The following is a 69,349-nucleotide window of genomic DNA, read 5'->3' as shown; positions in this document are numbered from 1 at the left end:
GCTCTCCAGTACGTAACTACAGCCATATGTGACTATTCAGCACTTAAAATGTGGCTAGTGACATCATCAGAAGTTAACTGCTAAAGGCAATGACTGTTAACTCCTGCCTGACCCAACAATCAAAGGTCAGTATGATGAGATTTTTTTTCAGGGTTGGGGGAGAATAGGGGTAAATTTCATATTTATAATTTATACATCTTGTCTACTTCTAAAGTAGGCAACACAGTATTAAAACACTTATAATCTTTTGGATTATAAACCATTGAGCTTTTTTAAAAAGGATTTTTGAATCCATAGTAATTTTCAAAAAAGGGAGAGGAAGGGAAACTTTTTTTTACAAAAGAACCCCAGGGAGAAAATGTAGAAGGAATGATAGGATCGTCATTTTGTAACTATCAACGAAATCAAGGATTCAGGCAAGATCACCAACGGATGCTGAAAGCACTGAGTGAAAGGTCATCGTGGAACTGGATAGTCACACCCCTCTAAGTATCACCCACCCTTACTTATTAAATTCAAAGGGAAAGTGCTTTCTACAAGGGAGCAACCTGGCAGCCACTACGTTAAACAAGTGATCAAACTCAGCATCACCCGTGGAACGCCAGCCTGGCATGTCGCCAGCACGACATCACCTTGTACTGCTTTTGCAAAAGCACTTAACCTCAATATAATCACGAGGAAACAACTAGATGAATCCCACATTTGGGACAATCTATAAAACAAGGGACCTGGGCTAAAGAGACACACAGCTAAATGAGTGAATCCTAAACTGAAAAAAAAAAAAAATCAACTACATTACTGGACATTATCGGAACAACTGAGCAAATTTTAATATGGATTACATTTTTTTCTTCCAGTTTTATTGAGATATAATTGACATACAGCACTATGTAAGTTTAAGGTGTACAGCATAATGATCTGATTTACATGCATCATGAAGTGGTTCTCACAGTAAGTTTAGTGAACATCCATCACCTCATATAGGTATAAAATTAAAGAAATAGAAAAAATTGTTTTCCTTGTGATGAGAATTCTTATGATTTACTCTTAACAATTTTCATATATAACACACAGCAGTGTTCACTATATTCATCGTGTTGTACATCACACCCCTAGTACTTATGTATCTTATAACAGGAAGTTGGTACTTTTCGACCACCTTCATCCACTTCCCCTCCCCCGCCCCCATCCCCGGATTACATATTAGATAAGATTATTGTATCAGTGCAATAGAAGTGTGGTTCTGAGGAGACTATCCTCGGAGAAACATGCTGATGCATGTTAAGGGTAAAATGTCACGATACCTGCAATTTCAAATGGTTCCGAGTGGAGACAGAGAGACAAAACAAATGTGGCAAAATGTTAACAGTTGGTGAATCTAGGTAGGTATTCTTTTTGTTTTTGTTTTTTTTTTGCAGTACGCGGGCCTCTCACTGTTGTGGCCTCTCCTGTTGCAGAGCACAGGCTCCAGACACGCAGGCTCAGCGGCCATGGCTCACGGGCCCAGCCACTCGGCCGCATGTGGGATCTTCCCGGACCGGGGCACAGAACCCGCGTCCCCTGCATCGGCAGGCGGACTCCCAACCACTGTGCCACCAGCGAAGCCCCCTAGGTAGGTATTCTTTCACCTTTCTGTAGTTTTGAAATTTTTCAAAATAAAAAATCGGGGAGTGAGGTGTTGTAAGAGTTGACAGTTAAATACCATAAGGGCTCAGGAGCCATTCAGAAGCACAGACAAAATTGTACCAGAAGACTACAGAATCAAACAGTTACCACGATTAACAGATACACGCAGAGCTTCTGTCTTTACTCTTGGCCTTTGCTGGCTTTTAGGCAGGCTGGTTATCCAGCTCCCATACTGGCATGTAGGAACTTAGCTGGATGCTGGTTGCTTTCTGAATTGCAAACGGCAGTGAGAACTTACATTTCTTTTAAATAATTATCTCAATGCAAATATTCAAGTACTCAATTCGCTTTAAGAGGTGAGTTGCCGGACTTCCCTCGCGGCGCAGTGGTTAAGAATCCACCTGCCAGTGCAGGGGACACGGGTTCCAGCCCTGGCCCGGGAAGATCCCACATGCCGCGGAGCAGCTAAGCCTGTGCGCCACAACTACTGAGCCCGCGCCCCTAGAGCCCACATTCCACAGAAAGAGAAGCCACTGCAGTGAGAAGCCAGCACACCGCAACGAAGTGTAGGCCCTGCTCACTGCAGCTAGAGAAAGCCCTTGCAGCAACGAAGACCCAACACAGCCAAAAATAAACACATTAATTAATTAATTCTTTTAAAAAAGGTGAGTTGCCTTGCTTTTAACGTCCCTTTAAAAAAGGACTTTCCTTGATGTAACGTCTCAACATCTGTCCGTTCCATTAGCCCTTGCCTAGCTTCTGAGTGACATGCAGAAAGTGACTTTCAACAATCATGTTACAAGGAACTTGAGGGGGAAAAGGTGAAGAAACCCTCACAAGATCCTACAGTGTGTTGATGACAGAGTTTTAAATAGAACCCAGGACCCCAACAGTCCTACCACCTGCTTCAATCACAGCACTCCAACTTGTCCACAACGGGACTGATTAAGATTTGGAAAGGCCAGGATAAACAACAAGGTCCTACTGTCTAGCACAGGGAACTAGATTCAATATCCTGTGAAACCACAATGGAAAAGAATATGAAAAAGAATATATATGTACAACTGAATCACTTTGCTGTACAGTAGAAATTAACACAACGTTGTAAATCAACTCTATTTCAATAAAAATTTTTTAAAAGATTTGGAAGGGTCAGTATTGCATTCTCTTAGAATTAGCTTCTCTGTATTTATAGCAGGTAAAACAAACCAATGCAGAATTTTTTTTAAATGTTGTTTGAGGAGTAGCCCCAAGCCCTTCCTCTCAATAATGCATTTTAAAGAACACTGGCAGGAGGCAATGTATCCTCAGAAGAGAAAAGCTGTTGAGCGGCTAGCCTGTCCCACCCACCACCACCAGCGGCTGGGATTTACGGCCTGATTGGCCGCCCATTCCTCAGAAATGCTCAGCCCACTGCAGCCCTTCCTGAGTCAGGATAATGCCGATGGGCACAGTGCCTCTACCAACAGGACAAGTTTACGAGCTGTGAGGTGTGCTATGGTCCTCTTGTTAGTTTTTCTTTCTGGCAAACTCTGGACCATGGCCAGAAAAACACTCGCTTCTGGGCCTTGGGGAATCCTGGTAAAGGAACTGAGACACTTCCTGAGGGCGGATCAGGTGGAGAGCCCTATGGAAGGTACTGGAAGAATTTGGGAGGGGTCCTAATGGCAGGGAGGGAGTTGGTTAGAATGCAGCATCCTAAGTGTTCCCTACAAGATGAAGTCCTGGCTCCTTCAGGACCGGACCATCTGCCCCTCTCGCCCATCTCCCCTCGCTGCAGAACCTCTGCTGTTTCCTGTGCCCATGGACAAGCTCTTACCACCTCCAGGAGCACATTTGCAGGACTGGTGCTATGACCTTGCCACCAAAAGCAAACATTCTCCAGAGCCCAGCTCATGCGTTTCTTGAAAGCCTTCCCCAATGTACCCACACGTGCAATGTTAGGTATCACCTAAGCATTTTCTTTCTTTTTTTTTTTTTTTAACACCTTTATTGGAGTATAATTGCTTTATAATGGTGTGTTAGTTTCTGCTTTATAACGAAATGAATCAGTTATATATATATACATATGTTCCCATTATCTCATCCCTCTTGCGACTCCCTCCCTCCCACCCTCCCACCCTCCCTATTCCACGCCTCTAGGTGGTCACAATGCACCGAGCTGATCTCCCTGTGCCATGCGGCTGCTTCCCACTAGTTATCTATTTTACATTTGGTAGAGTATATATGTCCATGCCACTCTCTCACTTCATCCCAGCTTACCCTTCTCTTTCCCCGTGTCCTCAAGTCCATTCTCTACATCTGTGTCTTTATTCCTGTCCTGCCCCTAGGTTCATCAGAACCATTTTGGATTGGAAGAATCAACATTGTGAAAGTGACTATACTACCCAAAGCATTTTCAATATGTTCTTAAGTACATATCACATTTCTCTGGCCTGTTTAAAAATCAATATTTTCACTCCGTAAATATTTTTCTAAGTATGTGCCAGGCACTGAGCTGGGGAGACAGGTAGGAACTAATCAACCCCAGCTGCAAGGTGCTCACAGCCTGGTAGAAAGACAACACTCATCGTGCTTGAGAGGCACCCTAACAGAGGAGGAGAGCAGGCACCTACCCCCTCAGGACCAGGACGCCCAATCACCTTTGTAGGGAAGACCACCGGTGGAGCAGCTTTGGGAAGGAAAACCACCCGGTTTGGTTTTAGACGCGCTCAATTAAGACATGCAAGACAGGTCACGCATAGGCAGTTGCATGTGTGAGTCTAAAGTTTGGGAGCTCCGAGCTGCGGATAACTCACTTGGGAGGCACAAGCACAGAAGACAGATGCTCCTGGAACGTGGTGGGGAAGGGAAGAACTGAGCTCTGTGTCTCCCTCCATTGTTGATCTTCCTTTTCACATATTCTTTATATCTTTTTTTTTTTTTTTTTTTGGCGGTACGCGGGCCTCTCACTGTTGTGGCCTCTGCCGTTGCAGAGCACAGACTCCGGACGCACAGGCTCAGCGGCCATGGCTCACTGGCCCAGCCGCTCCGCGGCATGTGGGATCTTCCCGGACCGGGGCATGAACCCACGTCCCCTGCATTGGCAGGTGGACTCTCAACCACTGCGCCACAAGGGAAGCCCTATACCTCTTTTTTTTTAGTGGATCTGAGGTTCTTCCTAGGAAGGACAATAACAATAATAATTGCCACTGTTGACATGTGCCAGATGCTTTATCTGCAGGATGTCTAATAATCACAGTAACTCTATGATAGGTACTCCTATTCTCAGTTTACAGGTAAAAATACTCCCGTGCAGAGAGAATCAGTGCTTCACCCCAATCACACCTGCAAGGATGCAGAGTGAGAATTCCAGTCAAGATTCTCCAAAGCCCACGTCTTCCCACTGCAACATCCAATGAGCCAAGATATCCAGAGACTGGGAACAGCTCCCCGCAGCCTCTCCAGCCCCACTGAGGGCCATCTCATAACCTAGTGTGTCTCATAAGAATCTCCTAAGAAGGGACTTCCCTGGTGGCACAGTGGTTAAGAATCTGCCTGCTAATGCAGGGCACATGGGTTCGAGCCCTGGTCCAGGAAGATCCCACATGCCGTGGAGCAACTAAACCCGTGCACCACAACTACTGAGCCTACACCCTAGAGCCCGCGAGCCACAACTCCTGAGCCCGCATGCCACAACTACTGAAGCCTGTGCGCCTAGAGCCTGTGCTCCGCAACAAGAGAAGCCACCGCAATAAGAAGCCCGCACGCTGCAACGAAGAGTAGCCCCCGTTCGCCACAACTAGAGAAAGCCCGCATGCAGCAATGAAGATCCAACGCAGCCAAAAATAAATAAATTAAAAAAAAAAAAAAGAATCTCCTAAGAAGCTTGTGCAAAGCAGTGTAGTTGACTAAATAATGGTCCCCAAAGATTTCAAGTCCTAATCCTTGGAACCTGTAAATGTTACCTTATGTGGAAAATGGGTCTTTGCAGACGTGATTAAGTTAAAGAACTTGAGACAAGAAGATTATCGTGGATTACCTGAGTAGGCCACAAATGTAATCACAGTGTCTTTATAAGAGAAAGGCAGAGGGAGATTTAACACACAGAAGAGGAGAAGGCAATATAGCCACGGAGGCAGGAGGCAGAGACTGATCAGAGGAATGCAGCCATAAGGCAAGGAACGCTGGCAACCACCAGAAGCTGGAAGAGGCAGGACAAGAAACAGCTTCCCCGTAGAGCTGCCATGGAGAGGCAGCCCAGCCAACACCTTGATTTTGGTCCAGTGAAAACTGATTTCAGACTTTTGGCCTCCAGAACTGAGGGAATACATTTTTGTTTCTTTAAACCACTGCGTTTGTGGTGATTTGTTTCAGCAATTCCAGGAAACGAATCCATGCAGATTCCAAGGACACATGCCCAGGGAGTTGGATTTAGTAGGTCTGCTTTTTGACCGGCAGCCAGAGTGATTCTGATACCGACAATCTGTGGGCCACACTGCCTCAGCTGCTCAGGGCAGGGTACCTGTAGGACTTAAACCCTTAAACTAGGGACGTTTAGTCTGGGTCTATTCTGCTATGGAATCCATAGTTGAATTTCAGGCGTTCCATAAATTCCTTAAGATTATACGACAAACTGTGTGTGGGTGTGCACACAAGTTCATATTTTTCAGGGATGAGGTTTTCTTCAGATTCTCAGAGGAGTCACAGAAAAGGTGGAGAATTAACTACTAATTTAAGAAAAAGACGTTAATGTGTGTAAACCTGGTCCAACGTGGGTGAGGAAGATTGGCCAAGCAGGGTTCTTAGTTCCCCGACCAGGGATCAAACCGGGGCCACGGCAGTGAAGGCACCGAGTTCTAACCACTGGACCACCAGGGGATTCCCTGAAGCAACTTTTATTTTTTATTTTTTGGCCGCACCATGCAGCTTGTGGGATCTCAGTTCCCCGACCAGGGATCGAACCCGTGCCCCCAGCATTGGAAGCACGGGGCCTTAACCACTGGACAGCCAGGGAAGTCCCCGCAACTTTTAAATTAGGCCCACCTCCCCGGGGTCTATGCTGAGCCTGAGAGAGAAGGAAACCATAACAAAGATTGAATCAAATTAAATAGTGGTATCTTCAAGTCAAAACAAAACTGAGAGCATAAGGCAACCTTAGGGCCTGGTGAGAGAGTGACACAAAACTGTGGGCTGTGTCCTCACTTCAGTGAGATAATTAGTGGAATAGATTATCTTTGGATAGATCTGCCTTTGGGAGCAGTAAGTAGACAGCATCACTAGAGGAACCCAGGATCTAGGCAGTCACTGGTCAGCACCCACAGGAGAGCAAGGTAGAGATGACCATTTGTAAGCACAGAGAACAAACACCGGAAGAGCCCGAAAAGAACAAGAAGGCAAAAACAAAGAAGAAAAAAAAAAAGATGAAGAAGAAAAAAAAAAAAGATGAAGAAGGCAGAGGTTTCAGACTAAGAGCATTTTTTGTTTATACACTATGAGAAACTTGGGTTACATATGTTTTTAATTTAACCCTTTAATCTTGTCTTAGTTGGCATGAATTTTATATCAATTCATCTTAATCATGTTACTATTTGAATTTTGGCCCCTTTTGCTTAATAGCATATTTTAATTTTATCTTTATTTGCTTGATTGCCTGTTTAATATCTCTCTCTTTTCTACTGGACTGTAAATTCCACTGAGGTAGAAAAACATCTGTTTTTCTCAACAATGTGTCCCCCGCTCCTAGCACAATGCCTGACAGACAGTGTTTTATTTCTCCCGTGTGTGGTCATAACTTTTTTAAAATGAATGAACCAATAAAATAGTGTAGCCACTTTGGAAAACAGTCCAGTAGTTCCTCGAAACTTGAAACACAGAGTTACCATGGGACCCAGCAATTCTACTCCTAGGTATGTGACCAAGAGGACTGAGAACCTATGTCCACACAAAAACTTGTAGACAAATGTTCACAGTGCATTATTCATAACAGCCAAAAAGTGGAAACAACCCAAATGTCCATCAACTGATGAAAAGATAAATAAATCTGGTACAACCATACAATGGATTATTTTTCAGCCATAAAAAGAAGTAACATACGGATACATGCTACAACATGCATGATGCTTAAAAACTTTACGCTAAGTCAGTCACAAAAAGGTCACTATTGGATGATTCCATTTATAAGGAATGTCCAGCATAGGCAGCTCCATAGAGACAGAGGTAGATGTGTGGTTGCCTAGGGCTGGGAGTGCTTGAGAGGGGTGGAGAGTAACTGCTAGTAGGCACTAGGTTTTTTGGCAGGTAATGAAAATGTTCTAAAATTAGATAATGGTGGTGGTCGCACAACTCTGTGGATATATTAAAAACCACTGAACTGTACCCTCTAAATGGGTGAATTTTATGATATATGAATGGGATCTCAGTAAAGCTATTTTTAAAAATAAAAAAAAGAAATGATATAGTCATGTCCTTTAAGAAAAGTTATTAAAATCAACAATGAAAATTTAAAATCATAGTAATAGTTTGTTTTCAAGAACAATAGCCCTGTGTACTTGAACTGACGGCAGTGTGGCTGGATGGGAGGGGACAGATTGCAAAAATCACGGGGCTCCCTGGCTGCGGCGGGTCGCGGGGTAAGAGGACTTCGCCTCCAGAGCCCCGCTTGGGCAACGGAACAGGGACACAGGGTGCAGCTCCAGCCTCAGAAAAGAGTGAGGGAGGATGCAGAGGGGCGCGTTTGATTCCTCTTTCTTGGCCTCCCACAGCACCCTTTGTATTGTGCCATTTTAACGATCTGGACAAAGCCCCACTCATCGCGGGATCCCCAGCGCCCAAGCAAGCTCCCCAGGCACCAAGTATGTATTGTTTGACTCAGGAAATATGGTGGGTTAATGAACGGACGAGGTGCCTCACCATGCGCCGGCAGGTCACTGTATTCCGCTCTGGCGGCCGGGTTTGGGGGTGCGTGACAGCGAAGGGGTCCGCGGGAGCCGTGCTGCCGCTGTCTGGGGGGCGTGGGGCGCAGCCTTTGTGCAGAGGCTGCTCCCGGCTTCCGCCACTGGGGGGCGGCCTCCCGCCCGCCGACCCCCGACAATAGCGCGAGGGGTGGGGAGCCGCGCGTTCCCGGAAACTTTTCCCTCGAGTCTTGACCGCCGCCGCCCGCCCCCTGGAGCGCGGAGCTGGGCGCGCCTATCTCCGGCCTGCTGTCGGCGCGCTCGGCTGGGGCCGCCGCGAAGGAACAGAACCGGAGAAGGAGACGCGCGGGGAGGCAGCGCCCGGGGCGGCGGGCAGCGGGGGGAGGCTGCGCGCGGGTCCCCGGCCAGGCGGAGGCGCGGGCACCGGGCCAGGCGGAGCCGAGACAGCCATGGGGGAGGCGCCCAGCCCCGCGCCCGCGCTCTGGGACTGGGACTACCTGGACCACTGCTTCGCCCGCCACCGTGTCTGCATCTCCTTCGGCCTGTGGATCTGCGCCTTCTCCTGCTGGATCGCCGTCCACGCGCTGTAATGGGGACTGGGGCCGGGCGGCGCCAGGGCGGGGACCGGGGCGGCCGCGGGGGGAAATGGGGCGCTGCCCCCTGCCAACTCGCGCTTGGAAACCTAGAGGGAAGGGGGCAGAAAGGGAGGATGCAGGAGGCAGCACAACTGCAGGATCGAGAGGAGCATTTTGCTGTAGACTGAAATCAGATACTTCTTTCCGGATTCCACGCACAGGAGGCTGGGCTGGGACCCAGCAGGAGGAGGCTGGGTGGTGCAGTGGACGGGGCCGTGGACTGGAAGCAGCCAGTCCTGGGTTCTAGTGTCAGCCTTTCCCCGTTCACTGGCCGTGTGAGCTGGGCGAGCTATAAGATCCCTGGGGCTCGTTTTACTCACGTAAATGGGGATGATAGCACATAGGACGGCTGGGAGGATCAAATAGTAGTGGTAAAGCTCTTACTAAATGCTCATTAAACAGCATTATTATTGCTCCAACACTGCCATCAACCCTTGGCGGAGGGCAAGGGCCTTGGACAAGTCTCTCAATGTTTCTGGCCTCAATTTACTGGCCCTCTTAGCTGAGAAGAGGGGAGGCTAGTATCCGACTCTGGCCACAGACTTTGCCCTGGTCTGTCCGACACCTGGAGTGTTTTGGCCAAGTGGTCCCCATAACCTGGGTTCTAAGGGTGAAGTCTGGCTAAAGATGGTCTCCAGATCTTCTGCCACCCTGTCCCAAGCTCTGGAGGATGGTGCCACCCACGTATTCCCTGGCAGGGGAGAAGGACCACCCCTGAGGGAGGCTGACACCGGCTCACCTTTGACAGGCAATCATGTTCCCCTCAGGCATTTGACGCTGGTGGAGAGATTCTGCAGCCCCACTGCCCAGTCCCTGGAATATGAATAAGACACTTAGAACAGTTACTGAGGGCCTAGTGCTGCGTTAACTCACTGATCCCTGCCACAGCCCCATGGGGTAGGGACTGTCATTGACCCCGCTTAGATGAGAAGCCTGAGCTGCTGAGAGGTTAACTAACTTGCCTGAGTAAATAGGGAGAACCGAAATCCCAGAACCTACTAGAAAGGGGCAGGCTTGTGAGGTAAACTACCCAGATCAGAGGATGGGAACTAACAAGGCACTTTTTGTGCATTATCTCACTTGTCCCTCACCGCCACCCTCTAAAGCCAGTATTATTAGACGTCTTACCCTCCAGGAACTAAGGCTTGGAGAGGTTAAGGTGCTCCCTCGAGAATGCCCAGTGGCCAGGCTGAGAGCACAGCCTCTGCCTTTTCGCCTTGCCTCAGCTGTGTGGGGACTGGGTCAGAGTCAGCCCGGGATACCTGACCCCTAAGAGCTGGGGAAGTGGCCGGAGAGCCGCAGGGCACACGCAGAGCCGCCACACGTGAAGCAGAGGCCTGCCGTTAGCTCACCTTTCACCATAGGCCTCAGTTTTCTCCTTTCTCAAATGGGAGGGTTGAAATGAATTGTTTCTTTTTTTAAATCAATTTATTTATTTATTTGTTTGTTTTATTTTTTTGGCTGTGTTGGGTCTTGGTTGCTGCGCGCGGGCTTCCTCTGGTTGCGGTGAGCGGGGGCTACTCTTCGTTGTTGTGGTGCGCGGGCTTCTCATGGCGGTGGCTTCTCTTGTTGCAGAGCACGGACTCCAGGCGCGCAGGCCTCAGTAGTTGTGGCACACGGGCTCAGTAGCTGTGACTCGCGGGCTCTAGAGCGCTGGCTCAGTAGTTGTGGCGCACGGGCTTAGTCGCTCCGCGGCATGTGGGATCTTCCCAGACCAGGGCTCGAGCCCGTGTCCCCTGCATTGGCAGGCGGATTCCTAACCACTGCGCCACCAGGGAAGCCCTAAATGAATTATTTCTAATTTGGGTCCAACTCAGAGAGTCTCTAATGTAGGAGTCTTCACTCCTGGGCCTTGAAACAGTTTCAGGACCCAAATTAACAGTTGGTATTCCCACTGTGAGCTTTGGGCTTCGGCTGGCTGGTTGGGGAATGTTTGGGAGCCCAATGGCCTTCTGTCCTCATTCATTAGTCCCAAGGGCTGATGCTCAGAACCAGCCATATGGTCCTAATGATGTAGAGTGAGTACCACCCTGTGGTTAAATGAAGTGAAAACAGAGCTGCAATCATGCCTCAGTTTCTCCACAGAAATGGAGCAGGGAAACATCTAGAATAAAGTATTTCCAAGATCCGATCAATGATGCTGACAGAGAGACACCTGGCCCCTTCCGGTCTGTCCTGCCTTCCCGCGCTTGTTCCTGGGGGTGGAAAGCGGGCAGTAAGGGAGAGAAGCCAGCAGTGGGGCCCCTAGGGGGAGGTCAGCCCAAAGTGCCATCGCAGCTTAGAGGAGTCTCCCCCGGTGTGTGAGGAACATGCACCCAAAATGAAATCAGTTTGGATGCAGCTGGCAGAAGCCAGGCCATTTCACTGCACAGATGGATTAGAAGGATTTCATTTTAATTTCAAAGAAGCAAGTTGCCTTTTTAATCCAGGCAATTAACTCTGCTCTGCAGTTAAACTGCAATGATTGGGTTACTTTTATAACCCTCCTGTTTCCTTTCAAAACATAAAAGCTGACAGCTCATTTGTCAGCACTGAGTGGTGGGTCATGAACTTGAGGCAGCCAGATTTGTAGGAGGAATTTCTTTCATCCTTTCACGAGGTCTGCCTCCTGCCATGGGCTTGTTGGTCAGTGGCTCGGAGGCTTTCCATCCTTTCTTTAACCACCTGTAAACTAAGGTCAAAACCACCTGCTGAATATCGGGAAGAAAGTGATTCTGAGGGACCTAAAGTCACAATTGCCCTTTTCAGACACCTGCTTTGGGAACCCAAACTCGCGTCTCCGTGTTCTGCCCACACGCCTGTCTGTCCCCGCAGGCTTCTCTATCTGAGATGTGGGAAGAAATCCGGACGGGACCAGTCGGCGCTGTGTGCTGCCTGCTGCCTCCTGACCAGCCTGTGTGACACCATCGGGGCGATTCTGGCCAAACAGCTCACCATCCAGGTGTGTTGGGCCCACAGGTGACAGTGGTTTCTGTCTCGTTCCTTCCCCATGGGAGGCAGTTTCGCCTCAGGGCTTGTGCCCCTGCTGGCCTTCCTGCTCCTCCAATACCCACGTGGCTCGCTGCTCACCTCCTTTAAGTCTTTGCTCAGATTATCTCCTTCTCAATAAGGCCTCCCTGATCACCTGTTTAAAAGTGTGCCCTGCCTCTACCACAGGTGCTCCAGACAACCTTATCTTGCTCTAGTTTTCCCTAATATACCATCGACTTTACTTATTCATTATGTTTATGGCTTATTGTATGTTAACCCCTACTAGAATGTCAGCTCCATAAGGGCAAAAATTTTTATTCGCTACCATATCCCCATCACTTAAAACACCAGCTGACACATAGTAGATATCCAGTAAAAAGGGATTGTTGCTGTTATTGTTTTTAGAGCCCAGGGCCCAGCCGCAGCTCAGGCAGGGGTGTCTGAATCCTTTCCCAGGTAGTGATGTGGGCTTTGGAGCAAGGGAGAAGCAGTTTCAAGTTTTTCCAAAGTCTAGGCCCTCAAACATATCTGTGTAGAAGGGGCTTATCCCAAAACACATATCCCAAGGAGGACCTGTGGGTCCCACTTCAGCGGGCTGATCCTGGCCTTTTGCCATCCAGGTAGATGTGAAGGAGGGGAGCCTAGTGGTTGGACACAGGTTTGGAGAGTTCTAGACCCTGCTGTGAGCAGCATTCTATCAGAAACAAATCACCTTTCCTTCTGGGAGCCCATTGTCATTAGCCGATAGACTATAATGAGGCCTAGCTCAAGTCCAATAATAATAGCTGGTATTTATTAAATACTTAACTATGTACTTGACATTAAGGGCTTTTCATGTATTAACTCATTTCATCCTCAAATCGACCTATGACGTGGGTGCTCTCATTATCCCTGTTTTATACATGTGGAAACTGAGGCATAGCGAGGTTAAATAACCTTGCTAAAGTCACCCTCTAGTAAGTACAGAGTCAGGATTCAAACCCCAGAATGCATGCTCGTAAGCACTAAGTACAGTGGACCCTTGAACAACATGGGTTTGAACTGTGTGTGTCCACGTATACATGGATTTTTTTTCAATAAATACACACTACGGCACTACAGGATCCACAGTTGGTTGAATCCATGGATGCAGAACCTCGGATACAGAGGGCTGACTGTAAAGTTATACTTGGAATTTCCACTTCAGAGGAGTCGGTGCCCCAACCCCTGAGTTCTTCAAGTGTCAACTATACTGTCAGTAGCTAGTGCATGTATGGGTAGGTGCATTTTACTTTCGTCCAGTCGCTGGCCTAAGCAACTTCCCATGTATCGGCCCATACAATCTACTTAACAGTGAGGGAGGCACTGTTATTATCCCTGCTTTCTAGATGAGGAAACCGAGGCCCAGGGAAGTTCAGTGGCTGGGCCAAAGTTGCACAGCAGAGACCATGCTGTCCAGTGGAAAGTGGGGCGGGCTGAGTTCTTATCCCATCTCTCTGATGGGCGTCTGCATAATGGGATTGGTTACTTAAGCACCCCATCTCCTCGTTAGTCAAATGGAGGTGATAACCAACCTTTCCTGGGGTCGGAGGTGTCCCTGGAAGCCCTACATCAGTGGAACACACGTGGTAGAGGAGAGCCAGAATGAGGGGTGCTACAGTTGCTGAAAGGTGTTTGAACACCAAGACCCTCTTTCCTTTGCTCCCAGGTCTTCACTGGTGTCTACCTAGCAGCTGTTGACCTGGTGAGCTTCGTGTCCATTCTCTTCCCAGTCTGCAGCTCCAAAGTCAAGTCCAGTTCAGGTAAGTGTGCTGCCATCTGTTCCTGTCTTCACCCATCCACTCATTTCATCCATCAGTGTGCTGAGTGCCTCTCCCTGTCACGCCCGAGCCTGGACCCTGCCAAATACAGACGAATGGGCGAGCTCCTTGGTTTCACCCAGAGCGGGGAGTCAGGGGCCTAAAAGGTAGTTAGCCCTGCTAGTAAGGGGGTGTGGGCACACAATGGGCAACCAGAGGAGGGGAGGGGCTGCAGGTGTCAGAGAAGGATGTGACGTCGGAACTGGGACCGCAAGGAAGGGCATTCCAGGTGAAAGGGCAGCATGGGCCGAGGTCAGGGAGGGGAGGGGGCGGGGCTTTGGGGATGGACAGTGATACTCAGTGTGCAAGTCCAGGGGCTCCAAGCGAAGCACCTGGGCTGCCTCAGGCCGAGCGGGCGCTGGAAGTAACTGAGATGGGTTGAGTAGCCTTAAGTATGTGGGACTGGGACTTGCCTGAGAAGGGGCAACAGTGTGCTCGGACCCTTGTCCCAAAGGGAAATGCTTGCATCAGGGGTGATGTAAGATGCTCTCAGCTGCTCGAGGCTGCCCAGAGGAGGAATGTTCTTTTTGGAATTGTTCAGAGGCGTATCTGTCTTCTATTTCAAGGAGACTTTCAAAGACGATGCTTATCCTACTCACAGCTTTGGTGCCTTGGCACCAGCGTGCCCACTCATAATACATTCACCAAGCTTGTGCCGGTTCTGCTCTGTGCCGGGCTCCGTGCAGATTCTAGCACTGGCCGGGCACAGTGCCTGCCTTCAGCGGTCTCCAGTCTAGGACGGGCGACTCTGTGTGCATGCAGGTGCATATGAAAAAGGATCACGTTGCCCTGCCTTGAAACATAAAACACTATGAGAGGCTGAGGAAGGGGAAGAGTGCCAGTCATGGGGGGGTGGGGGGATAAGGGGAAGGGGGGAAAACCCAACCACAGGCCCTTGAAGGGGGGTGAGGGGCTGGCCTGTGGAACAGTGTGGGAGCCCATCCTGGCCTCGGGTCTGGGGTCGACACCAGTTCTTCCCACGCAGCTGTCTGTCGAGTTCCAGATCCCGGGAGCCCTGTGGGATCTTGGTGTCTGTTGCAGGTCGGGGATCCCGGGAGAGAAAGAGGAGGCGGCAGCTCAGGGCCAGCATATTTGCCCTGGTCCTGCCGCTGAGCCTGGGCCCAGGCTGGGCTCTGTGGGCCGCTGTCCCGAAGGCTTCAGGCCCCCTCCGAGGGCCGCAGCGGAGGCTGCTGGGAAGCCTGGTACAGGTGAGGTCTAGCCTGCTCATGGGGACCTGACGGGGGAGGGGGGGGGAGGCGAGGGGGAATGCGGGCCCCTCCCCTTCTCCTAGTTCCAACAAATGCCCTGGGGGTGGGCGTCAGGGTTAGGCCTTGTTGGGAAGAACCTCCTAAAAACAGAAAAGGACGGGCCTGGGGTGCATGGGCATCTCCTCAGGGTGCTGAGTGTATCACCGTTCCCGCAGGACAACACTGAAATCCTTGGCTACCTGCTGGGCGGCATCGCAGCCTTGGGCTCCTGGGCTTCCCGGATCCCCCCACTCTCCAGAATCGTGAGTCTGGGGCCGGGACTGTGGGTCACGCTGGCAGGTCTTAGGGCGTCTGGGAGCATCCTCCCAGCTCCAGGTCACCGGGGTGGACAGGTGGTGTCTCCGTTCACATGTGCGCGTGTGGGCGTGTATGTGGGTGTGTGTGCGTGTATACACGTGTGTGTGGGCAGCGAACAGCCGCCCCCAGGCCTCAGAGGGTCCTGAGGCTCACAGGGAGAGGGCACTGTGTTCTCTCCATTTCTCATAGCAAATGAAAATCAGGCTCTCCGGAAGGAGCCCCTGAGTTTGGATGGGTAAGCACCCCATTAAGGAACGAGAAGACCTGAGCTTTTAGAGAACAGGGTCATGCAGCTCCTGGGGTCTGTGTATTTGAGAGTGTCTTGTTGGCAGGTATTTTCCAGGCATCTGAGGTTAGGGAAGTCATGTGATGGCCAGTCCTTTGGGGGAACAGACGTGCCTTGAGATGCCCTGCTTGCCCTTGGGGAGCTCACAGTCTCCCCAAGGAAGACACAGAAATGGAAAGCAGGATGTTTGAATGCTCTAAGAAAGAATCAAATGTTTGGGGTTCTGGAAGAAAGAGAGAAGCCTCCTACATTATTCAAATGAGCGAGGGTGAAAACTGTTCACACTGCCAGGCACTGGGTGCTGGCGCGGCCCCAGGTTGGCAGCGAAGGCCAGGTGGGGTCTGAGGAGGCAGAGGCGAAGGGAAGGCACTCAGCGCAGAGCAGAGTGTGCGGGAAAGGCCACCGAGGCAGGAGAGCGCCAGCCAAAGAGCCACATATTATGGACGCGTGAAAATGGCGGGGCCTGACGCCAGAAATGTGACGGCCCATCATTAGTCTTGCCCAAGAGCACTGTGGTTTAACAGCAATCCCAGGAGAACAGGATTTGAGGAGGCGGGTGCTTAGTTGACCGCTCGTGGGAGCCGCAGCCTGAAACCTCCCGGGGCACAGGGCCTCATGAGCAAAGATGCTGTCTCCAGGGCAAGGGAGGGGAGCATGGGGAACAGTGTGCTCAGTTCGGCCACCGCTGGGATGGGCCTCCAGGGTGTGGTCAGGGCTGGGAAGCCGTGTCACATGAGGACCTTTGCAGGAACAGCTGCAGTGCCCTGACCACCTGTATTAGTTTCCTGCTGCTGCCATAACAAAGTATCCCAGACTCTGAACAACAGAAACATACTGTCTTTAAGTCCTGGAGGCCAGAGGTCCGATACCAAAGTGTCAGCAGGGCCACACTCTTTCTGAAGGCCCTAGAGAGGGATCCGTTCCAGGCCTTTCTCTAAGCTTCTGGTAGTTCCTTGGCTGGTGGCAGCACAGCCCCAGGATTTGTGTGGAGTTCTCCCTGTGTGTGTGTGTGTGTGTGTGTGTGTGTGTGTGTGTGTGTGTGTGGTCGCATGGCTTCCCTCCGTATGTTTCTGTGTCTGACTTTCCTCTTTTCACAAGGACACAGTCCCCTTGGATTAGAGCCCACCGTAATAACCTCAGCTTACCTTGATCATCTGCAAAAATCCTATTTCCAGATAAGGCCACATTCACTACCTCTGGCGGTTGGGACTTCAACATCTTTTTGGGGGGACACAATTCAACCCATAACACCATCCCACCTAAAATAGCCCCAGGCCAGCCCCACCGCTGTGTCCCTCCCTCTGCTTAATTTTCTTCATCGCATTTATCACAGCCTGAATGAGCTCCTTTAGTTACTTACCAGGTTGCTGCCTGGTCCCCTAGCAGAGCATCGGCAGTGTGAGAGCAGTGCCCTTGTCTGTTTCATTTCTCACTGTGTTCCAGGTGCTTGGGGTCTGCCCAGGGTAGCTTCCAGCAGACACTTCTTAATGAGTCACTGCATTTGGCCTAGAGAAAAGGAAGCTCATGGATACAGGAAACAGAGGGCTATCTTGGGGCAGAAAGAGCAGCCTTGTTCTTTGCAGTCTCGGAGAACAGGACCAAGACCAGAATCAATAACCAAGAGGTTACCGGGAGGGCCGCTTCCCGTTCGGTGAAAGGAAGAATTCCATGGGTTAGACACTTTTCCCAGTGCCTGGCATGTTGAGAACAGCTGGTGTTGTTATTCCTGCTTTAGGAGGTAGTGGGCTCCTCATCACTAGAGGCATTCAAACGTGATGGCCCCTTGGCAAGAAGATAGAGGGGAGTTGCAAGGGGACTGAGCTGGGCAATCTCGGAGGGGCTGCCAGCCCTGAGTGTCTCTGGTCCCATGAATAACCCAGAGCTAGGGTTCCCTCATTAGGGAGAAAGCCAGCAGGGTTGCAGTGCTAAGGGAAGCCAAGCCAGCCTGGACTTGGGCCCTGGATCCCCCAGAAGCCGCTTCTAATTTACCCCTGCAGGGGGCGCTGAGGAGCAGCCTGGCTGGGTGGCTTTGGTGGGAAAAGTTCCCATTTTTCCAGGAGCAAGTCCTTGAACAGGACAAAGGGTGCGAAACACGCACTGATCAGTAAAGCATTGTGCTGACAACACAGGGAATCATTGCTGCTGTTAGAGTGTCTGAGGCACAGCCCGCTTCCAGTCCCCAGCGCGGATTTGCCGGGAAGCCACCAGGCAGGTCATCCTCCCAGCCGTCTGTCCTGACCTGCTAGACAGGCCTGTGTGTGCTGGAGAAATTCATACCACATCTCGAGTCGCCAAGCCAGTTCCAGTCTTCAAGCAGTGATGCTTGAAGCACAGCTGTGTGTTCAGTGCCGCAGGCGGAGCCCTCTGGACCCTAGTACCGACCCTGAGAAGAGCTTGAGTTCTGAGTCAGTGGGCGCTGGCCGTGGGTTGGCACCGGACTGAGAGCAGAGGGCTCCCCCAGCTTGGCCTCATCCAGCTCAGGGCGTAGCCCGGCTCTGCAAGTCACCTTCCCCTCTGGCCATCAATGTCCTCTGTAAAATGGGGGTGGGTGGACTGGAGGACCCCAGAGTCTTCCCCCCACAGCAGTGCTGCTGGGCCGTGTGAGGTGGGACGGGCTGATGGGAAGGGATGACACTCCACCCACAGCCTCTGGGGCCAATGGGTCAGGGGCCACCGTCCCCAGCTGCATGCCGTCTGCTCAGTGGGTGGCAGGCCAGAAACAGGGAGGCCCGGGAACAAAACTGGAAGAGATGCAGAGGGAGATGTAACACTCCTGAGGAATCTGTTTTTTCTTTCTTCCCCTTTCCTTGGCCATGCTGTGCGGCTTGTGGGATCCTAGTTCCCCAACCAGGGATTGAACCCAGGCCCTTGGAAGTGAAGGCATGGAGACCCAACCACTGGACCGCTGGGGAATTCCCAGGAGTCTTTTTTTTTTTTTTTTTTTTTTTAATTTATTTTTGGCCGTGTTGGGTCTTCGTTGCTGCGCGCGGACTTTCTCTAGTTGCGGCGAGCAGGGGCTACTCTTCATTGCAGTGCACGGGCTTCACATTGTGGTGGCGGAGCACGGGCTCTAGGCGCGTGGGCTTCAGTAGTTGTGGCACTTGGGCTCAGTAGTTTTGGCTCGTGGGCTCTAGAGTGCAGGCTCAGTAGCTGTGGCACACGGGCCTAGTTGCTCCGTGGCATGTGGGATCTTCCCAGACCAGGGCTCGAACCTGTGTCCCCTGCACTGGCAGGCAGATTCTTATCCACTGTGCCACCAGGACAGTCCCAGGAATCTTTCTGAGGGTTAAAATTAAAATGGAGAAAATCGGCTAAAACATGCTTTTTCTCTTGAATTTTTTCCATTCCTTAACCAAGGCCTGTATGTCTCTAAGTACAGTCATCTAATGAGCAAACTAAGTTTTATATATATATATATATATATAATATAATTTATATTTATGTATTAATTTAAATACCTATGTAATTGTATATAATTGGAAACACATAATATTTGTATATATACTTAATGTGTATATAAAGTGACTTTAAACCTGTAAAGGATACTTACGTATAAATATTGCATGTTTCCTTTTTTAAAAACCAATATTTCCATTGCTCATTCTCCAGAAATATCCCCTTGGCTTCAAAATTTCCAGAATGTTATCTCTAATTTTCCTGACTTTCCCATCCCGCCTGGTTCAGAGTTGGTGGCCCCGAGACGAGAAGAGTGGGCCCTTGGTTCTCCATAATTCAGTCTCCGTCCTGCTCTCCCCACTGACATTCACGAGCCCCTGCCCAGTGCTGGGTTCCAGGGCACCGAGATGGTGAGGACCTCAGCCCTGCTCTCAGGAGCCCTCTGTCTGTTGGACAGACAGATGTGTAAGGAGCTAAGTCATGATCAGGGTGAAAGGCACTCCAATAGAGGGATATGTCAGAGGTGTGAGGGACCCTGAAGAGGGAATAACTTGCTCCCCTTAGGGTGGAGGTGTTAAGGGATGGTTTCCCAGAGTTGGGTTTAAGCCAGGTTCTGAGGGATGAATAGGAGTTCACCAGACAAAGAAAACAGCTTTCTTTTTTTTTGGCCACGCCGCGCAGCTTGCATGATCTTAGTTCGCCAACCAGGGATCGAACCCATGCCCTCTGCAGTGGAAGCGAGGAGCCCTAACCACTGGACTGCCAGGGAATTCCTGGAAGCAGCTTGAAGCCCAACAGAAGTGGCACCTCTGGGGACTGGCCATGGGCAGAGGGCTTGCCCTCCAACCTCTTACATCACCAGGGGCCTGGGTCTTAGAATCAGCTTTAAGGGAGCTGAGGGAGGTGTCAGTGTTCCTCCCAGCCCAGCCCCCTTCTCTCTCTGCCCAGTGCTGGGGTAGGACATTTCCCTCCATCTACCTGTGGACCCGGCTCCTGTCGGCCCTGGCTGGCCTCCTCTACGCCTCGGCCATCGTGGCCCATGACCGGCGGCCTGAATACCTGCTACGGGCCACACCCTGGTTCCTGACCTCCCTCGGCCGTGCAGCGCTGGACCTCGCCGTATCCACCCCAGGCCCTGGGGCTTGGCTGCTGTGTCTCACCTGCCCTCCTACCCTCTTGCTAGCAAGAATTCTTTCCCAGTAGCCAGGGTGGTGGTTTGAATCCTGGGGGAGGCAGACACAATTGCAATGTGTAGTTTTGTGCTTTGTGTCCTTTTAAAATTTTATTTATTTATTCATTTATTTGGTTGCACCGGGTCTTAGTTGTGGCAGGCTGGCTCCTTAGTTGCAGCTCGCTGGCTTCTTAGTTGTGGCATGCGTGTGGGATCTAGTTCCCTGACAAGGGATCGAACCTGGGCGCCCTGCATTGGGAGTGCAGAGTCTTACCCACTGTGCCACCAGGGAAGTCCCTCCTCCTTTTTATTTTTTTTTTAATAAGAAGAAATATCTCTTGACTGGAGCTTTGCGAAACAGCAGAGGGGAGTATGAAGCTTCCTGGCCTTGGGATCACAGAAGAGCCAGGCTCCTGTCTCGGTGCTGCTCCCCACCTGGATTGGTCCCCGTCCTCTGTGAACCTGTTTTCCTCACCTTTGCCTTGTCTTCTCACAGGCTGGGAAGGGCTTTGCAAGCTGACCTACCCTACACGAGTGATCATCTGCTTTCTGTCCTCTTCGGTGCTGGAGCCTGGGGTGGGGAAGCAGAGAGAAAAGCTGTCAGTGATCGCTGAGCCCCTTTCTGATCCCCAAGGGGGTGTTGCCTGACGCGCTGACACCCCAGTGACCTTGGTGTGAGGGCCTCAAGGGCAAGCTAAGCTCAGACAGTGGCAAGTGGAGATGCTGGGTGGGGTTGGGGGAGGGGTGGAAAACCTGTGGATTTAGCATAAATAGTTTAGAAATGGATTTTCTCACATACTATTTGAGTCTGCGAGGGCTGCCGTAACACATAACCACAAACGTCATGGCTTAAACCACAGGAATTTATTCTCTCAGCTTTGGAAGCCAGAAGTCCGAAATCCAGGTGGAGCCATACTCTCTCCAGAGGTTCTAGGGGAGAATCTTTCACTGACTCTTCCAACTTCTGGTGGCTCCTGGGGTTCCCTGGCTTCTGGCAGCAAAATTTTTTTTTTTAACATCTTTATTGGAGTCTAATTGCTTTACAATGGTGTGTTAGTTTCTGCTTTATAACAAAGTGAATCAGTTATACATATACATATGTCCCCATATCTCTTCCCTCTTGCGTCTCCTTCCCTCGCACCCTGCCTATCCCACCCCTCCAGGCGGTCACAAGGCACTGAGCTGATCTCCCTGTGCTATGCGGCTGCTTCCCACTAGCTATCTATTTTACATTTGGTAGTGTATATATGTCCATGCCACTCTCTCACTTCGTCCCAGCTTACCCTTCTTCCTCCCTGTGTCCTCAAGTCCATTCTCTACGTCTGCGTCTTTATTCCTGTCCTGCCCCTAGGTTCATCAGAACACTTTTTTTTTTAGATTCCATATATATGTGTTAGCATATGGTATTTGCTTTTCTCTTTCTGACTTACTTCACTCTGTATGACAGTCTCTAGGTCCATCCACCTCACTACAGATAACTCAATTTTGTTTCTTTTTATGGCTGAGTAATATTCCATTGTATATATGTGCCACATCTTCTTTATCCATTCATCTGTCGATGGACACTTAGGTTGCTTCCATGTCCTGGCTATTGTAAATAGAGCTGCAGTGAACACTGTGGAACATGACTCTTTTTGAATTATGGTTTTCTCAGGGTATATGCCCAGTAGTGGGATTGCTGGGTTGTATGGTAGTTCTATTTTTAGTGTTTTAATGAACCTCCATACTGTTCTCCATAGTGGCTGTATCAATTTACATTCCCACCGACAGTGCAAGAGGGTTCCCTTTTCTCCACACCCTCTTCAGCATTTATTGTTTGTAGAGTTTTTGATGATGGCCATTCTGACTGGTACGAGGTGATACCTCATTGTAGTTTTGATTTGCATTTCTCTAATAATTAGTGATGTTGAGCATCCTTTCATGTGTTTGTTGGCCATCTGTATGTCTTCTTTGGAGAAATGTCTATTTAGGGCTTCTGTCCATTTCGGGATTGGGTTGTTTGTTTTCTGATATTGAGTTGGCAGCATAATTTTAATTTCTGCCTCCATCTTCACCTGGCCTTTTTCCCTTTGTGTATCTCTGCATTACTTCTCTTCTTCCTGTGAGGTTCCTGCCACAGGACTTACCTTATCCACCCTAATCCACTACCACCTCATCTTAACTAATTATATCAGCAAAGACCCTGTTTCCAAATAAGATCACATTCTGAGGTTCCGAGTGGATATGAATTTTGGGAGGACACTATTCAACCCGCTACGTGTACTGTCCTTGTAAGCCAGGGAAAATGGTTTTCAAAATCCTTTTGTGTAACAGGTATCTACTAAGTGCTTGTTAGAGGCAGTGTCTGGCTGGGTACTGGGCCCTCAGGGGGACAGGAGCTAGAGAGTGTCGGACCTGGCTCTGTCCTCAGATGAGCTGTGTCTGTTCTGGGGCTGACCCGACCGGATGATCCCGGGGAGGTAAGGGACCAGCCCAGGATGGAGCCCTCAGGGTGCAGAGGTGAAGGCAGCACCGGTGGCTGAAGTTCTCCGCCTCCGTGGACCTTAACTTCACTTCTCAGATCATTTTCCTTTCCTGGGTGATGAAGAGCAAGCTGAGGCATGCTTTGGGATTTGCCTCTGAAGCCAGAGAGAATGCCGACACCCAAGCCCTTTTGACCGGTGCAGAGAAGGAGGAAGAAAACCAGGAGGCAAGGACCGAGGCAAGGTCTCACAGCTGGACGGGGCCCCCCGGTGTTTGTGCACAGCATGGGCAGAGGCAGCGAGCCTCACCGGGGCCGGGCCTGGGAATCCTGGGGGTCCCCACGAGCTTGGCCAGTTGGTCACTTTAAAAAACTACTGTTACGCGCAATGCTGAGTGCCCTGAATAAGTAGGATCCTCTGTTTTCCCAAGTACAAAATATTTTTTTTAAGTTTGCTATTATGCTATTTGGTAATTTACATGTATATATTTAAGTTCACATACTATATAAATTAATACGTTACTTTAGAAGTAATGTGCTTTCTGCCCTCATTTCGTAAAAACTTAAGTTCCCACTTTTGCATGCATCTGACAGCCACAGCATCGCCACCGCTAACACAGCTTTTTTTTTTAAGTTGGTATCACTAAAAAGCTGATTTTTAAAAGTGCTGCTTACAAATGACATCCACCCTTTACAATTATGTCATACCAGTAAATGTGTCTGTCTCTGTCTTTTGCTGATTTAATCAGGTGACCCCTCTAAGTAAGCAGAACTACGCTAACTGAGGCAATTTTTCTTTGTCAAAAGTCCTCGCTTGCAAACAGTTGACAAAATGCCTCATAATAATAAGAGAGCTTGTAAAGAGTTGAACATAAAGCAGCTCCCCCTTTTCTAAGATCAGTTTTTGAGGAAAAAAAGTCTCACCTACTACCTGGACTCCTCACTACCTTCATTTCTTTCAGAGTAGAAATGAGGCTCCGTGTGAGTGAACCGGGTCCCCTCCTCCGAATTTTCTAGGTTTAACAGTGTAATCTGACTGAGTTAATGAAGTAGAAGATAGTGTGGGTATGACCAAGGTAAAAGGGGAGATACAGGTGCTTAGACCAAAGATCCAAGTTCCCAAGAAGGCTCTAGTGGGAAGTTATTTTCATTCCATTCTAGAAACTGTTACAAAATTATATCCCAATGGGGAGCTAAGGTATTTAAAGAGAGCCCTGTGTGTGTTTAGTATTTTGAAGAGAGGAAGTGGAGCCTTTGTAATCTCTTCAGCAGTCTTTCCATCAGTGGTTCTCAAAGTGTGGTCCCCGGACCAGCACTGCCTGCAAACTTGTTAGAAATGCACATCTTAGGGCTCCACCCAGCTCTACCAAATCCAAAACTCGGGGTGTTTTTATAAGTCCTCTGGGTGCTTCTGGTACCCAGTAAAGTTCAAGAACCACACTGCTTTACAAAAGCATTTATTTAGCACCCACTTCAGTGATTCCCAAACTTTGCCATACTTTAGAATTATCTGGGGGGCTTTTCAACTCTGCAAGTCACATGCATACCAATTAAACCAGAATGTCTGGTGTGAGGCGGGGTGGGGGGTGAGAGCTAAACTTCAGTTGTTTGGTTTTTTAAGAAGCCCAGGTGATTCCACAGTACAGCAAAGTTCGGGACCCACCCACCAACTGTGACCTCAAAGAGACAGATAAGATACATCTTATAGGAAGCAGAAAGTGAGATGTGCCATAAAAGAACAGAAAAAAATACTGTAGGGGTTCTTTTGAAGAAACTGGGATCCTGTTTTGAGAAAAGGTCTCCTGACTTTAAGAATCCCCCTTTCTGTCTCCCCATCCCCGCTTGAAAGAATTCAGACTGGGTGCCTCTCACCACGCTTCCTTACTGCAAGCCCCTCAAGAGGATGGCAGCCGTCAGCCGCTACCTGGAGCTGACCATCGAGCCTGTGCAGGAGGTAAGTGGCTGTGGGCCACAGCCGGGTGTCCAGAGGGTGGGAGGTAGTCCTGGAAGGCTTCCTGGAGGAAGTGACACTTTAGCTGCAGGAGGGGCGGAATGAGGCAGGAAAGCCTGTAAAAAGAGGAAGGGACTCTCAGAGGCCTTGGTGGGGGGCGGGCGGTGGCGGTCAGATGAAGGGGAGCTCAGAGATAAAAGGGTGGAGGTGGGGTAAGTGTGAGATCGCAGAGGGAGTTCAGGAGGCTTCAGGACTAGAGACTCAGGGTCAGACGTGCATTTTAGAGCCGTCACTCAGGCAGTGTTGGGGGGCAGACTAGGGAGTGGAGACTAGAAGCAAGGGGGTCAGTGAGGGACAGTTGTAAGTCCAGGAAAGACATGGTGTGGCCTGAACCAAGGCTGCAGCCGACGGAGAAGCAGAGCCGCAGGGGAGTCGGCAGGTAGAGCAGTGGGGGCAGGAGGATGTGGTGGTGAAGAGGACCGCATGCTCCAGATGACTCCCAGGGTTCTGCACGGGGGGCCTTCAGGAGGAAGAGGGTTGGAGGGAAAGAGGCGACAAGAAGCCCACTCCATGTCCCACACCCCACTAAGTCGTTCCTGTCGAGGCTACAGCGACCTCCCAGTTGCTAAATCCCGGGGTCATTTCTGTCCAGTTGAGGTTCAACTCGTTTGGCCACCTGCTTCTTCTGATTTCTGGGCCCCTCCCTGTCCTGGTTTTTCTGCCACCCTCACCTCTGCGGGCTCCTCCTGGTGAGCCGACTTCAAGGTTGCAGTACCCCAGCTCCGCCTCAGGAGGGCTCCCTTCTCTGGGTACACTCTTCCAGTCCCACAGCCCTACCTGCCAGCTCTGGCTGATTTCCCCGGCCTGTGTCTCCATCCTTTTCCTCTCCTTCAGTTCCAGTCTTGAGTGCCCCACTACCTCTTCATCCTCCCTCTTCTTCGTCACCATGTGGCATCTCACACATGCCGTGTCCAATACAGAATTCTGGATTTCCATGTCCAGACCGGCTCCTCTCCCCATCTTCCTCATGTCAGTAAGCGACACCACTGTCCGTGCAGTGGGTCAAACTCAGATTCCTCTTTCCCTCACTATACGCCCATGCCCATATCACCCATCTGTGAGTCTTGCAAATACTTCTTTTAAAGTAGGTCCAACCTAGAGGTTATCATACTGAGGGAAGTAAGTGAGACAGAGAAAGACAAATATCATATCACTTATATGTGGAATCTAAAAAATATTACCCCCCCAAATTACAAATGAACTTATTTACAAAACAGAAACAGACTCACAGACGTAGAAGACAAACTTAACGGTTACCAAAGTGGAGGGGGAGGGATAAATTGGAAGTATGGGATTAACAGACGCACACAACCATATATAAAATAGGTAAACGACAAGATTTTACTGTATAGCACAGGGAACTGTATTCAATATCTTGTAATAAGCTGTAATAGAAAAGAATTGGAAAAAAAGAATCTAGGTATATTCATATAAATAGGTAGAAATGAATCACTTTTCTGTACACCTGAAACTAACACAGTATTGTAAATCAACTATACTTCAATAAAGAAAGAAAAAAACAAGTAGATCCAGGAGCCTCCTAACTGGTTTTCCTCTCACTGCTATTCTTGTCCCACCCCCTCCATTTACAACCAGTAACCAGAAGGGTCTCTTACAAATGTAAATGACATCTTGTTCGGCTTTGGTTTAAAACACTCCTCTGGCTTCCCATTTCACGCAGAATAAAATCTAATCTCCTGACACAGCCCCGCGCTTTCCCCCTCCCTCACTGCCTCCTATTCTCCCCTCTTCACTTCTCTCTGCACAGAATTTCTCTCCGTTCCTCTGCCTACATGCTCTTCCTCCTGATTTTTTGCATGGATGCTTCTTTCTTGTCTTTGCAATTTCAGTAAAAATGTCACCTCCTTCCCCCACCACTCATTCTGTGGAAAAGTTGCTTCCACCCCTCTGCTGTTTATTTTATTACCTTTTAAAATGCTCTGCAAAGCACTTATCGTGATCTTTTACTTCTGTTTGTTTTCTGTTTCCTGCTGGGATATAAACTTTGTCTCCTTCTGTCTTGTTTGCCAAAACCCTGGTGCGTCAGGTCACGGGCTCTCCGTACAGGTGTGTTTGGAACCCAGAGTGCAGTGATAGCCGCCCCGCTGGGCTGACCCTGGGACGTGCTGACGCTCAGACTTTGGGCCTGAGAGAGGAGTTTTACACTTTGCTGTTGTTCCTTGGAAAGTGGGTGTAAATAACCTGTATGTGACGTTAAGTGAAGTTCTGGGAGGTTTGGAGCACGCTTTCACGATTAAGAGTCCACTTCGGCCATTAAGCTCTTTTTCTGTCCAGAGGGTGGGTGGGTGGGTGGGTGGGTGATGGGAAGCCCTGGGGAAAGCACAGGGAGCCCTGGCAGCATCTGGCCAACGCTTTGCACTAGAAATTTTTAAATCGTGGAACTTGTGAAAAATAATAGTGCAAAAGCTGCATTCACTTGAACCCTTCCAGTACCTGAATCTTGAGTGGATGCCCGCTGGAGAGCAGACTCCTTGAGAGAAGACTGTGTTCCTCTTCCGTTCTCTTCCACTGAGGCCGGCCAGCACATTTTTGAGGAAATACTTGCATTCGGCCTCTTCCTTCTGTGTCCACCAGAGGGCAAGAGTTGCCTCCAAGACAGCTCCCAGCAGGGAGCCAGGAGCCCCGCCCTCTAGCCTGGGCAGAAGCCGCCTCCCTGGGCTCTAGGGTCATCATTCGCATGGTGGTCTGTTTACTGAGGGCTGACTACTTGCCAGGCTCTGAGTAAATAATAACAGCCAACACTTCCATGGTGCTTATTGTACTTACTGGTCACAGTGCTTGGAGTACTGGTCTAAGTGCTTTACATAGATCAACTCATTTAATCCCACAGCGAACCCTTGAGGTATTATGCTCATTTTACAGAGAAGGAAAATGGGGCCCAGAGAGGTTAAGCAACTTGCTCAAGGTCACACAGTTTGTTGGTGGTAGAACCAGGATTCAGAACTGTCTCTGCCGAGTCTGTGCCTTTGACCAAAATGCTATGCTGCTTCTTACTTGGCATGATGGCTGACACCAAGTAAACGCTTGATAAATGTTTTTTTACAATTATTAGCAACGCAGATTCTTATAACAACCTGAGGTAGATACTATTATTATTTCTATTGTCATTTATTAATAGTTAATCATTTTATTTTATTTTTTTATTTTTTTATTTTTTTTGCGGTACGCGGGCCTCTCACTGGTGTGGCCTCTCCCGTTGCGGAGCACAGGCTCTGGACGCGCAGGCTCAGCGGCCATGGCTCACGGGCCCAGCCGCTTCGCGGCATGTGGGATCTTCCCGGACCGGGGCACGAACCCGTGTCCCCTGCATCGGCAGGCGGACTCTCAACCACTGTGCCACCAGGGAAGCCCTTCTTCTTCTTTTTTTAAAAAAATATTTATTTATTAATTTATTTATTTTTGGCTGCATTGGGTCTTCGTTGCTGCCCACGGGCTTTCTCTAGTTGCGGTGCACGGGATTCTCATTGCGGTGGCTTCTCTGTTGCGGAGCACGGGCTCTAGGCATGCAGGCTTCAGTAGTTGTGGCACTCAGGCTCAGTAGCTGTGGCTCGCAGGCTTTAGAGTGCAGGCTCAGTAGTTGTGGCACATGGGCTTAGTTGCTCCGCGGCATGTGGGATCTTCCCAGACCAGGGCTTGAACCCATGTCCCTTGCATTGGCAGGCGGATTCTTAACCACTGCTCCACCAGGGAAGCCCCCCTTATTATTCTTTTAAAATGAGGCACAGGGAGGATTAACTCACTTGCCCAAGATCCCATAGTTAGAAAATCACAGGAATAGGTTTCAGACTAATCCTGTCTGACTCTGGCACCTGAGCTTTTATACAGAGGACATGCTTTTTATGCCGCCGTTTCATGCCACCATTTCATGCCACCATTTCATGCCTGTTGCATTAGCAAATTCTTTTATTTTTTTCATGAGACTGTCCTGATGGGCATGTTGTGGTGATATTGGTACACTGTTGCCATGTGCCTTGATACACGTCCTGTTTGAACTACCATCAGGAAGTGGGCAAAAGAGCCAGAGTGGTGCTCACTCTTGCCATCATCACCTCCCGAGCACTGGTCAAGGAGAGATTTTCCAAGAGATGCAGCTGGGGTCAGGCTGAGCCTAGGAGGCCGAGGGTGTGGGGTCCTAGGAGTCAACAGCTTGCAGCATTTGAAAACTCCATTTTATCTGTTGACTCAGGTGTGGTCAGACCTGAGGAATTTATAGATTCTTTCCTTTGTTGTGGCCTGGGAGGCCTCTGCTGCCCCGCCTGCCCCCCCTCCCACCCGGAAAGCTGTCTTTGTCTCCTTTGTGGACTTTCCTCCCTTCCAGACGACTCTCACAGGGAACTGTGCCCTTGACCCATCCAGGGCTGGAGCCCTGCGTGATTTGGGGACCAGTATGAGCAGCTGTCCTTCTCGTGTGTCCAGGACATTTACTAAACCTGAGCCGCGTGACACCAGTTCAAAGGAAGCAAGGCAGGGGTTACGAACCCCTTCTATAGATTAGGAAACTGAGACTCAGGAGGATAAGTTTTTTGCCGAGGTCATATGGTTAGTTGGTGGAAGATACGGTCCAGAAGGTGGGTTATTCCCCCTGTGCTGTGTCACTGGGATGACTGCCCGGCTCTGAGCCCAGCCCAGAGCCTTGAGGATCTCTGGGGAAACCCTTGTGAGGCCTGTGGGAGGAAGCTCTCTTCTGAGATAGTTGGACAGACAGATAGTCTCACAAGTTTCTTCTTCCCTTAACCCTTCCCAGCTCACTCTCGTAGGCTGCTGGCGGGTGCGTTGGTTAAGCCTCTATGGAGCACACGTTTGGCAAGAGCTATCCAAATTACAAGCGCTCATACCCTCTGATCCAGCAATTCCACTTCTAAGAATTTATCCTTTATATCCTGAAATTTTTAATGTACGGTATAATTGACTGCAGCCCGGGTTGATTGTAAAAGCAAGAGACTGGGAATATCCTATCCATCAGCAGGGGACTGGTTTAAATAGCTTGTGAACATCTGTACAATGCTACCAAAAAAAAACTGCTATGAAACTACTTCTAAGGCATGTTGTTAAGTGGAATAAAGCAAGATGCATAAGAGAGTATAGAGCGTACTACTGTTAGTGGAAATGGGGGAAATATGTACATGCATTTGCTCGCGTGTGCACGGACTATCGGGAAGGACACACAAAGGAGGGCTGGTGCCTCTGAGGAGGAGCTGAGTGGCCGCAGGAGGAGGGTGGAGGCGGCTGCGTCCTTTCGTGCCTTTTGAATGCTGAAGCACGTGGATGCTCTGACAGTGCAAAAAACAAAGATGCCAACCAAGTCTCCTGCCTGCCCTTCCCCGCACACCTTGCAGGCGAGCTGCAGTGCCACCAGGCTGCCTGGAGACGGACAGACAAGCACGGGCGCCACGTCCCTGCAGGAGCCCCCCTCGTACCCTCCGGTTCAGGTCATCCGGGCATGCGTGTCCTCCAGTAGCTCCTCCCAGGTCTCCTCCGTCAACTCTGACCTCGAGGTAGGTGCTGTGTCCGCCGGCAGGTGCACGGGTCCTCCTTCACGCGTGCTTGCTGGTGCCTCTGAGGTGCCTGCACTGCTCTGTTCTCCTCGGCCCACGCCCGCCTCACGCCCACTCAGTAGTGAATAAGCATCTACCCGAGGACTTTCCCACGCTGTCCGCGCTGAGGAGGGCTTTCCACAGTCAAATGAGTCGTGGAAACACTGCACGCTGAATCATGGGGCATATTCAAGTCTTGCAGAAATAAGTGCTAACAAACTTTTTTTTTTTTTTGCGGTACGCGGGCCTCTCACTGTTGTGGCCTCTCCCGTTGCGGAGCACAGGCTCCGGACGCGCAGGCTCAGCGGCCACGGCTCACGGGCCCAGCCGCTCCGCGGCATGTGGGATCTTCCCGGACCGAGGCACGAACCCGCGTCCCCTGCATCGGCAGGCGGACTCTCAACCACTGCGCCACCAGGGCAGCCCCTAACAAACTTTTTAAAGAGTCTTGGTGTTTCCCAAACCCATTTGACCATGGAAGGCTTTCTTCCCCCGCAAGGAGCACCAGGCTGTTCCCTGTGGTGCTGTCAGGGTCATACACAGGGGCCCTCAATGGGCATTGTGCCTGGCACTTTCATAAGCTTTGCCTCATTTTGAATGTTTGGATCTTTGAACAAAACACATCACATTTTGGATACCGGAAATGGGTCTAACTCTCAGGTCTACGGTCCTGTCACTCTCAGCCCCACAGCTGTGGCTCCCAGCCCTTGTCAGGAGGAAGTTTCCCTTTGTCTGTGGCAAGTGAGAACAAGGACAGCATAGTGGACAGGTGGTACCAGCAGGGGGAGGGACCGTCCTTCATTCTGGGTTTGTTGGGGTCTCCCACTCTTTTGATATTTAAATGCCCTTTTATGAATCGATGATAACAGGAAGTGCTAAGTTGGTGTTGAGGGTTTGGTGTTGGTCTTAATGGCCTTATTTGGCAAAGTAATCAATCATCTGTCCTGAGTCAGTCCCCCAGATTCGTTCAACTCGTAGTGGACCCTGAAATCCGAAAGACTTAGAGCCCCTGATCTGCGGGGTAGAGTCCAGATCCCTTAATGTGGGGTTCAGGCCTTGCACACCTGCCCCAGCCTCGTGCCCCTCCCCTGCCCTCACCTACATGTCCTCCTTGGCCGTGGACTCTTCCCTCATCCCCAGGGCTCTGGGCCTTTCTTCCTGGGATTTCCTCTGGCCCAACTGCCGTGTGTCAGAATCCTACCCAGATGCCACCTGCTGTGTGAACTCCCCTCCCCTCCACGTACACACCAGAGATTAAAGCCTCCTTCCCTTGGGTGCTCAGAGCATACACCTCTCTTCCATCCCTGGTGTTGTTTGCCGTGTAGCCTGAGGGCTGCAGGGACCTGTCTCCCCGGCCAGGCTGTGCACAGGCTTTTAGGTCTAGGGGCCTGGGCTGCCCTCATCTTTATCTCTTGATCCTGGAACACACACAGCTGGTCATTGAGAGGTGGGTTTTGAGGGAGAAATTCTGCTCCAGACCAAGGACCATTTGGGCTCCGTTTATCCCCGAGTCCTTCATTTGGTGCTGTTTATTTCTTGGATCTGGTCTCAGAATGTGTCGGACAACCCAAGGCGCATGTCTTGGCAGCCCGGAGCCAGCAGTCCGGGCAGAGTCTAAGGCTAAAGGGGAGAGAGGGAGAGTGTGTTCAGTGAGGGGAAGGAACAGTTGAGTTGGTGAGATGGGGGGAGGGGGCTTGGGGAGGGCGGGAAGCAAGCTCGCTCTGTGGGAACCCTCAACTGAGCTTAGGATTGGACAGTGACCTTGAACAATTCAGAAATTTGTCTCTGTGGCTGTTTTGGGCAGTTTCTGTGTTTTGCAGTCCTTTTTCTCCCTCTCCTCTATTCGCTCTTTCCTTTTAAATTCCAAGGGCACAGGGTCGCGCTCATACTTGAGGCAAATGGAGATGAATGCTTTTGCCCTTGTTAAACAAGGGGTATATTTTTAGAAGCCCAGGTGCCCCCATCTACCCCACCCACCCCCTCCAGAACCCCCAGCACAGCCTCCTACTTCATTCCCCAAAACACCCACACGCTACACATGACAAAGCGCTGAGTCCCGATCGGAAGTTACTTAGAATCTCACTAAACACAGACACTGAGGAAATGTGAGCAGGGGACAGTGTAGCTTGTCAGGCTTGTGGCCCATCCGATCTTCTGGTAATCTATATATTCTCTCTATAATCTATATATTCTCTCTTAAAAGTAATACATGTTTATTGTAGAAATTTTGGAAGATGTAAAGAAGAAAATTTAAGTTAAGCCACAAACCCATCAACCACCAGCTGCCTCAGGGTGTTGGGATTGATTGGGTGGGCTCCCCAGTTTTTCAGAGCAATATTCCTTAAAAGTTCTGGCTCCCTGATGGCTGAAGGGGAGGAAGAGGGTGTCTTTTAGCCGATGAATGTGACACTGCTTTTCATCCACCTGTTTGGGTCACTCATTCAGCAAACATGTTCTTGGGGGGGGATTTGAAAGAAAAATGCATGAGGGCAGGGGGGCTGGCCTGACCCACCACACGTGGTGGGAGGTACTTGGTAGATTGGTCACAGTCTGGTCATGACCTTGCTCCTCCAGACCACACCCCCAAGGGACTGAAGCCGGGCCCCAGGTCGTCACCTCTTCTGGTTTGCGACTTCTCTTACTCCCAAGATGGATTGCACAGTTCCGATGTTTCCTAACACTGGGTTGAGACACCCAGGGCATCTGTCTGTACTCTCTGGCTACAGTCGTCTGTGTCTTTTGCCAGCCAGCTGGGCTTCTGCTTGACCCGCGGGGTCCATAAGTGAACGCTTGCGCCTCCCACTGTGGAGGCCTGGGAGCACTCTTTGTCGCTAAGGTGTTGTGTTCGTCACCTCTGTGGTCCTTTACGACTTTGTGACTTCACTCTCAGAGGGTGCTTTTGTGTCCATGTCCTTGGGGCACATACCCACAGGTTTGAAGACCTACCTCCTGCCGTGCTGGGGGAGGTGGAGAGAAGAGAGGTCCCTCAACACAACGTACACTGTATCCACAGCCCTCAGCTCACTACGCGTTTTGAAAGTCATCGCTCACAGTGACTGCGTGTGTGTCATGAGGCAGGCGTGGTATGTTCTATACTTTCCAAGCACTGTTTGGTATAGTCCTCCTAACAGCCCTGAGGCAAGTATCTTTAAATATTCTTGTTTCCCAGAAGAGGAGACTGGGATTCATTGAGTTTAAGTAACCTGCCCAAGAAAACGTCATCATCATCATCGCCATCGTTATAACTGGCAGACCTGGGGATTTGAACCCAGCTCTGTCTGGCTCTGAAACCCTGTTGTTACCCACTACACCCCACTGCCTCGGCAGGAACTACCCAGGGCCGAGTTTCTTATCTATCATTCCCATTTTACAGATGAGAAAACTCTCTCCACAGGACTCTCTCCACTTACCTATGCGCTACCTGTGTTCTCAGGCAGGGTCCTGTCTAATAGGCAGGATAAAACATTGGGATTTACAAGGAATTCCAGTGATGCAGAACACCCATGAAAAGAGGTGGAGTAGAGACAGATAAGGCATGGGAGCTTGCGTGGAGGGAGAACTGGGTCATTTTCACCTTTTCTCAAGTGTCCACTGGATGGGCTGGTCAGGGCACCAGACTAATGGCAGTGGAGCCTGAATGTGACTCATAACCCTGTAGACAGGCCATTTGTGTGGGCTGTGCGGATTTCTGGACGTCTCCACGAGACAGGGCACACTCCACGGAGACTGTGCACCTACTCACTCAGCCACTCGACACCAGGCAGCCTGTCTCCTGACACAGCCGTCGGAGGGCGTTCTGAACACATGTGGAGGAAGGGTCACTGGCTCATGGTCTGTGGGTGAGGGACCAGGGCCCAGAGGGAGCAGGGCTTTCCGGAGCGGCCCGCTCACTTGCCGGGGCAGCCAGCACCCGTTTTATGAGTGCAGGGTCGACATTCCCTCAGTGTTGAGACTGTTCCTGTGCCTTTTAAAGGTTTTTTTCCTCCTAGCCTCTGGGATGCAAGAAAAGATTGAGTCCAGCTTTGTGTTTAACCACACACCAGATTGCTGTCTGAAGAGGCTCGCGTCCCAGGCCCCCGTGTCCCGCTAATTCTGTACCTAAGGCTCTTGACAGCCAGGACTGCTTGTTCCCTCTCCAGACCCTGCTTCCAGCACCAGCAGACCAGGACACAGTCCCTTGGATGTTTGTCATTCTTAAAGCCAAATCATTCTTTCAAGGAAAAAACAATTAATTAGTTAATAAAAAGAATACACACCCACACACTGACTCTAAAAGTGCTAATTTTAGAAGTAAATACATATAAGTATGAAGAAAGAGGCCAGAAATTTCTAATGGGTCCCAAAGACCAGAAATTAAGTTCAGGGCATAGTATCTGCCCTGCCCAGATCTGTGTGCCCCTGTGTGCTCTGCAGCAGTGAGAGATGGTGCGTCCGGAAATGTGTGGACAGTCAGCTAGTTCCCCTGGGGTAAGGAAAGACTGTACTGGGCCCCCCCCCAGGGCAACGGGGCTGAGCAGGAGAGAGAGGGCTGACCAGGGGTCGGGTGGACACTGGCTTGTCCAGGCTCTCGCTGACCTGCCAGGCGGCCTTGGTTCTGCCCTGGACTTCTTGGGTTTTAGTTTCTCCCTCTGTAAGTGGGAATCAGGAGACCTGCCCTACTTACATTACGGAGTGATTCTGAGGATCAAATGGGGGTGCTGCTGGGGCCCTGCAAGCCTGCCGATGCTGCTAGATGCAGTGCAGTGGACAACGGGCTGCAAGTGGGCTCGGACACCTACGCTGGCCCTGAGAGCCTTTGAACCAGGTGACGCCGTTCATTTCTCTGGACTTGCTCTGTCTGTGGAGATAATGAACTCAGGGAGCTGGTGAGGCTCTGACAGAGCACTATTCCCACAGATGATGAGCTTTGAACTAGGCCATCTTTCAGGTCCCATTTAGCAAGTGACCTTAAGTGAGCAAGTGTACTGGGGGAGTTAGGCGGAGGTTAATTACACTGAGTCAGTTCTTAGAAGTGGATAGGCTTCCATCAGGAAAACAGCGGGGTCAACCACCAGCAAAATGGGCTGCTGTGTCTGCCTGGGTGCCACTCAGAAAACCTCTTCTGGCCTCCGCAGTCTCTAGAAGCATTTCCATCACGCTGCCTGAAATCCAGGGAAGAGCTCCTGACTGAGCTCCTGCCTCCGTCCCCCCTCCTTTCAGTGCTGTCCTACCCAAGATCTTCCCAACACTCCATCAGCCCCCTGGCCTTCCTGCTCTAAGGCCCTCTGTGGCTCCTTACTGCTTACAGCTTATGTCCAGACCCCTTAGCCTGACCTCTAGGACATTTCGTTGTCTGGTTCAGGGCTAACTCTCCAGGTTTTCCTCTGCACATCCAGCCAGCTTTCCCTTCTCTGGGTTCCTTTGCTCATCTGTCTTCTGCCCTTCAAGGCCCTGGCTAAATCCTGCTTCCTCCGGGAAGCCTTCCCTGTGTTCCTGAGTAGGGTTGCTAGATTTAACAGGCAAAAAATACAAGAGGCCAGTGAATTTGAATTTCAGATAAACAGACCTATACTAAAACATTATTTGTTATCTGAAATTCACATTTCACGGTGTATCCTGTGTTTTATCTGCAGCAGCCCTGCTCCTGAATCCAACTTGATCATGGCCATTTCCCGCCCTTCCCTGGGCCAGCATATGAATAGCAAAACTTCTTCCAAAAAAATCAGGAACATACAATGTTTTATGTCAATTGTATCTCCTGTTTGAATGGGAAAAAATAATTAAAAAAAAATCAGGAACAGGAGCCAGAGTTGCCAAGGCCTTTCCCACTGGTGGTCTTGGAGTTTGGCCTAAGTACAGTATTTGCATCTCCTTGTGAGTGGAGTTCAGAGGTGCTCGCTCCCAACCCTTGCTGCCCACCGTTGTAATACATAGGCCTTCATCTCGGCTTCCCCTTCATCCCAACCTTGGGATGTCCCTGCAGTGAAACTGTCATCTTTAGAAGGGAAACCGGCCCCGTGTGGGTCAGAACTTCTCTCTCACTGATCCAGTTCACCATGGGCTTTGCATACAGCACTCCACGGCCTGTGATCCATTTTTCCTCACATCACATTTTCCTCACGACAGCCCAGGAAGGAAGAGCTGAGTGGGGAGTTTGGGCTGGTAGAGAGGAGGAGAGAAAGTATGGGAGGTGAAACAGTGCTTGATCCAGAGTAAGTGCTATAGAACTGCTTAATTAACTAACTAAAGAAATTGAAAGGATGAGATTTTTGAAGCGTATGGTGTTAAGGTTTAAAAGCCTGTAAGGTACTAGGAAAATCAAAAAGGAAATCTGCTTGATGAAATCTAAGACGGAACTGTAGCTGGCGTGTATCTGGCCAGTCTCAAAACTTTATGATCAGAAAAAACAAAAAACCTTTATAATGGGTCCTGAGTCCAACACCATTTCACCTCCCCCATCTTGGGGAAGTCACTTCTCCCCAGATGTAAGAGGAGGGAGTTGAACAAATGGTCTCTGAGGGCCCATCCAGCTCCCAGTCCTAGAAAGTGACCCTGTTTCCTCAGTGGCTGAGACACACCTCAGAGTCTTCAGGAACAAAGGAGAGCTTACCACATGCCCTGTGGACAGCGTCTATAGGTTACTTCTTGGTTTCAGAAGCACGATAAAGTGTTCTTTTAGAAATGAGGTGAATTGAAACCCTACATGCTGTGGTTCACGGAGATGATGGAATTGTGGTCCTAAAGACAATTCAAGGATATGTGGAAATGCTCACTGTATTTTAAGAGAGAAAAGCCATTTGCATAATTTGGGGTATGTGTGTGTGTGTGTGTGTGTGTGTGTGTGTGTGTGTGTGTGTGTATTTCAGAGGGCTATTCAATAACTGTTCATAGAGGCCCTCTTTTAGGGATAGAATTCTGGGCAATCTTTTTTTTTTTTTTTTTTTGCGATACGCGGGCCTCTCACCGTTGTGGCCTCTCCTGTTGCGGAGCACAGGCTCCGGACGCGCAGGCTCAGCGGCCATGGCTCACGGGCCCAGCCGCTCCGCGACATGTGGGATCCTCCCGGACCGGGGCACGAACCCGTGTCCCCTGCATCGGCAGGCGGACTCTCGACCACTGCACCACCAGGGAAGCCCTGGGCAATCTTTATTTTGGGTTTTGAAAAAATTTCTATACAAAAATGAACAAATTTTGCTCTTGAAACAGGGAAAAGACTACACAAATGTTTATTTTTACTTCTTTGTGGGGGGTGGAGAGAGACCTCAGTTACAAAGATTTGAGTTAATCGTGTTCCCTGGGCACGTTATCATTAGTTTAGAAAGTAACTTAAAAAAGAAATCCCGGCTACTACTTCCACTAGAGGGCACTCTTCTGAAATTTTCGATTGTTTGTGATGCTGAAGATTTTGAAAAGGAGGTTTTAAGGTTTCATTTCAAATTCAGTTGGAGGACTCTTAAACTTTTTTATTTGTTTGCTTGTCTTTAAATACACTTTTTCTTTTGGAATAATTTTAGATTTACAGAAAAGTTCCAAAGGTAGGACAGAGAGTTCCTGTATACCTTCACCCAATTCCCTCTGATGTTAACATCCTGCACCACCACACTGCATTTGTCAACACAGAGAAATTAACGTTAGTACATTACCATTAACTAAAGTACAGACTTTATTTGGGTTTCACCAGTTTTTCTATTCATGTTCTTATTCTTAGCATATTTTCTTTCATCTCTCTTTTTATTTCTATTACATTTGCAGAAGTTATGTAACTTTTTCCACCTGTGTTGTCATCAACATTTCCATCTTTTGCAGTGTGTGTGGAAAATCATTTTTCGTAATTTTGTGTGTTCTCCATTTAATCTTTTTTTTAGTTTCTGTTTTCCCCAGCAGGATGTCATTAAAAGATGAATGCTGTGGAATTATCACGGTTTTGTTAGGTATTAATGGCATTGTGCTTAGGAGTTTTTAAGTCCTTATCTATGAGATACATACTGAAGTATTTACAGATGAAATTATTTACTTTAAAATACTTCAGCAAATAAAAAATTGGGGGAGCTAGAGCAAATGAAAGAGAATATGTCCACAGGTGTTCATTAGATTATTCTTTTGCTTTTGTGTATGACTGAAAATCTTATAATTAAAAAGTTGTTCAAAAGAAAAAGACATGGTACAGCTGAAGTCAGTGATGACTCAAGTTTTCTAGGTCCATTCTGTCCTCCCGTGGAACGGGGGAAGGAGTTCATAGGTACCAGGCTGGAAGCATGTGACCTGAAAGGGGTGGGTGGGAGAGGGAGGGAAGAGGGAGAAACTGGGGAGATGACTCTCAAGCTACATTTCTGCCACCCACATCCCCATATCCTGCCCTCCCTCCTGCAGCGGCCACCACATCCTACCCAGCAGGGGCCAGTGAATTCTTGTGGGGGGCACTGACCAAGGACCCAGCTTTGGTGCCCCTTCCCTGCCCTCCTCAGTTTCAAGTTTGGACCTCTGCCCTTCACCTCCAGTCTGCCAGGTGCCCTGCCACTGAGCTTGGGGCACAGCTCTGCCAGCACAGCCTGGGTCAGACCTCTCTGCCTGACTCCACCCCTACCTCCAGCTCTGACCCAGAATGGGACTTGTGCAGGCCCCAGAGCAGAGCCCCATCTCTGGGCTAGCAGTGACCAGTGGACAAATAGAGGTGTTCAATAAAGTGTTTATAATCTTAACAGATACACAGCTGCACCCACGCACACACGTACGGATTCACGTAACAGACTTGGCTGAGTGCATTCCGCCAGCCCTGCCAGTCCTGAAGACTCAAAGTTGAGTCAAACTGCAGCCCTCAAGGAGCTCAGAAAAACCAAACAAAAGCAAACAAACAGAAGTTGTTCAAAATGGAAATTTTAAAAGAATTGAACAGTAGGGGCTTTGTTTCAATGTGACAATAAAGCCAAATCCTGTGTACCGTGCAGATTGGCAGATCAGTGTAACAGACATTTGCAGATTCAGAGCTTATGAATACACACACACGCACGTGTCCTGGGCACTACAGGAGGCGCTGGACGAATGAGAGCAGGCGGCGACACTACCCTTCAAGAACCTGAGCCAGACATATTTGAGGCTTGGGGTGGAACCAACCGTGCAATAAAGGCTGATTAAATATGAATCTCAGCTGGTAGCAAATACCCCATAGTTTCAAGATGAGGATTTTATTTGCATCTCTCTTTCTTAGTCTTATGGGTTTGTGTTGACTCATCTCAGCCATGTGGTTAATAAATGGAATCTTTATGATTATGCCTAATAATAACTTCTAACAGTAATTTAAAAATCTGCATAGATGATAATTTTTTCAAGGACCTGTAGCCCTTCATAATTCTCACAGTTATCCTACTGACCATTTAACTAAGTTGTAGCCACTAGTGGCTGCTGCCTTTTTGCTTGCTGAAGTCAGTTGTTCCTTTGCCTCCGGACCAGCGGAGGGCCTTTCTCCTGGCTCACGGAGCAGACAGGGGCTGGCGCTGATCTCTGCTCTGTGATGGTGGCAAAATCTAGTCAACACTTTTTTTTTAATCTCTCTTTTTATTCTGCAGCAGAACTATTGGGAAGCCCTAAACTCGGAGCAGGTATGGACAATCGTACTCTCTCTTTATTCTGCAAGAGACTTCCTGTGGCTTGATTTCAGTTCCTGCTTTTGTGAGCCCCCCTTGGATGGCTGGGCCCGTGCCAAATTCCTCTAGGAAAAAAAAAGAATTTGAAAATGAGTGGAGAGTCTGAAAGTCGAGGGTTTTTTCCAGGCTCTCCATTTCAGAGTTCTGTCTGCTTTGTCCAAACCATCTAGTAGGGGCTCAGAGAAGACGCATAACCCAAGGAAGAAACTTGCTTGGAACTAAAGTTTTTGAACAAGAGGAAGCCCAGCAGGTCACTAATGGTAGTGGTGCTGGGAGTGGCTACAGGAGTTGAGATCAACATTCCCCTGTGTTGTCATTGTGAGACCTTGGGCAGCTGGCTGCTGTCTCTGTGCCCTCCTCGCCTCCAAGCGACAAATAAGCACGTGATTCATGACAGCCACCTGTGCCTGTCACCTCCCAGGATTTTTTTTCTGATAAGAGAGTAGATTATCTTTTGCTCAAATTCTCTGAATGCCTGGATTCCAGTGATGTTTTTATTACTTAAAATGACATTTTAAAACACAATATTCCGGGAATCCAGAAGGAAGAGATTTAAATTGTTTTCGAAGGCTTAATCCACTTTAAAGAGTGCACCTGACCAGAGTGGTGGGCTGTTTCTGTTTGCCGGCAGCGGAATTGGTCAGGAGTAGCAAGGATAACTCTTAAGAAGGCATTTTAGGAGCTGGAGCTGTGGTTTTGACACATCAGGGCGGCTAAGAACCACCCTAAGAGCTTGTTCAAATGCCAAGCCTTAGGTCCCAATCCACAGATAGGGTCTAGGGTGGGTCCCCAGCATCAGCCTTTTCTTTTTTTTTTTTTTTTTGCTGTACGAGGGCCTCTCACTGTTGTGGCCTCTCCTGTTGCGGAGCACAGGCTCCAGATGCACAGGCTCAGCGGCCATGGCTCATGGGCCCAGCCGCTCCGCGGCATGTGGGATCTTCCCGGACCAGGAGACGACCCCGAGTCCCCTGCATCGGCAGGCGGACTCTCAACCACTGCGCCACCAGGGAAGCCCAGCATCACTCTTTTTAATGAGCACCCTGGGCGCTCCTGGTGAGACTGGTCCAGAACTGAGATCTAGAACGTGGGTCTCCACTTGAAAACAGAATTCGTCAAAAAGCGCACTGTCCATTCTCAGAGAATGGAACAGGCCCCCACTTCCACTCCTAGGCAACTGGGTCTCAGAGGCTGAGGGGCCGGGGAGCTCTTTTACTTGGGATCTCTGATAACGTCTGGAAGGAGTTTGCTTAGAGGTGTCCGCCCAAGTCTGCATCCACAGGTAGATGAGAGATTAGCTTACGTGGGCCTGACGCAGCCCCAGACACGTCCAAGGGGCTGAGCGGCACCAACGAAATCAGCTCAGTCTCTGGCCTGAAAGGTTACTGGGGATGAGGTGGTCTTTTTAACACGATGCTGTTTTTCATGACCAAGTAGTAGAACTCAGTTCAGTTATGAGCAGTAAATCAGTAATTGAATGGGACTCTTTCTGTTGGAAACAAAGCTACAATTTGTGTTTTATAACTAGTGGGGTGTGGGCATTATCTTTCAGTGGCTCAGGAAGCCTTGAGGACCTTGTTCTGACCCTCTGAGGACTGGACTGTTTGATTCTGCTCAGGTTTGAGTAGCTGGTGGAACACTTTTCTTGGAGTGCATGTCCACGCCTGGCTCTATTTTCTTGCCCAAATAGATTGTCTGGCCCGGGCTGACACATCCTATGTGGCCTTTGCTTGTTGTTTCCTGGGTCTTTTGCTACTGTCAAATGCAACCTTATGACTCAGAATCACCAGTCATAGAAACTCAGAAATGAGAGATCGTATTATCTAGTTGCTGATTCAGCCTCCCGATTTACACATGGAGAAATCAAGATCCAGAGAAGAGAAAGCAAGTTAGTGGCAGAAAGAGGACCTGAGCCCAACCCCTACTTGCCTCTGTGGCTGGAATCACTAAAGATGATGCCCTTGCTCTTGGCCCACATGAAAAGCTCTCTCTTTTATCTGTCGTTTTAGAACAGTGGAGGCTTTTGCAAACAGTTTCATCAGTGCTTGTGTGCTCACCGATTTTTTTTTCTTTTAACCTTTTTTTTTAACCCCTGCACATTTCAATTTCCCATACTTGTCTGAGTCAGAGTGATGAAATATTCACTGGCAGTGGCCACCGCTCTGGATTAGGTTTTAAATGTTTGTTTTTGACAAGTCTGCTGACCTCAAGTTTAGAGGAAACACCATGTGGGGGGGGGGCAAGGGCAGTCCGGTGCCCTACTCCTAAGAAGCTCTGTCATCTACCTGAGAGCACAAGGTGGACACCCAGGGCAGGGCTGCCCGAGCTCAACTGCAAACCAGTGGTACAGGCAGTATAGAGAAGCTGGGGAGAGCTCAGTGGGTGTCAGGATAGGCTTCTTGGAAGAGGAGGAACTTACCTGGGCCATAAAGAATGGGTTGAGTTTGCCTGGTCTTTTCCAGGAATGAGTTAGGCAGGGAGGTGGGAATTCTCAGGATAAAGGGAGCATGACTGAGTCTCACTAGAGAAGGACTAGGTGAAGAGAGGGGAACAGAGAGTAGGAGGGGGAAGTAGGGTTGGTCTGTTCAGAGTGGCTGTCCATTAATTCCTTGATTTAAAGTTATACTTGCCCTGTTAGCTTCTAGAAACACAGTCCTGGTTAACTTGTCCTTACCTGTTTGTTCTTGTCTGTGCCTGGGCCATGAGAACCAGGATTGGAGCTGTCATTGGGGAAATTGTAAGAGATGGGAAGGGCCTCTTCCACCAAGGTACCTCTTGTGTCTTTTCTCCACAGTGGGATCCTGAAGACGTAAACCTTGGAGGGAACAAAGACAACATGGAGCTATTCAGACCCCGCGTGCACAGGTGGTCTATGAAGCCAGTGGACTTGACCTCTGATAAGTAACACTTTCAGGAGCCAGCTCAGCATCTCAGAGCCCAAGGTCAAGGTTTGGTCAGGAGCTGAGCAGGGATCAACCTGCAGAGACAGCCATGGCAGGAATTTAAGCTTCTGCCAAGGCCGCCCATGAAAGTGAGGAACCAGGAGCTGTCACGGAGCTTGGCTGGTCTGCACCATGGCTCAGAATGGAGCTAAGACCTTGGGCCCTGTGGACAGACCTGGACACACCCAGAGTTTGTTCTGAAAATTCAAAGTTCACAAACCAATCTTGCTTTGAAATATAATCTAGAATAGTTTGGTCTCTCTTTTCCCTTTCCCTTTGGATTCAACCCTACTCTGAATATCTGCTACAAATGAGCTCATGTAACAAACAGCTAATATGCTTGGATCTTAGTAAAGCCCCACTCCATAAGACCTGGCTAAGCCTAGAGAGGGGTGGGCCCGCGTTTGGGGGGTTTGGGACACAGTCACAGGTTCTGATGGGACCTGGCTCCTGCCCTCCAGTCACCCACTTGAGTTTTCTGCTGGAAGTTGAGAGAGGACTGTTTGATCAACCAAGTGTTTGCAAGGTCACTGGTATTGCAAGGGTGAGCAAAGCAAAGTGCTCTAGGTACCAGGACTTGCTGCAGCCTGGCCCAGTGTGTGCTGGGCTAGGGTCTGCAGGTGCAGGGAACTGTCTGCTTCAGGAGGTAACTGAAAGCATGCAAAGGGTAAGAGGCACGATGGGAGGGGCTCGAAATCCCCTCTCAGGATTATTTTGGAGCTACGGCGGGAGGAACGCTGGAATGAATAAATCCTGATTGAGTGCACTGAAGCGTCTCACCATGGAGCGCAGAGATACGTCTGAATCCCAGCACAGCCACAGAAGTTGGCCACCAGGGAACCTGGGAGAAATGCCAGGAAACACAGCTCTGCTTCTGGCTGGCCCCTGGCAGCCTGTGTGACTCAGCTGCAGCTGCCCAGTTGCTCGTGAGCGGTAGTGCAAGTCCCAGCAGCATGAAAGAGGGGTTGCCTCAGGGAAGCAGGTTGTTCCACAGGTCTCTGCACAGATTCCAATCCCCTGCATGATCTCTGGACTAGAAGTGAACCTAAAGCCACCCTATTTATCCAACTGCTTTGGACCCTGGTTGTCTTTTGTTTTGTTTTTTTTTAAAACATCTTTATTGGGGTATAATTGCTTTACAATGGTGTGTTAGTTTCTGCTTTATAACAAAGTGAATCAGTTATACATATACTTATGTTCCCATATCTCTTCCCTCTTGCATCTCCCTCCCTCCCACCCTCCCTATCCCACCCCTCCAGGCGGTCACAAAGCACCGAGCCGATATCCCTGTGCTATGCGGCTGCTTCCCACTAGTTATCTACCTTACGTTTGTTAGTGTATATGTGTCCATGACTCTCTCTCGCCCTGTCACAGCTCACCCTTCCCCTCCCCATATCCTCAAGTCTGTTCTCCAGTAGGTCTGTGTCTTTATTCCTGTCTTACCCCTAGGCTCTTTATGACCTTTTTTTTCTTCTTAAATTCCATATATATGTGTTAGCATACGGTATTTGTCTTTTTCTTTCTGACTTACTTCACTCTGTATGACAGACTCTAGGTCTATCCACCTCATTACAAATAGCTCAATTTCATTTCTTTTTAGGGCTGAGTAATATTCCATTGTATATATGTGCCACATCTTCTTTATCCATTCATCCGATGATGGGCACGTAGGTTGGACCCTGGTTGTCTTTTAATGGAGTTTGCTAAAGTCCATTTTGCTTTGTGATCTTAATCACTGAAGCTGTACTGTGAGGGAAGACGAAACTTTTAACTGGGGACAGGGGGAGGTTGGGAGAACATTCCAGCAGATGAAACCACACAGAGGATTGGAAGCAGGGAAGGGGGGAATCTAGCTAAGGAAAGAGGACTCTGATGTGGCCAGAATAGATGTAGGGGGTGGGTGAAGAGGCTGGAAAGGACCCTGGGAGTTGTTGCTTAATTCTGTGGCTGACTGGTAGCTATTGCAAGATACAGAGAGGAAGCTGACTGACATGCCTCAGGTGGGCCACAGCTGATTGGTGAGTTTTACATTCCTGCAGCCACAACTTTTCAAGGAGCAGAAGTGTACAGTCATGGATACAGTACCAACTTGGGGAACGTGTTTAATTTGATTACTAACAGCAGGGCAGGAGGAGGGCTCATCTTTGGAAAGGCAGAAGGCCTGGGGACAGGATGACATCCCTGGAGTTTGTCTTTAGCACATCGCCCCTCCCAACGGGAGGCTGGCTCATGTCCCTGGGGCACCAGAAATTGGTTGGATCCTAATGGAAACGGCCATTCACTCAAGAATATCAAATGATCTTGCTGACTTTGCACAGCACAAACTACTTGAGCTCCAGACGTTAACCATCTCCCTAGATCCCATCGTCCCTGCCTCTTCCTTCACAAACCAGTTATCGTTGTCCAAGCTGGTGTCAAAATGGAATCCCAGAGTGAACCTTTACACTGACAAATTTGGCAGCGAAGTTTGGCCTCATTGTTCAATGAGAATCTGCCTGCTATGCAACGCTCTGGAGCCTTTGGGAAGAGGTGCCAACCCAAATGCCTTCCTCCTAGCAGGAGTGTTCCCACCCTGGGCCTCCGCTGCAGCTTCGTGCCCTGGCCGTTAGTCAGACCAGGAGGATAACGGGAGTTACTTGCCCTGAAGACCCACTGAGCAGTGCAAGGGGGTTACCTACACCAGGGAGAAGCTGGGGAACCAACTGTGTAATCATCCTCTCCTGCCCACTCATCTGGAGGTGAGAGATGGTATAATAGTTGTAGCTGTGCTGCCTATTATCTGCATGGCTTGGAGCTTGTTACCTGACCTTTGTGAACTCCTGGGGTAGACTGAGGATAATACCTATCTAGAAAGCTTGTTGTGAAGATTAAATAACGTATATGAAATGCATAACACTACGTGACTCAAAGTAGACATTGAAGAGGGATTAGTTTCCTTCCTCCCTATAATTCCTGGCCACATATGACCTGCAAGCCAGTTGGTAACCAAAGAATCAGACCCACAGATGGAAGGGACTTCAGAGGATTGAATTGCCTTGACAACAACCCCAATAAGTGATTAAAGTGATTACCCACCCCCTTCATAAGCTACTCAAAAAAAAAAAATTTCACCCATTTTAATCTCCCAAGGAAAGAAGTCTGTGTGATTTAGGGAGAGCTCTATCCCTAAGATTTTCTTAAAACCCTGTCTAGATCCTGAAGAACCAATCCCCTTATCTCCCCCAGTACTTCAGTACGATGAAGAGATTTATGAGCAGTCATCTGATGCCACACTCACATCTGATTGTTACAACTGGGTATGAGCTCCTCCAGAGCAAGGAGAGGCACTGGGCCAAGGAGCCTGGCTGGGCTCCAGTTCCTGTGTCTGATTCAGCGTGATCCTTGTTAAGTCATTTCCCTTTCTGATCACAGTTTCATCATCTGTAAAATGCAAGGACAGATTTCTTTCCTTTTTTTTTTTGACCTTTTATGAATATGCCAGTGAATTTTTTTTTTTTTTTGGCGGTACACAGGCCTCTTACTGCCGTGGCCTCTCCCGCTGTGGAGCACAGGCTCCGGATGCGCAGGCTCAGCGGCCATGGCTCACAGGCCCAGCCGCTCGCGGCGTGTGGGATCTTCCCGGACTGGGGCACGAACCCATGTCCCCTGCATCGGCAGGCAGACTCCCAACCACTGCGCCACCAGGGAAGCCCACCAGTGAATTTTTTTTTTCCTACAGAAGACTGACATCTTCATAAACTCTCAAGAAAGAGATAATATCAAGAGAAATTTCAGATATATTTAAAAAATAGGTTTCATTATATAATATACACTTCTCTCTGTTTGGATTTTACTATCCATTTAAGATAAAATTCCCCTTTTATGAAGAACCAAGGCTTTGTTGTAACAAGAAGAGATCACAGCATTTGATGTTTAAAATTTTTGCAGTTTCCTTCCAGTACTGAAAATTTTAAAATATGATATATGAATATTTTCCAGTGACAGAAAAAGAATTCTGTATCGATCATTAAGAAAAAGAAGAGGGCTTCCCTGGCGCAGTGGTTGAGAGTCCGCCTGCTGATGCAGGTAACACGGGTTCGTACTCCGGTCCGGGAAGATCCCACTTGCCGCGGAGCGGCTGGGCCCGTGAGCCATGGCCGCTGAGCCTGCGCGTCCGGAGCCTGTGCTCCACAACGGGAGAGGCAGGCCACAACAGTGAGAGGCCTAAGTACTGCAAAAAAAAAAAAAAAAAAAAAGAGCAGTGTCTTAGTGTTTCAAGGCTAATTTTGCAACGTTTCCAAGATCCTCTCCACTTCTTTTGCTGTCCCTTCTTGATCATCTCCCTCCACAGTTTCCAACTATGAGGGCATTGCTCTACTCTCTTCCACTTTTCATTGTTTTTTTCTAACATTCAAGTCGATGTTTTGACAGAGGAGGCTCTACCTTGAATGAACCCAAGATTTGGTGTAATGGTGACTAACATCTCTTCAAGAAGTTTACACGTGCCTGTCTAGTATTATTCTAAAGGTCATCATCGCGTGAGAGAGACAGTCTTAGATCAGGGAATGGTGCTAAATCAAGTGACTTAGAGCACATCTGATTTGTTGTTCCCTTACCCAACTCTGAAAACCAAACAAGGTACCAGGCATCCAGCACCAATGCCTCTGGACTGGACACTTCATTGACAGTGTCTCAGTTAATCTGTCGCCTAGAGAACTCAGCATACCCTCCCAATTCCATTGGAAATTTTCCACGGGCAGTCGATATTGGCGGCAGAGGGCCAGGCTCTTCTCTTCCTGGTCCTCGGGGTCTTGCAGCTGTGATTGCAAGAGGGCTTAGTCCCTGTCGTAGGTCAGGAGCGCTCGCTCCCTCTTCACTGTCCACTGGGCTCCTCCACGACCGTCCTGGCGGGGCAGTAAGTGGTCTCCTCAAACTGCGACGGCGAAGGAGGCCACTGTTGGCACCGTCAGAAGTGAATCCCGACCTCCCACTGGCTACTTCTCCCTCAGAGAAGCGGCCTAACCCCGGCAGCCTGCTTCCCATTCAAACCTCTGTCCTGGGTCTTCCGGGAAGAGAAGAAATGCCCGGCCCCGCGAGTGAGTGCGCACTAAGCAGCTGCCGCCTCACGCGAGTCCGGCACATCCCACGCCGCCTCCAGGGCCCCAGACCGGCGCGGGGTCCTGTTTCGCCGCCTCCGGGGAGCTGCTGAGGGCGGCTCCTGGGGTGCATTTCACACCGCTGGTTTTGTAAGGGGATGATAACAAGATTACTGTTCCGAAATTATTGACAGCATTCAGCATCCTTTATGGTGTACTGGAAAACATCCTATTTGTTTTTAAATACATTTAAAATGTTTTTTGAAATATAGTGCCGGTACACAGTTTTTAAAAAGAGAATCAGATTGTAACAAAAGGCTTATGAAGGAAAACAGCAGTGCCCTGCTCCTCCGACCCCAAAGGTCCTGCTTCTCGCCCGTCCACTTTTTTTTTTAACTTCTTTATTGGAGTATAATTGCTTTACAGTGGTGTGTTACTTTCTGCTGTATAACAAAGTGAATCAGCTATACGTATAGTTATATCCCCATATCTCCTTCTTCTTGGTCTCCCTCCCACCCTCCCTATCCCACTCCTCTAAGTGGTCACAAAGTACCGAGCTGATCTCCCTGTGCTATGCGGCTGCTTCCCACTAGCTATCTATTTTACATTTGGGAGTGTATATATGTCCATGCCACTCTCTCACTTCATCCCAGCTTACCCATCCCCCTCCCCGTGTCCTCAAGTCCATTCTCTACGTCGGCGTCTTTATTCCTGTCATGCCCCTAGGTTCATCAGAACCTTTTATTTATTTTTTTAGATTCCATATATATGTGTTAGCATACAGTATTTGTTTTTCTCTTTCTGACTTACTTCACTCTGTGTGACACCCTCTAGGTCCATCCACCTCACTACAAATAACTCAATTTTGTTTCCTTTTATGGCTGAGTGATATTCCATTGTATATATGTGCCACATCTTCTTTATCCATTCATCTGTCGATGGACACTTAGGTTGCTTCCATGTCCTGGGTATTGTAAATAAGGCTGCAATGCACATTGTGGTACATGACTCTTTTTGAATTATGGTTTTCTCAGTGTATATGCCCCGTAGTGGGATTGCTGGGTGGTATGGTAGTTCTATTTTTAGTTATTTAAGGAACCTCCACACTGTTCTCCATAGTGGCTGTATCAATTTACATTCCCACCAACAGGCAAGAGGGTTCCCTTTTCTCCACACCCTCTCCAGCATTTGTTGTTTGTAGATTTCTTGAGGATGACCATTCTGACCAGTGTGAGGTGATACCACATTGTAGTTTTGATTTGCATTTCTCTAATGATTAGTGATTTTGAGCACCCTTTCATGTGTTTGTTGGCAATCTGTATATCTTCTTTGGAGAAATGTCTATTTATGTCTTCTGCCCATTTTTGGATTGGGTTGTTTGCTTTTTTGTTATTGAGCTGCATGAGCTGCTTGTAAATTTGGGAGATTAATCCTTTGTCAGTTGATTCATTGGCAAATATTTTCTCCCATTCTGAGGGTTGTCTTTTTGTCTTGTTTATGGTTTCCTTTGCTGTGCAAAAGCTTTTAAGTTTCATTAGGTCCAATTTGTTTATTTTTGTTTTCATTTCCATTTCTCTAGGAGGTGGGTTAAAAAGGATCTTGCTGTGATTTATGTCATAGAGTGTTCTGCCTATGTTTTCTTCTAAGAGTTTGATAGTGTCTGGCCTTATATTTAGGTCTTTAATCCATTTTGAGTTTATTTTTGTGTGTGGTGTTAGGGAGTGTTCTAATTTCATTCTTTTACATGTAGCTGTCCAGTTTTCCAAGCACCACTTTTTGAAGAGGCTGTCTTTTCTCCATGGTGTATTCTTGCCTCCTTTATCAAAGATAAGTTGACCATATGTGCGTGGGTTTATCTCTGGGCTCTCTATCCTGTTCCATTAATCTATATTTCTGTTTTTGTGCCAGTACCATACTGTCTTCATTACTGTAGCTTTGTAGTATAGTCTGAACTTAAGGAGTCTGATTCCTCCAGCTCCATTTTTCTTTCTCAAGATTGCTTTGGCTATTCAGGGTCTTTTGTGTTTCCATACAAATTGTGAAATTTTTTGTTCTAGTTCTGTGAAAAATGCCATTGGTAGTTTGGTAGGGATTGTATTGAATCTGTAGATTGCTTTGGGTAGTATAGTCATTTTCACAATGTTGAGTCTTCCAATCTAAGAACATGGTATATCTCTCCATCTGTTTGTATCATCTTTAATTTCTTCCATCAGTGTCTTATAGTTTTCTGCATACAGGTCTTTTTTCTCCTTAGGTAGGTTTATTCCTAGGTAGCTTATTCTTTTTGTTGCAATGGTAAATGGGAGTGTTTCCTTAATTTCTCTTTTAGATTTTTCATCATTAGTGTAGAGGAATGCAAGAGATTTCTGTGTATTAATTATGTATCCTGTTACTTTACCAAATTCATTTATTAGGTCTAGTAATTTTGTGGTAGCTTCTTTAGGATTCTCTATGTATAATATCTTGTCATTTGCAAGCAGTGACAGTTTTACTTCTTCTTTTCTGATTTGGATTCCTTTTATTTCTTTTTCTTCTCTGACTGCTGTGGCTAAAACTTCCAAAACTATGTTGAATAATAGTGGTGAGAGTGGACAACCTTGTCTTGTTCCTGATCTTAGAGGAAATGCTTTCAGTTTTTCACCATTAAGAGCGATGTTGGCTGTGGGTTTGTCATATATGGCCTTTATTGTGTTGAGGTAAGTTCCCTCTATGCCTACTTTTTGGAGGGTTTTTATCATAAACAGGTGCTGAATTTTGTCAAAAGCTTTTTGTGCATCTATTGAGATGATCGTATAGTTTTTATCCTTCAGTTTGTTAATATGCTTTATCACATTGATTGATTTGCATATATTGAAGAATCCTTTCATTCCTGGGATAAACCCCACTTGATCATGGTGTATGATCCTTTTAATGTGCTGTTGGATTCCGTTTGCTAGTATTTTGTTGAGGATTTTTGCATCGATGTTCATCAGTGATATTGGCCTGCAGTTTTCTTTCTTTGTGATATCTTTGTCTGGTTTTGATATCAGGGTGATGGTGGCCTCGTAGAATGAGTTTGGGAGTGTTCCTCCCTCTGCTACATTTTGGAAGAGTTTGAGAAGGATAGATGTTAGTTCTCTAAATGTTTGACAGAATTTGCCTGTGAAGCTATCTGGTCCTGGACTTCTGTTTGTTGGAATATTTTTAGTCACAGTTTCAATTTCAGTGCTTGTGTTTGGTCTGTTTATATTTTCTATTTCTTCCTGGTTCAGTCTTGGAGGCCTGTGCTTTTCTAAGAATTTGTCCATTTCTTCCAGGTTGTCCATTTTATTGGCATATAGTTGCATGTAGTAATCTCTCATGATCCTTTGTATTTCTGCAGTGTCTGTTGTAACTTCTCTTTTTTCATTTCTAATTTTATTGATTTGAGTCCTCTCCCTCTTTTTCTTGATAAGTCTGGCTAATGATTTATCAATTTTGTTTATCTTCTCAAAGAACCAGGATTTAGTTTTATTGATCTTTGTTATTGTTTTCTTTGTTTCTATTTCATTTATTTCTGCTCTGATTTTTATGATTTCTTTCCTTCTGCTAACTTTGGGTTTTGTTTGTTCTTCTTTCTCTACTTCTTTTAGGTGTAATGTTAGATTGTTTATTTGAGATTTTTCTTGTTTCTTTCGGTAGGCTTGTGTAGCTATAAACTTCCCTCTTAGAACTGCTTTTCCTGCATCCTATTTGTTTTGGATCGTCGTGTTTTCATTGTCATTTGTCTCTAGGTATTTTTTGATTTCCTCTTTGACTTCTTAGTGATCTCTAGGTTATTTAGTAATGTTTTGTTTAGCCTCCATGTGTTTATGTTTTTTAAGTTTTTTTTTTCCCTGTAATTGATTTCTAATCTCATAACATTGTGGTCAGAAAAGATGCTTGATATGATTTCAATTTTCTTAAATTTACTGAGGCTTTATTTGTGACCCAAGACGTGATATATCCTAGAGAACGTTCTGTGTGCACTTGAGAAAAAAATGTATACTGCCACTTTTGGGTGGAATGTTCTATAAATACCAATTAAATCTATCTGGTCTATTGTGTCATTTAAAGCTTTTGTTTCCTTGTTTATTTTGTTTGGATGATCTGTCCATTGGTGCAAGTGGGGTGTTAAAGTCCCCTACTATGATTGTGTTACTGCGGATTTCCCCTTATGGCTGTTAGCATTTGCCTTATGTATTGAGGTGCTCCTATGTAGGGTGCATAAATATTTACAGTTGTTATATCTCCTTCTTGGATTGATCCCTTGATTTTTTTTTTTTTTTCTTTTAAATGCCTCTCTCCTTACCAGGCTTCTTTTATTTATTTATTTATTTATTATTTTTGGCTGTGTTGGGTCTTCGTTTCTGTGCGAGGGCTTTCTCCAGTTGTGTCAAGCAGGGGCCACTCTTCATCGCAGTGCATGGGCCTTTCACTGTTGCGGCCTCTCTTGTTGCGGGGCGGAGGCTCCAGATGCCCAAGCTCAGTATTTCTGGCTCATGGGCCCAGTTGCTCTGCGGCATGTGGGATCTTCCCAGACCAGGGCTCGAACCCGTGTCCCCTGCATTGGCAGGCAGATTCTCAACCACTGCGCAACCAGGGAAGCCCCATCCCTTGATTTATATGTAGTGTCCTTCTTTGTCTCTTGTAATAGTCTTTATTTTAAAGTCTAGTTTTTCTGATATGAGAATTGCTGCTCTGCTTTTCTTTCGATTTCCAGTTACATGGAATATCTTTTTCCATCCCCTTACTTTCAGTCTGTATGTGTACCTAGGTCTGAAGTGGGTCTGTTATAGACAGCATATATATGGGTCTTGTTTTTGTATCCATTCAGCCAGTCTATGTCTTTTGGTTGGAGCATTTAATCCATTTACATTTAAGGTAGTTATTGATATGTATGTTCCAATTACCATTTTCTTAATTGTTTCGGGTTTGTTATTGTAGGTCCTTTCCTCCTCTTGTGTTTCCTGCCTAGAGAAGTTCCTTTAGCATTTGTTGTAAAGCTGGTTTGGTGGTGTGAATTCTCTTAGCTTTTGCTTGTCTGTAAAGGTTTTAATTTCTCCGTTGAATCTGAGTGAGATCCTTGCTGGGTAGAGTAATCTTTGTTGTAAGTTTTTCCCTTTCATCACTTTAAATATGTCCTGCCACTCTCTTCTGGCTTGCAGAGTTTCTGCTGAAAGATCAGCTGTTAACCTTATGGGGATTCCCTTGTATATTATTTGTTGCTTTTGCCTTGCTGCTTTTAATATTTTTTCTTTGTACTTAATTTTTGATTGTTTGATTAATATGTGTCTTGCTGTGTTTCTTCTTCGATTTATCCTGTATGGGACTCTGTGCTTCCTGGACTTGATTGACTATCTCCTTTCCTATATTAGGGAAGTTTTCAACTATAATCTCTTCAAGTATTTTCTCAGTTCCTTTTTTTTCCTCTTCTTCTTCTCGGACCCCTATAATTCAAATGTTGGTGTGTTTAATGTTGTTCCAGAGGTCTCTGAGACTGTCCTCAATTCTTTTCTTTCTTTTTTCTTTATTCTGCTCTGCAGTAATTATTTCCACTATTTTATCCTGCAGGTCACTTATCTGTTCTTCTGCCTCAGTTATTCTGCTATCGATTACTTGTAGAGAATTTAGAATTTCATTTATTGTGTTGTTCATCATTTTTTGTTTGCTCTTTAGCTTTTCTAGGTCCTTGTTAAATGCTGCTTGTATTTTCACCATTCTATTTCCGAGATTTTGAATCACCTTTACTCTCATTACTTTGAATTCTTTTTCAGGTAGACTGCCTATTTCCTCTTCATTTGTTTGGTCTGGTGGGCTTTTACCTTGCTCCTTCATCTGCTGCGTATTTCTCTGTCTTGTCATTTTGCTTAACTTACTGTGTTTGGGGTCTCCTTTTTGCAGGCTGCAGATTTGAAGTTCTCGTTGTTTTTGGTGTCTTTCCCCAGTGGCTAAGGCTGGTTCAGTGGTTTGGGTAGACTTCCCAGTGGAGGGGACTGGTGCCTGTGTTCTGGTTGATGAGGCTGGATCTTGTCTTTCTGGTGGGCAGGACCATGTCCGGTGGTGTGGTCTGGGGTGTCTGTGATGTTATTATGATTTTAGGCAGCCTCTCTTCTAATGGTTGTGCTCCTGTCTTTCTAGTTGTTTGGCATAGGGTGTCCAGCACTGTAGCTTGCTGGTTGTTGAGTGGAGCTGGGTCTTAGTGTTGAGATTGAGATCTCTGGGAGAGCTTTCGCCATTTGATATTACGTGGAGCCGGGAGGTCTCTGATGGACCAATGTCCTGAACTTGGCTCTCCGACCTCAGTGGCTCAGGCCTGACACCCAGCCGGAGCACCAAGACCCTGTCAGCCTGATGGCTCAGAAGAAAAGGGAGAAAAGGAAAGAAAGAAAGAAAGAAAAATAAAATAAAGTTATTAAAATAAAAAAAATTATTAAAAATTAAAAAGTAATGTAAAGAAATTTAAAAAGAAAGAAGAGAGCAGCCAAACCAAAAAACAAATACACCAATGATAACAAGTGCTAAAAACTATATTAACAAAACAAACAACAATACAAACAAAAACAGACAGGCAGAACCCTAGGACAAATGGTAAAAGCAAAGCTATACAGACAAAATCACATAAAGAAGTATACACATACACACTCACAAAAAGAGAAAAAGGAAAAAAATATATATATATATATGTATATAAAAAAATGAAGAGAGCAACCAAATCTATAAACAAATCTACCAGTGATAATAAGCTCTAAATTCTAAATTAAGATAAACTTAAAATCAGAAACAAATTAGATGCAGAAAGCAAACCCCAAGTCTACAGCTGCTCCCAAAGTCCAGTGCCTCCATTTTGGGATGACTCGTTGTCTATTCATGTATTCCACAGATGCAGGGTACATCAAGTTGACTGTGGAGATTTAATCCGCTGCTCCTGAGGCTGCTGGGAGAGATTTCCCTTTCTCTTCTTTGTTCGCACAGCTCCCGGGGTTCAGCTTTGGATTTGGCCCTGCCTCTGCGTGGAGGTCGCCTGAGGGTGTCTGTTCCTGCCCAGGCAGGAGCGGGTTAAAGGGGCAGCTGATCTGGGGGCTCTGGCTCACTCAGGCTCGGGGTGAGGGAGGGGTATGGAATGTGGGGCAAGTCTGCGGCGGCAGAGGCCGTCGTGACGTTGCACCAGCCTGAGGCGTGCCGTGTGTTCTCCCAGGGAAGTTGTCCCTGGATCACGGGACCCTGGCAGTGGCAGGCTGCACAGCCTCCCGGGATGGGAGGTGTGGATAGTGACCTGTGCTTGCACACAGGCTTCCTGGTGGCTGCAGCAGCAGCCTTAGCGTCTCATGCATGTTTCTGGGGTCTGCTCATAGGCACGGCTTGCGCCTGTCTCTGGAGCTCGTCTAGGCGGTGCTCTGAATCCCCTCTCCTCACGCACCCTTTTGGGGAGTCTGAGGTCTTCTGCCAGCGTTCAGTAGGTGTTCTGTAGGAATTGTTCCACGTGTAGGTGTCTTTCTGATGTATTTGTGGGGAGGAAGGTGATTTCCGTGTCTTATTCCTCCGCCATCTTGAAGGAACCTCTCTGGAGTTAATTCTTGAGAGGAATTTATTTCATCTATCTGCCTTCTGCCTCTGGTCTCTCGTTGCTGCTTGTCTTGTCATTAGCTGAACCCAAGTGAAAGCCAGAGGGCAAAGCAATCCATTGATTTTGTTTATAGAGGCACCTCCTGTAAGCTGGGGTTTTTATGAATGTGAAGTGGCTCCTCCACTGTCTCTTTCCCTTTCTGCCAACTGAAGCAGAAGACTCTGAGGCTTTAGAACAGGGCAGTACTCCTCAACATCGTCGAGGTCATCAAAATTGAGGAAAGTACGAGAAATTGTCACAGCCAAGAGGAGCCTATGGAGACATGAAGACTAAATGTAACGCTCTATCAAATCAGCAATGTTGAGGAAATTTTCTGAACTTTCCCAGAAGGCTAGTCCATATCGCAGAGAGTTATTTAATAAGGCTAATTATTGGTGATGTTCTGAAAAGGTAACAACACCAATAAACTTTGCTGGGTTTGCAAAGAAAAAAGAAAAAACAGCTGGTTCTGCGGGCTGTCCAGTTTCCAGGGCTAACTGACGTGCCATCTGCTTGCCACATAGAGTGGGAACCATGGTTCACGTGTCACACCCTAGGCCACCAGTTTTTTAATTGTTTTGTTTGTTCTAGCAGTTTTCTCCTTTAGGTTTGATATCAAACATGCTTTCCAGCCGTAAGGTTCTAAGATTATACTGTAATTTTTTGTTTGTTTGTTTTCAGGAGATTACCTCCAACTTCCATTAAGTACAGGCTAATGAGACACTGCAGCTCGGACAGGACCACCAGTGTATTGAGAACGTTTGTCAAAGCTGTCTTCACATCCTGCAGGTTGCTGTGGAATCCTTCGTGCGAGGGCCCCTTCCCCACGCCGTTATTCCTGAGCTAGTTTCCAGCTTCTGAGTCCAGACTGCACCGACTCAAATGTGCTTTCAGAGCAGCTGTCAAGTCCCATGCCTCTGCTGTGAACTTGACCTTGACCTTCATCCTTTTGTCTTTCCTTTCCTGCAGGTGTCCTAGTATTTGGGGCGTCTCCAGTGCAAATCTGAGAAATTTTCTAAACCCACAGCTGGAACAAGGGCTCTCGTACTCTCCAGCCGCCACAGTCTTTCCCAAGGGCAGCCTGACCACGTGTGAGAAAAGCTATCCCATAGGCCTTTCCTCGGACCAGCAATTGCACTTTGGAATATGTAGGTCCTAAAGCTCTGATGTGTGTGATATCTGTTCAAATATAGGCTCTTAGTCTCCACCCCAGGGATTTCCTAGATCTGGGCAGGGTCTGGGAATCTTTAACAAGCTCCTCAGGTGATTCTTTGAGAACACTGCCCTCAGGAAGTTACTTTTAAAGTGATCTATTTGTATGAGATGTTCTCATAAAACTATTTAGAATAGGGGGGAAAAAACTGATAAAGCCCCAAAACTCCACTTGTTCGGAAAGATTAAACATTATAGTTTCATGAAGAAATGCTATTTTGGCATTAAACCTAAAAGGTTGAGACTTCCCTGGTGGTGTAGTGGTTGAGAATCTGCCTGCTAATGCAGGGGACACGGGTTCGAGCCCTGGTCTGGGAGGATCCCACATGCCGCGGAGCAACTTGGCCCGTGAGCCACAACTACTGAGCCTGCGCGTCCGTAGCCTGTGCTCCGCAACGAGAGAGGCCGCCACAGTGAGAGGCCCGTGCACCGCGATGAAGAGTGGCCCCTGCTCGCCACAACTAGAGAAAGGCCTTGCACAGAAACGAAGACGCAACACAGCCAAAAATAAATAAATTAATTAATAAACTCCTACCCCCAACATCTTCTTAAAAAAAAAAAAAAAAACTTAAAAGATTACAGACCTGTAGACTGAGGAACGGACTTGAATTACCTTGAAATCATCTAGTTCAGCGCCTGAGCGGCCTGCTCATCCTCACAGCATGAATTCCCAGTTCTAACATGGCAAGAAAAATCTGCAGAAGACAATGTCAGGTAATAAAGTAGAATCCAAGAGAGTGTGTGCCACTATCAGCCATTATTTTCAAAACACTGTGTACTGACGATATCAGATGAGTCTTATTATGAGACTTTCCATAGTCAGGGGATTATGTGGATTCTTGTACTAGTGGTTTCCGACTGCGGAAGCAGTTGAATACATCCCCCAATTAAAAAATAGTTCCCCCTAAATTCCCTTTCCTTTCAAGTTTGCAGCATAAAACTTTGTTTCCAAAGGAAACCACTTGGCTCAAGAAGCTGTTGTAGTTCCAGTTCATTGCCAATCACATCCCCCAAGACCAAAGAATGGTAAAGGGTGGCCAGATAGCATCGACTCCCAAACCAGGGAAAACAGGCAGGAGAGAGCCCCTGAGAAAATATAACTACCTAGTTACTATTTAAAAGCAAGGCAGGACTTCCCTGGTGGTGCAGTGGTTAAGAGTCCACCTGTCAATGCGGGGGACACGGGTTCGAGCCCTGGTCCCGGAAGATCCCACATGCCATGGAGCAGCTAGGCCCGTGCATCACAACTGCTGAGCCTGCACTCTAGGGCCCGCAAGCCACAACTACTGAGCGTGAGTGCCACAACTACTGAAGCCTGTGTGCCTAGAGCCCGTGCTGTGCAACAAGAGAATCCACCAATCACTGCAACTAGAGGAAGCCCACACGCAGCAATGAAGACCCAATGTAGCCAAAAAAATAAATAAAATTAAAACAAAAACAAAGTACAGTACTTATATTATTTCATTTTAAAAAAATAAAAAATAAAAATAAAAGCAAGGCAGGAAAATTAAAAGGACAGAATTTTTTTTGAGTTCTTAGTATGAATAAGAAAAGAGGCATATGACAAAGTATGTATTATATAAGTAACTTTGTCATGGATGCATTTATGAATGTTATGCTTTTTAATACTTTTTGGTGCTTCATAAACTTTATAAAAAATTTTTATTGGAGTATAGTTGATTTACAATGTTGTGTTCATTTCAGATGTACAGCAAAGTGAATCAGATATATATATGTATATTTATATATATATCTCCATCCATTCCTTTTCAGATTCTTTTCCCATGTAGGTTGTTACAGAATATTATAAACTTTTTCAATTAGTATATGTCTATTATATAATCAGACAAAATAAACTGAAGAAAGTTATAAATACATATATGGTCCCCCAAATAACATTCACAGAAACATTAGAAGAGGGGAAGTTTATAAGTAACTATACTGTGTATTGTGCATGTATTTTTATCTTGCTCTCTGTGTGTATGTAGAAATTATATTTCCATTATACTTTTCATTATGCTATACCTTTTCCATAATGAATATTTCTTTTCTAGGTTAAAAACAATGTGATCCACCATAATAATATTTGACAGACAAGGACCTCAATAATTGCTAAAAACACGTGAAAGGTTATTGGGAGTAGGATACTCACAGGGTCTCAACGTACCACCTGTTGATGAAAATTCAATTAACAATCAAGCTAAGAAGAAAAAAAAGGGAATTTTATTTGAGCCATACTGAGGATTATAACCCAGGAAACAGACTCTGAGAAAGCTCTGAGAACTGTTCCGCCTGTTAGAAGTCAAAGGCACAGTCATATCATTCTCAAAACAAAGGATCATACATCAAATGATGTTTTACATAAGGTTCACCAAGGTTACTTAGTCCAGGGAAGCACGTACAAAGTGGGCTGCAAGTCAGCACAGCCCCCTACAGAGTTTGGAAAGAATGCTGTTCTTCAAAGAAGTTACATTACTAGTGTCAGAAGAAAGGGGGAAAAAGTTATCTTTTTTTTTTTAAAAAACAGGATTTATGTATTTATTTGTTAAATCTTGTTATTTATTTATTTATATTTTGGCTGCATTGGGTCTTTGCTGCTGTGTTCCGGCTTTCTCTAGTTGTGGCGAGCGGGGGCTACTCTTCGTTGCGGTGCGCGGGCTTCTCACTGCAGTGGCTTCTCTCGTTGCAAAGCACGGGCTCTAGGCACACCGGCTTCAGTAGTTGCGGCACGTGGGCTCAGTAGTTGTGGCTCGCGGGCTCTAGAGCGCAGGCTCAGTAGTTGTGGCGCACGGGCTTAGTTGCTCCATGGCATGTGGGATCTTCCCGGACCAGGGCTCGAACCCGTGTCCCCTGCATTGATAGGCGGCTTCTTAACCACTGCGCCACCAGGGAAGTCCCGAAAAACGTTATCTTTATGGCGAAGGCACTGCCGTCTTTGAGAAGATCTGGTTAATGTGTAAGGCAGATGCCCACTGCACGTTAGGGAGAGGAGGAGGCACAAACGGGTGCAGAGAGAGGATTTTATGTTTAAATTTTCTTGATCTGCCTTAAAAGGTAAATTTTGTTTCATCACACCCTGCAGAGTAGTTTATGAATTACAAATGGAAATGGGTTTGTTTACAATGGGGAAATCTGGATATCACCATGGGGGTGATATGAGGCTGTCACCTTAACCAAGTCATCAAGTTCACATTACCAAGACGGGACAAATTGACATCGTGTGCCTCCTGTTGTAATATCCTGATCAGGACACAGCATCACCTGTGAAATATTCTTGCCGAATATTTTCATCGGAAATCCATTTTTGAGGAAATAATCCGACAAACCCAAATTGTGGGCCATTCTGTAAAGCAACTACCTTGGATTTTTTTTTTAATGTCAATGTCCTAAAAAACAAAGAAAAAGACTAGAGAACTGTACTAGTTTAAAGGAGCCGAAAGGCGGGGGATGGGAAGCTACGTGGGATTATTGGGACAATTGAGGACCTTGGACTATGTACAGTATATTAGCTCACATTATTATTTCATTTTCTTGAGAATGATAATAGTATTATGTTTGTATAGGAGAACGCCCTGTTCTTCGGATAGACATGCCAACTATTTAGGAGAGAAGCATCATGATTTGGCATGTTTCAAATGTTTAGACCAAAAAAGTATACGTGTTTCAGGTATTTATGTATATGGAGAGAAAGAGGTAAACGTGACAAAATGGGATCAACCGATGAATCCAGGTGAATAATATAAGCACGTTCATGACTTTTCTGTAGGTTTGAAGTTTTTCAGAGTAAAATTTGAGGGAAGAATTACAGGAGTGAAGACTCTCACAGTCAGCTTCACCACGAGGTCGCTCTCCATCACCCTTGCCGGTAGAGGACCCTGAAATCCTAGGGCTTTGTGGAGGAAGCAGCTGGATTACTGGTGACTGCAGCTTCTCCACGCAGCTGGTTTCTGAGCCCGCTAATTGTGGGATGATGTCAGGCCACAAAGGGTAGACAGATTCCAGTTTGTCTGGTACTGAGAAAAAAATAGTCCCTGTATCTTAGACAGCCCTGATAGGGCGCCTCCGTGGATATGAGTAATGGTCAGACCCAGGGGATGAACCGGGGCTGAGAAAGCTGGACAATGGAAAGCCGGGAGCACCAGGACAAGGAAATTCTTCCCTTGAATTGCCTTTTCCTATTGAGATAAGATAGTACGTAATAAAGCACCAGACTCAGAAGTGCTGTCACCAGCGGTAGCAGCTGGCGTGGGGCCTGAGTTGCAGCACGTGAGTGCCTAGTGTTGTCAAGCATCTAGGGGGTCTCTCGAGGGCTCGCTCTGGCCTGCCGCACAAGGGGTAAAGTCAGTGACCTCAGACCCAGAAGGCCTGGGGGCAAGTCCTGATCCCACTACTCACCAGCTCGGAGACTGATTCTTTTCTCTTGTTCACAAAATAAATGCCTACTTCTCTCCTACCTGCCTTAATGATGGGTTGCAAAAACTGAAAACAAACCATGAAAGGGTTTTTCAACCCAAAGGCCATTGAGATGTCAGTATTATTATGACTTCCTAGGCATGAAGCGATTCATTTTGTAGCTTTCCCCCTCCTCAGGCCCAGCTCACCTGAATGTCTTTTAGGCTCTGAGTACGTTTTTAATAGGAGATTGCATGAGTAAAACCTTTCAAACTTCTGAGGAAGCAGGATGGAGATGCTTTGAGATGCTCTAGTTTCTCCTGAATAGGCAGAGCGTGGCAGCGAATGTTACCCCTTTGTTACACCTTAACTGGGAAGTAGATCCCCATCGGCAAGCAGTGACTCGCCCACACTGTCCCGAGTGAATCAGTGTCCCAGCTGAGCGAGCATGGGTGGCCCTGAGCCAGAGTACCACAAGGGAGAGGAATCTGGGACTCAACTCAGTCCAGGATGTGGGCCTTGGCATCTCAGGGGCAGTCAAGCAGAGCCGACAGAGTGAAAAGGGAGCAAGCCTTAGGCTGGTCTTCAGGAGAGGACTGAGCTAGTGGGTATATGCTACAGAGAAGGAGTTTAACTCAGTGCAAGGGAGAACTTCCCTTTGGCCCTGTCCCAGCTGCAGTGATGGCCAGGAGCTCCCTGGTACTAGAGCAATCCCACACAGCTCCATCACCTCTCCTCTAAGATGTTTTGGGAAGGTGCACCACTGACCAGAGATGGATCAGATGGTATTCCAGGGCTCTTCCAACCCTAAGAATCTGAGCCACTTGTGTCCAGCAGTGAATTTGCATTAACCCATCCTCTGCTTACTAGTCATGTGACCTTGGACATGTTTATTAGTTTTCTGATCCCTAGTTTTCTCAGATGTAAAATGAGACTATTAACATCTACCCTACTTATTGGGTTGTTAGAAACATCAACACAGGTGAGAAGTGATTCCTGGTGAAATCATAAATGTTCTCCCCACTCCCCCAGGCCTCTGCCCACAGTTTCTGGGTGACCAGGAGAGTGCCTGGACTGGCATGTCCCATGGGTCAGAGCAGAGGTCACAAATGCTCAAGGGATCGGCACTAAATCCGATTTCACTAGCCATCCAACGTCCCTGCTTCGCACTTTGCCCTCTCTGGCTTCCCCATCCCTCTATCTTTACCCTTCCCTTCTTCCTTTCCCTTATGCTCAGTCAGCTGGCACTTTCTGAGGGGGGTACTATGTCTCAGACACCCTGCTGGGCTGGGGAGCATGTAAAAAATACTCAGTCCTGCGAGGGCGTCTTGCCTGGTTGTGGGAAGAACATAGAGAACAGATGAGGTGGGCAGAGCTCTGAGGGAGGGTTGTGCTGGGGCTCACAGGGGCAAGCCTTTGTAGGGGCAAGGCTGGAAGGGCAGGCTGGACGGGAGAAGTATCCACCAAGAATAAGACGTTTGAGCCTGTCTTTCAACAGATCACTTTCCAAGTAGAGAAGGCAAGCGGAGGGCATGAACAAACAGCATGTGGATGTGAGTCTTGGGCCCCGCGGGCTTGGCTTCTCTGCTGGTCCTTAGTAAGCTCCTTCCCTCTGGTCAGCTTCCACAGGGAGCTTCCTTCTGTGCAGGAAACACTGCTGCCTGGTCACTGGGAGCTGTGAAATGTTACTATGAAATAAAGGCAGTAATTCTCAACCTTGGCTGGACACCAGCATCACCTGTGGTTTGTTTTCAGTTCCCAGTGACCAGGCAGCAGTTTTCAGTTTGTTTTAAATTCACATTTACTGGCCCCACCCTTCATGTACCCTCATTCAGTAACTCTGGGGCGGGACCTCTGAGACTGGTGTGATCTGCTTTCATAAAACTGGAGGTAGAAATATTGTCCCACTTTTGTTTTTCCAGTTCCTCACTAAGGACTGCACATGTTTTACTGCGGGAAGTCCAGTATCCCCTAGTCAAGATTCCCAACTAGCTTTGGTTTTCTGAGAATCCTAAAGGCTTAGAAGTTCCAAAAAGTGGTGGAACTGTGGTGGGATTAGATGGGGTTAGTCCGGTCTCCATTCTCGGAGGGGAGAGAACGATAGCAAGCAGTCCACTACTTATATCTTCTCTGAGCCTCACTTTCCTCATCTGTGAAATGGGAATATGAACAGTTCACACCTCATAGGAGAGTGGTGAAGACTAAAAAAGCACAGAGAACACAATATATAGCACGTAGTAAGCGCTCAGTCAACAATGGTTAATGTTATGGAGGCAATAAGACCTGCCTGGCAGTTAGAGGGTGGGCTCTGGAGCCAGACCGCCTGGTTCACAGTCTGCCAGCTACTCACCATATAACCTCCATGCCTCAATTTCCTTTTCTGTACAAAAGGGGTGATAATACCTCCCTCACAGAACTGTTATTAAATGAATGAATAAGTGCCAAGCACTTAAATCAGTGCTGGCAAACCACACCAAAGAAACCTCAGCAGGGAATCATGATTTCTGCTGTGACCTCTAGCTGCCTCGTGGTGTCACTGTTGGACACTGGTCCTACCCCCTCCTCAGCTGGTGTCCGCTGACGCTCCCAGCAGCCTTTCAGGCCCAGCTGTGGCCCTGCGAGAAGGAACCACTGCCTCCCCCTTTACTAACCGTGGCCAGGGGAGACGTGATCTCCTAATACAGCAGTTCACCTACACAGCCTCCTCCCAGGACACCAGCCGGCCTCGCAATGCTGAGTCAGGCTCAGTTTCAGCCCCACCAGCTGGCAGAGCCAGAATCTCCTCTCCCACCTTCTTCCCCACAAAGATCTACCCCAGGGTCCAAGGTCTCTTCGACCGTCTTGGAGCCTAAAGCATCTGAGTACATCCCTTTCCCCAGGGAAGCTACTCTTTTAAAGGAAGTTATTAGGGTAAGTCTTGGGTCCCTAAGCCCCTCTTTGTTCAGAAGGCTGTCCGTCCTCCTTGGCGCCAAGCAATTGGCCCTCGTTAGGGAGATTCCCCAAGAAATTAGCAGGTGCCAACACATACCCTTCTGGTGGAAACTGCCAGGGATTCTAAAGTGGCTGTTTGGTATGTTAGAGAAGAGAGGAGACACCCCACATCTGTTTGGAAATCATAGGTGTAATTTTTTTAAAAAACACCGTGCATGATTCTATTGATAACGTGCCGCCAGGGTAAGAATCAGTAAAGTAAGAAGACGAGACCTAATGGTTATTAAAACTCACCTGTACCAACGGGGGGCTGTGGGCTTACACCCTGGAGGCTGCCGTCCTCAGAACATTTTGATCCGAGAATACAGGAGCTAAATCTGTCCCTAGAGGGCGGCTGGCTCAATGATTCCCAAATTCAGTGCAGTGGAATCACGGGGTCTGACTGTCGCACAGATTCTCAAGTCTTGCTGATTCAGGAGGTCTGGGGGTGGAGGAGTGGGGAGGAATCCCAAATCCCAGTGAGATGCCACGGAAGAGCCCCGTGGGGAGGGGGGGAGGCAAAGCGGGTGGAGGGCTGCCCACAGAGTGCCGCTTAAGCAGGGGCTCATGAGAGGCAAGGGGGCTTCTGAGGGAGGCTCAGACGGGAGGGAGCTGTCATCCGTGCAGTTCTCAAAGTTAAAGCTCAAATCTCTTGCTAAGTAATATATCTCCTCTCTGGCTATCGGGACATATTTTCAGATGGAAGAAAGTATATGTCCAAAGCAGGAACCCCAGTATCAGAACCCTCCGTGGGAGCGGAGGTGAACCCCTGGGAATGCAAGCCAGGAAGACAATTGCCGCCGCTGGTCGGTGAGGAAAGCCTTGGGCTCCGATGACCTCATGGCTCTTTTCTGTCGCCGGTGACGGGACACACCCTTCCCCTCTGCCCACCTCCACCCACAGGCATATCAGACAGATGACCGCATGAGCACAGGGGAAAAGTGTTCCCCATCGATAACACACATTCTCACGTGCTGCTGCCGCCACTGGCCTCATCTTCCAAAAGTCCTATGATGTCAGGCTGAGCAAGCCTGGCTGAGGTCAGTGGGAGCTCTCTCTCCCCGGAGACGCAGGAATTTTTGAAAAGTTGTCTAAGGGCAAACAGTCTGATTGTGCCTTGAATTTTTTGTGTGAAAACTTTAGCTCTGACAGCTCAAGTCACATTTGCCTCCTGGCTCACCGTGCCTGATTTTGTTTATCTGAGCAGTGCTCATTGAGAGAAGTAAAAGAATATTTCCCTATCTCTCCAGAGGAGTCGGCAAGGCAGCCTGTCCAGCCATGAGGTAGGTGATTGCTGAATCAAACTGGGCTCAAATGCTTAGAGCCTCCAGAATCCATCCCTCAGAAGGAGTCTCTCCCCTTCTCCCTGCATTCCGGCAGAGACCCAAAGGTGTCCCCTTACCCCCAAAGAGCTCAATTAGTGATAAAGAAGGGGCCAGAGCCTCCTGGGTATCACCATTTCCAGCAAGATGCCAGAGGATCACCAAAAAAAGTCCTTTCCCCACATTATCAAGCTCTCAAACCTCTGACAGCTCCCCAACAATCATCCCCCGCCTCCTGCTTGGCTAAATATTTGGGAGCTGAAACAATAGCCTTACTGAAGCAGTGATGGGCAATTACTGGGAAGTCATGTGATTGTCCAAATTCAACCAATTTGTCAGACCATTTTCCTTTCACTCATCACCTCCCCCCACGATAAGATAGGGTCACCAGAGCACAATAATCCTTTCCTGAGATACAATGTAGAGGCTCCTGAGAAAAGAAACAAAAGTGGGGCTAATTTTGGCTTTTCTGGGACTAAAGAAAAGCAGGCAGGCAGGCAGGCAGGCAGGCAGGCAGGCTCCGTCTAACTCAAGGAAGCCAGGGTGGGCCTTGTTGCATTGCTCCAGGGTGTCTGCTTAGATCACCAGGGGATTTGGAGAACAATGCAAGGGGGGAGGGGGATGGGAACAGAGTTCTGGCTCTGGCCACGGTGACCAAGCTTTGTCCAGGCCCTGGGGAGGTCTCTGAAACGGCAGCCCGTGGCTTCAGACTTGAATTTTTTTTTCAACTATAAACACCTTGCCACTCCTCCCCAACTTAATGAATTAAGATTTGGGAATTCCTTCCAGAGCCAGCAGTGGTCTTTGTGCTCTTTAGGGCTCTGTGAAGGCCCTAAAGTTGTAGGTGAATGTTGGTAGTCATGGGCACTTTTTTCTGGGGCAAGGGTCCGTGGCTTTCCTCTGATTCTCAGAGGGATCTGTCATCCAAAAAAGACATGCCCCTCGAGGCAAAGCGTCCCCCCACCTATCACCCCAGCCCCGGGGAGAACTCCTGTTCTTTGTGGCAATGCTGGTCAAATTTCCATGTGCATTAGAATCAGCTGGGTATCAAGTTAAAATGTAAATTCTAATTCCTTCGGTCTTGAAGGCAAGCAGTGATTCTCCCTCCCCAGGCCTGGATCATGGTCACAGCCTCCTACCTGATCTCTAGTCCACTCTCCCTCTGGCCACAGGAGTGACCTTGATGCACATTTTTAAAAAAAATTTTATTGGAGTAGAGTTGATTTATAACGTTGTGTTAGTTTCAGGGGTACAGCAAAGTGAATAAGTTATACGTATACATATATCCACACTTTCGACGCACATTTCTTTTTTTTTCTATTTTTTAAAATTTTTATTTAATTTTTTTTGGCTGTGTTGGGTCTTTGTTGCTGCACGCGGGCTTTCTCTAGTTGTGTCGAGTGGGGGCTACTCTTCGTTGCGGTGCGCGGGCTTCTCATGGCAGTGGCTTCTCTTGTTGTGAAGCACGGGCTCTAGGCATGCGGGCTTCAGTAGTTGTGGCTCACGGGCTCTAGAGCACAGGCTCAGTAGTTGTGGTGCATGGGCTTAGCTGCTCCGCGGCCTGTGGGATCTTCCTGGACCAGGGCTCGAACCCGTGTCCCCTGTGTTGGCAGGCAGATTCTTAATCACTGTGCCACCAGGGAAGTCCCTCGATGAATGTTTCTAGTTGTGTTCCTCCCCTTCCTTAAAACCTGCATACCCTTCCATCTCTATGTTAAATAAAGCACCTCAGAATCCATAAACAAGATGTTCCATGATTTGTCTTCATCCTATCTTTTCTCCCATTGTATCTCTCCATGAGCAGCTAATTCCATCCATGCTGGACTACATAAGAGCAAGGACTTGGGAGGTTGAGGGGGTCAGACCAATGTCTGAATACTATTCCTGCCATTGACCATCTGGACTCCAGTTTCTTCATGTGTAGCACGGGAATAAAAATACCTACCTTGGGCTCCCCTGGTGGTGCGGTGGTTAAAAATCTGCCTGCCAATGCAGCAGACATTGAACTGCCCTGACAAGTTGCAGATCTCAAGAGTATGGGATTAGCATGGGCATTACCTTATATTGGAATCAATTCACTCAACCAATATTTACTGACATCTGCCATGTACCAGCACAGTAAATGATTGTAGTGACGATCATTGCAACAACACAGGTGCATGTAGCCTTCCTTATAGAGGTGTTGGCTCTGGGACAGCTTCTGCCACCCAGGAGAGGACAGGGTCTACGATGAGACTTCCTTCTGTAAGCCCCATCATATGCCCTCAGGGAGCCCATAAATGCCAGGGACACTCCTCTGTAGACACCTTAGCAAGGATCCCTCAAAAAAAAAAAAGGATCCCTTGAAGCTATTTCCCAACTCCAAAGATTTGGGCTAATTCTCTGAAAAATCAATCCTTTTGAGTACTTGTATGCCCATCCAAGCCTCAATTCTCTAATTATAAAGGTCCTCATTCAAACAGTCTTTACAGTTTACAAAGGTCTTTCACATAACACTAATGAGATTGATTTTTTGTCACAACTCTGAGAGGTAAGCAGGGCGGGTTTCTAGATTTTCGTTCTGAAGTTGAGGTACCGAAAGCTCAGAGGAATTAAGGGATTGACCCAAGGTCTTGTAGCAAGTAAATGAAACACTCAATACCCATATCCATTCCTGCTGACTAAAGGTCCAGAAATTCCTTCTATTGTGACAGGATCCTGGGTCTCCTAGCTAGGAAAAGATGAAGCAGGAGAGCAAAACAACCTCTCTGCTACTTACTCTCAGTGCATTTCCTGAAAGGGAGGAGGGGACCAGGTGAGGTCTTACGGCTGTGGGAGGGTCTGAAGGGAGGAGGGGACCAGGTGAGGTCTTACGGCTGTGGGAGGGTAGCCCTTCCTAGTGTCAGGGAAGTGGTATTTTTTACAAGTTCCCCCAGGTGACCCATTACATAGTGACAGTGAAGAAACAGGATGGGTTAATTTCTGACCTGCTGGGAAGAGCTGGGCAAGAACCCGAGATCTTGTGTCCATCTGGTCGACATTCCACAATGTACCATGTGGCCACTCCAACCTTTAGACTCAAGGCTATGAAAGAGCAGAGCAGACAGTATATACAGAGACCCCCCAGGGGGGCCACGTGTTCCAGGTACACAGCAAGGCAGAGCCATCAGGTGTTCAGGCATCCAGCCCTCAAGCCAGTGGCCTTGTCTTACTGCCACACAAGTGCTGGAAGAATCCAGGGGAATTAATGGAGAGAAAGGCTTCTACCCCCCAGAAGCCTTTCCCCTAATGGTGTTTTGGAGTTCGGTGAATATTTCCTCATTCCTTCTGCACTTGATAACTAAGTGGCCCAAGCCCCAGAGAAGCAGGTTGTTATTATCCACAGATGACAAAATGACAGGTGGGAAGGTTGAGACTTGCCCTGGTCACACAGCACACTAACAGCAGAGGCCGTGTATTGGAAACAGAAGCCCTTGTTGTCCTGGAGGAAACACCATGACTTAGCTGTTCAGAAGCAGCCAGTCTTGGCTGGGTAGCTCCATGGAGAACAGGGACGTACCTGCCGGAGGTGGCCCCGCCCTCTCGAGTCCCAGCAGGAAGGGACAGCACACCCCAGGCAACACTTCTCTGCGTTTTGGCACCTCAATATCTCTCACATGTTTATCAAGCCCTTTCACATCTTGTCCACCGGTTTTCCCCCGCCCTTGTGTTCAGGCACGAGCTCTCTCGGCTGTCCCCAGAGGTCTCCTCTGCATCATTCCATCCGGAAAGGCAAAATGACAGGAAAGCTCCCACCAGGGGGTGGAGAGGTGATAAGAAGGAAAAACCTT

The 69,349-nt window shown here is 47.9% G+C and overlaps 1 protein-coding gene across 1 annotated transcript; it reads left to right on the top strand.

Moving 5' to 3' along the window:
• Window positions 1-8,820: 8,820 nt before the first annotated feature.
• Window positions 8,821-43,728, top strand: TMEM44 (transmembrane protein 44). The gene is made up of 11 exons (XM_065876342.1): window positions 8,821-9,105; window positions 11,969-12,095; window positions 13,812-13,905; window positions 15,004-15,170; window positions 15,386-15,472; window positions 20,158-20,328; window positions 22,941-23,081; window positions 24,691-24,795; window positions 30,210-30,368; window positions 39,950-39,982; window positions 42,819-43,728. Exons 1-11 carry the CDS (start codon window positions 8,969-8,971, stop codon window positions 42,927-42,929), a joined length of 1,332 nt encoding a protein of 443 aa, XP_065732414.1. The 5' UTR covers window positions 8,821-8,968; the 3' UTR covers window positions 42,930-43,728.
• The last annotated feature ends 25,621 nt before the right edge of the window (window positions 43,729-69,349 follow it).

Source organism: Phocoena phocoena, chromosome 4 (assembly GCF_963924675.1).
Source record: "Phocoena phocoena chromosome 4, mPhoPho1.1, whole genome shotgun sequence".
Lineage (NCBI taxonomy): Eukaryota > Metazoa > Chordata > Mammalia > Artiodactyla > Phocoenidae > Phocoena > Phocoena phocoena.
The sequence above is the reverse complement of the archived record's forward strand: the minus strand, read 5'-3'. Positions and strand labels throughout refer to the sequence as shown.

Bases quoted from the DNA above. Each gene is read 5' to 3' on its own strand.
- TMEM44 (XM_065876342.1), top strand. From the start codon at position 8,969: ATGGGGGAGGCGCCCAGCCCCGCGCCCGCGCTCTGGGACTGGGACTAC. The intron at 9,106-11,968 runs GTAATGGGGACT...CTGTCCCCGCAG, and splicing joins TGGATCGCCGTCCACGCGCT to GCTTCTCTATCTGAGATGTG. The intron at 20,329-22,940 runs GTATCCACCCCA...TTCACTTCTCAG, and splicing joins GTGCAGCGCTGGACCTCGCC to ATCATTTTCCTTTCCTGGGT.